This window comes from Cupressus sempervirens, chromosome 7 (genome assembly GCF_028749045.1).
Source record: "Cupressus sempervirens isolate cs-2001-9-10 chromosome 7, ASM2874904v1, whole genome shotgun sequence".
Classification (NCBI taxonomy): Eukaryota; Viridiplantae; Streptophyta; class Pinopsida; order Cupressales; family Cupressaceae; genus Cupressus; species Cupressus sempervirens.
The window spans coordinates 435,180,624-435,252,712 of record NC_143124.1 but is presented as its reverse complement, the minus strand read 5'-3'; positions in this window follow the sequence as shown (position 1 = coordinate 435,252,712).

Genomic DNA, 72,089 nt, shown 5'->3' with positions numbered 1-72,089 from the left:
ACTTTAATACTTGTATTGTAGAGAAATAATGCTCACTAGCTTGTATGTGAAAACTAGAAAACTAGGCCTATTTTCACTTTGAGTACCTTGAGATAGTGATCAACTTGGAACAAGGTATTAGGCACAAATTAGATCCCATTGTTCTTGTGGGGGAGTTGAAATTGATACCAGTTTTCCATAAAGTGAATGTGGAAGCGAGGGAGATACATGAAAAAATGAGGGTTTTTAACATGAAAAGGGATACAGAAAACCAATAGGTAAATAGTTAAAGTATATCAAGCAATGAAAGCTAGAGATGAAATTGTAACTGAAATCTAGACTAATATGAGGGACTAAGTCATTCAAGAATGCCTATATAACTAGAAGGTTTAAGGTCATGAGCTTACTCAAATGTTTCCTTGAACATTTTGCCAAAAGTGTTTGGGATTACCTTGATTGGTTTAATCTTGATTTTTATTTTTTCATATGCAAAAGGTGAATTTGTAGATCTCAATCACTTTAGTCTAAATCCAAAATTGTGTCATCATAGCCTATCACTTATACATAAAAAAAGATATATTTTTTGGGTTGAGAGGGGCTTTCCTAGGTCAAAGCCCGATTTTGGAATCAACCATGAAATTTAATTAAAATTGATTTGAAATGAACTTGAATAAAAGGTGTGTTGTAACATAGTACATGTTAAATATGAAATTGAAGTATCTCAGCCTTATACCTTTGATGCAATTCTCTTTGGATGTGATTATAAATGTCAATGCAATAACAACTTGTTCAAATACAAAAGGAAAATAATAATATACATATGATTTCATAAAGCGTTTTGATGTTTAAGTACTTGATTGAGATTAGATACAATTGTAAAAGGGGTTGCAAGACTTATTTTATAGGTTTCCCTTTAAATTAGTTTTATAATTTTGAAGTGGGTTAATATTCAAAAGATTAATCCTACTTATGCAAGCTAGTTGTAAGATGATTTAAATTTGGGCCTCTCTTTTTTTGTGACATTGTGACCTCAAGAAACCCTAATCTAGTTCAAGGTCTCCATATGCAATATTGACCTACTTATTAAATTGGGTTAAGGAATTCATGTGAAAAATGACATGATGATGTCTAACTTTGACCTAGTGTAAGAAAGGTTGAACATGATCAAATATGGGAGGATAGAAAGGTGTGTGTGTGTGTGTGTGTGTGTGTGTGTGTGTGTGTGTGTGAGAGAGAGAGAGAGAGAGAGAGAGAGAGAGAGAGAGAGAGAGAAGATATTAGTATGTTCAAGGGAATTAAGAAAAACTCAAAATAATGACAAAAAAATATAAAAGACAATAGTGCTAAAAAAAAGTGCTTCGCATAGTTGAAGACATCTCAATAATCGTAATGTCTCAACCAAGTTACTATTATTCTCAAAATTTTATTGCAAGAGCACAAGGTCACATGAAGAAAGAGCGCATACATCAAAGATAAGAGACAACTAGGAGGAAAGTCATGTTGACTTCATGAGGAACAACGCAATTAAAGAACCCAGTAAAAATAAAATAAAATTGGTGGAATATCACTCAATATTATACACATATTCCTCAACAACCTACCTTTTTTCAAGTAACTATTAGCTTCATGTCCCTTTATAGGTAGTAAGAATGGCTTGTTGCCTCTATTTGTTATACCCTAGAAAAAATAAGGCTATCACGAGATGATCTATAGATTAAACTATATTTATAGATGAATAATCAACAATTTGATTCTTTAGGCGGAGGCATTCTAGACATTTTCATCTACAACATTTTATATCAATGCCTAATCAAGATGAAAATTCTTTGATGCTTTTGAGAAGACCCACAAAACATAACAAGTTGACAACAAACTCAACCTCTTTGTTGGGAGTAGAAAACTCAAATATGAGGATAAATCTCTCTATTTTTCTATGTAATAATATTTATGAATGTGTCTACATCAACTTGTGTTAATCATGGTCAAGAGAATCAATGTATCTTGCAGATGTCATTGAGCTATGTTAGCCATATTCAAGAAAAGTTGTTTAGTTTTCAACTCAAAATACGTGTGAATATTGATAAGTTAAGAGCTCATCCTCTATTAGTGACAAATCCATAGTAAAGGGAAATGGTATTATAGAACCCTAGTATCGATAGCTAAGGAATTATGGAAAATCAAGGAGAACAAATAGTTTTCAATAGAAACAAATTAGTTTATGCGACTTTAAGAAAGATTGATGTTGATTACTTTAGCCTCAAATGGAAATAGTAATGCCAATAACAGAATTGCATAAAAATATTTCTATGAAAATGCAACATTTAATGTCTTCTACTTGATCGTTAAGTAAGAATTTGTTAGATGTATTGCAATGCGTTCTGGACATATTTCCCCGTGCTTCATCAAAGTGAGCAATATTTTCACTGAAATCATCCGTTAAAATTTCATGTAGATATGTTGCATATGACTTTATTTTAGTCTCATACTTTGGATGCCCCTTTATTTTTCATAATGGATTATAGAACATTTCTTGGCGTCCTTCTGAGATTTGATCATTATTGAAAGGACTTGCAAGCTTTCTAGAATTATAACCGAGTGTCTCATCCTCTTGAAATTAATTTCCTGCTTCACCAAGTATCTCTTGAGTATGCACTATTTCATTAATGTCCTTATTCCAATCAATTGTGATCATTTTTTTGAGTATACCTCTGATATTCTTTGTCTAATAAATCAGAAATTTCATCCACACCAAGAAATTTTTTGGCTAAATCTTCCCTGTTGTAGGGGGTTGGTCACGGGTTCTAGTCTCCCCCGTCCTTGTGGTACCGGTGGGCGTGTCACGCCAATGCTACCGGTCACGTTAAAAAGTCTACCAAGTGCATTGCAGTTTATAGGGGGGCCGTGTTGCACCGATTCCTGCAGTCTAAAAAAAAGAAAAAAAGAAAAAGAAAAAGAAAATCTTCTTCTTCATTTTCACATTCTGTGTAGTCAATTTCTAAATTGACTCTATCATGAAGACATTCTTTCTCGATTTGTTCTAAATCTTCTTCTTCAAGAGTGTCATCAGGGTTTTGTGTTTCTTCCATAACATTCTCCTCACATTGATTATCTTCTTCTATGACTGGATTTAATAAATATTCAACAAGAGTCATTAAACCAAGATCACTTAGAATTTTAAATTCATGAATCTTATCCATGAGTTATTTGCATGAAGGTTTCATATCTAAGGGAATTTCATGGTAGACATTTATCATCCTAATGAACAAGTGAGCTACAGATTCTATGCGTAAATGACAACCAAGTTTTTTGGCTTTGCTAACACGGCTCCTTGTATATACAATAACATTAAATTCCCTTATAATTTTTCTATAGATAGTTTTGTCTATACTTGATTGATTGACCCTACAACATTTACAAGGTAAATTCATATTACTGATATATATATTTTAGATTACTTCAATGACATGTATGCTTCTACAAAACTCATCAACTTGGTTGCATTATCTTGCTATTTATTTATTATAAGTCTTATTGTGGTATACTTGACCATGGAAAAACATTAGCCAATAATTATTTGTAAATTCAACTTGACAAAGATTGTTGACATTACATGAAGGAATGACTCAAGAGAATGGACATACAATGTTGGGATATAAACTATACTAAAATCAGTTGCTATCTTTCATAATTACATCAATACATTTTGATATTGCTATCATGATTCAATTGTGTAACTTTTGAGTCAAATTTATTGACCCATGTTTCATGAGTAGTGATTCACTAAAAGAGGAGTAAAATTTTTATTGAATACCAAAGAGAATAGAACAACAGAGGAAACAAAGAGCACTAAAGAGCTTTATCCGAGTCAACAAGTTGAGCCAGCTTATGAGATAAATCATCTCTTATGACAATAAATGGAATACTTAGCACTCATTGGATCTAGGTGATGCTCAAACTTCCCATGAGATGTTCATCAATTCAATATTACCCATTAACTTTGCACAATCAAAAAGAAATTCTCAAATTATGATCAACATATTCTTTGATTAAAATTTTGTGATAAGCTTCAAATTATCATGTATCCCTGATCCATACGTAGTTGTCATTTATTTGTTTAAACACGTAATATTGGTAATGATAATTAATTTGCACACTAAGCCGTTAAATGTTGAGTGAAATCAGTTATTATCAAATTGATGCTGGCAACAGTTGCAATTTGATATTCGTAAGATAAGATCATGTTTTGAGTGGAGTTTGAATTCTAAAAATAGTTTGTTGTGTATATTATCTTTTCCAGCCTATTTGTGGGAACAAATTGAAGAGTGCCCTCTCGCATTTTGCATCTCTCGTACTTTTAGAGACTAACTAACATCAAAGAATTCCAAAGGAGAGATAATTTTAGGGCATGTGCTTTTGGCCTGACATTCTAGTAACAATATCAATTGGCTAAAAGACTTTTATAGACAATGGCTGAAATCATTCTTATACATTCTAATTGATACTAGAAACTTCATAATATTAGTGAAAAACAAAGTGGGGAATAAAAAAAAGTAAACCAATCAACTATTTGGAAAATCAAATAATTAAAAAACATTAAATTCACTTAATTAAATGTCTAAATGAATATTTGTGACAGGGTGAGTTGAAGATTAAAATTATCCTTCTGCGGAATAGGTCAGTTTATGAATGGCGGCACATTTGTTTGATGGGGGAAGGATATGCATGTAGGTGGACTTCCTTGTTGATAGTAGGAGGACGATATTGATTCATCATTTTTCTCATTGATGAATTGTGTGTTCTATTACTATTTTTAGTTTGGTTTTCTTTTGTCTTTCTAAAAGATATATCTATTTTGAAGAAACCATTATCTTTAAAATTATAGTTTTATTTTGCTGAAGTGTTTAAGGCAATGGTTAAAGTCCATATTTAATCTTTCTTTAATGAAAATGAGAAAACATAGCACATGATCTTTCTAATATTTTAAATCTAATTGTTTTGGAATTAAGATTATCTTATATATTTAGCAAGTGTTAACTCATTGGTAGGAATTGCTTTTCTAATATTTTAATAACAGTATTGTTAGTATCAATAAGTTATCATACAATAGTTATAGTAGTTAAAAGGTAAGAGCAGATAAATTTTTTTTTTTTTGATGAATAGTCCTTTTCTATTAATAAAAATATACTAAGAATACATTTCACAAAAAAAGGGCTGGGGGATACAAGATCACCTCGCGAAAGAGTTCACACGGTCGAAGTCGGACTTAAAAACATGGCCTCAGCCGAAAACAACAACTATTCATTAAAAAAATATATAATAAGCATCCTCAGGCTACCAAAGCAGTGCCAGCTGAGGGAGGAGGATCATCTTTGTTAGGAAAAACCCACGCATCAGTGGGATTGTGGGGTGGGCTGGGAACAGACTAGTTGTCATCAGTAGCAGCATGATCAGTGGCAGTCTCTACATCTTTAACCTTGGGCCGCAAAGGAGAAATTGCCAAGGCCAGGCGAGGATACTTTCTAGAATGCGCCCATTGAGGACCAGGAGGAGGAGCCGAGGACTAGCCAGAACCCCCATGAGGTGGGGAAGCAGAGTGGCGCCTCCATCCGCCATCACCACCATTAGGAGAGCGGTGGCAAGAAGCCTAGGAGCACAACCTGTGTGAGTGGCGGCCTGAGGACTGGCATTGAGAACGATGGCCACGAGGCATCGAGACATCAACTAAAGCATTATGAGGCACTCTAGCAATAGTGCAGGGAGCATTGCCTCAATGATTTAACAACTCCTGTAGGTGAGCAACTTCTAGGGAAACCTTGTTAGCTTGCACCTAGATCTACATAATAATATTGTTACAAATCCATGCCTTAGTGTACATAGCAATGTTAACATCCAAAAAACTATGAGTGAACAGAACAACATTCCTATCTTTCCACAGAGAAAACAAAATTTCCATCCTGAAGGTATGCCAAATCTGGGTGAACTTTCGAGGGATTCTGGGGGAATCACCCAGTAGGATCATGTGCCATGAAAATGGTTCGGGCCTAAAAGGCTTGGAAAAATCATGAATCCAGTGCCGATAATTTTGAGCATGCTTACAAAACTAGAATATATGCAAAAAGGACTTTGGTTGACCACAGAAAAGGCATTTGGAATTAGGAACCCCAATGTGCTTGAGCCGAGGCCCTAGGGGAAGACCTTGGAAGGCAAGGCACCAAGCAAAGTGGGCAATCTTAGGTGTTGTAATAGCACTCCAAATGGTGTCAAAATATTTTCTCCATTGTGAAAGCAAAGATTGCAAATGCCAGTTTTGGGTAAGCATGTCCACCATCATAAGATGGGGCAAAAGCCATCTGTACCCCATATTGGGCTTGCAATTGGAAAATGGAGTGGCAAGATACCACTTCCAATCATGCCACCAAGGATGAACAGTCTGAATCCCCACTTTATGAACTAAGTGCACAAGGATGGAAGATAGGAGGAGGTCAAAAGTTGACCGATATGTACGGACGAGGCGATATTGGACTTGCAAATCTTCCCATGACTTGAAACTCATGGTGACTCTTGAGAAGAGATCCTTAGGAGTTCAGATGCCACATTTGAAAAAACATAGAGCATTGGCACCTTGAGTCTTGGCGAGAGGAGTACCCCGAATGGAAAATAGGGGAGACTGCCAAATGTTATGTTGATTCAAGGAAAGCCCATGGTGAAACTCATCTCTAGCCCAACGAAGCCAAGGCTTAATAGCTTCCCAAGCTTTCCAAATTCTCTTAATAACAAATGAGCCCTGTATGACCACGGGTTCATGCATGATGAGAAGGGTTTGAAATCCCCTTCCACGCAAGCCTGTTAACAGGGAAGCCAGAAGAAATGCAGTGTTGAACTAGAATCTTCCAGGCTTCATCTCCAGAGATAGCTCAGATAATCCATTTAGCACAGAGAGAAAGGCCCTATTTTTGAGTGGAGAGCAGACCAAGACCATCAGACTCTCTTGGGAGACAACAAAAATCTCAAGAAACTCTATGAAAACCATGATGATCAGAACCAAAAGCCCAAAGAAAGTCTCAGAGCAAACATTCCAACTTAAGATAGGAATCTTTGGAGGGAGCCCAATAGGAAGAATAGTACACATGAGTGGCTACCAGAATCTTCAAACAAATCTAAAATTTACCAACAAGAGAAAGTGGCTTGGTGATCCAATATTCGAGCTTTTTGCTAATCTTGGCAAGCACAGCATTCCAAAGCTCCACAGGAGAAGCCTGGAAGGCAAAGGGAATGCCAAGAAAGTGGAAGATTTTCTCATGAGAAACCCATTTCCATTGAAATTGGTTGAGCCAAGGCAAAGCTAGCAAGAATGATTGTCAGTAGCAAAGCATCTTATGCAATTGAATGGTAGAGCCAGAGGCTTGACAAAAGGTGTCTAGACAATTTAAAGCATTTTGGATGTTTTCTTCATCCTCAAGAAGAGTAAGAAAGGAATCATCAGCAAAATAACCATTGACTAACTGGGAGGAAGATCCAAGCAAGGAGATGCCATGAACCATCCCTAAAGACACAGAATTAGCTAGCAAATAGCCAAAACCTTTAGCAACAAGGACATAAAGTGCTGGAGCTAAAGGGAAACCTTGCTTGATTGAACAAAAAAGTCCAAAAGCCTTAGATTGTGAATTATTGATGGTAATGCAAGCATTAGCATCACCAAAGAGCATCTCCACTGACTGAAGGAACTTGGGACCAAAACCCAGAGCCTAAAGCATAGCCAAGATAAAGGGCCATTCACTACAATCACAGGCTTTAGCAAAATCTATCTTTAAAAAGACAGCCTAGTGCTTGGACTTGCGAGCCCATTCCATACCTTCCCAGATAGCAATGATGTTGTCAAGAATATATCTAGACTTGATGAAGCCAGTTTTTTTAGGCCGCACAATTAAAGGCAACATGTGCTTGACTTTGAGAGAGAGCGCCTTCATAGTGATATTATAAGACACATTCAGAAGGGAAATGGGCCTGAGCCAATTGCATATGTCCTCACGATCACCAACTTTAGGTATGAATTTGATATTCCCTTTATTTATAATTTCTTCTAAGCTTTTAGAATGATATGCTTCAAGATAAACTTTTTGCAAATTAGGACCTATTTGCTCCCAGAGGTGTTTGTAAGATTCACAAGGAAATCCATCACACCTAGGGGATTTGTCATCCACCATGGAGTAAACTACCTCTTTAAGGTCGCTGAGGGAAAGAAGTTGCTCATAGAAAGCACGTTACTCAACTACTAGGCAGTTTGGAGTAACAGAGATACACATTTTTGAGAGCTTCCTCTTGAGCAACTGAAGTTCCCTGCAAAGCAAAGACATTCTCATAGTGATGAACGAATGCTTGAAGGATGTCGAGGAGATTAGATAGAATAGCCGCTCCCTGTTTCATCTTTTTAATCCCAACATTGGTATGACAGGCTCAGAGAGCCTGAAAGAACTCTGAGGCCTTATCACCAACCTCCAACTAGTGGAGACGGGCCTTGATTTGGGCTCCTCAGGCAACATAGTTGTCAACAATTTGCTTGTCATGACGAAGCTTGGCAAGTTGAATTTGTAGATCCACATCAAAGGGGGTTAAAGGTGAGAGCCTCAGAGGCTTTTTTTCAGGGCAAGGGTGTTGGCCTCATAAGAATGTTTTCTAAATATAGCCAGCTGACACCCATAGATGTGTAGGAACCGAGTAGTTCTGATAATGGCATCATTCCACCATTGAATCCATCCCCTTGGGGAATGCGGACGTGGCTCCGAATTCCATACACGTTGGATGTGTGAGAGGGTGGAAGCATGTAATGGAACAAACGTGTTGAGGAAGAACTAAGAGTGGGCTACCTTGGGGACAACAGTTTTCCAAGAAATGACAAACAATATGGGGGAGTGGTCAAATAACGTCACATTTGGCAGGGGAATGACAGGCAAATTTTGATCCTTAGAAAAATGGAAAAAATTTTATGCAGTGATCATAGCACGATCAAGATGTTTTAATATGCGGTCAGAGCCAACTCAAAAGTTGGACCAAGTGTGCCAAACCCCACTATCCTGGTGGCAACTGGTATTGGGATAAAAAAGGCCCAATTTTTTTCGCATTTAATACCACGCTTGCCTTTCCCCAGCTGTCTAGCTAAAGGGTAGAATGCCATCTTTGTCAGAGGCCACTTCAACCATATTAAAGTCCCCACACATAACCCAAGTAGCTGGAGGCAAATTGTCAGCCAACTAGGCCCACAACTGGGATCTTTTCACAGCATCATTGGAAGCATAAACATTAATGACTCCAAAAGAATGATTGTTAATTGAAAGAAAAAGCCAAATAATTCTATGTGTGGGGTCAAACCGTGAGAAATAATAGTAGAATGAAGGTGAGGTGATAGGAGAGTAACTACATCACCTCGGTTAGCTTCGTGCTGGGAAGAAAACATCACACCATCCTACCAAATTACATGGCATGCCAAAGCAAGCATGAAACCAAAAAAATTAGCTTCTTACCAACAAAGAAAATCTAAATTACCAAGTCTATGACAAACATCCCGAACATAGTACTTTTTGTGGAGGTCTGTGAGACCTTGAGTATTCCATGAAAGGAAGTTCATAAGAACTCTTCCATATCATCTTCATCCTCAAGAGAGGAGTAGCTATTCTGCAAGAAGGTAGAATCATGGTTGAAGTCAGATAGAAAACCCTCTGGACTTAGAGCCTGATGCTTCACCTTTGGTATCTCTGCACGTCTAGGAGGATTACAAGAACGTCATGCCATTGATGGTGCTATGGAAGAGGCAGCAAGAGGAGTATGCACCCCAGCCAAGGAAGAAACCCTAGCAACTACCTTAATCCCCTACAAGCCAACAGGGTTTGAAACTTGCAAAATTTTAGGCATCGTTCCCTTGTCTGCCGCTTGCGCTCCTATGCCGGCTGGAATTGATACTCTTGTAGGGAAAGGAGGGATTGTGGCAATCCCAGCATAGGACTGCTTGGGGGCCAAGGGATTTGAGGGAGCCTTTCCCTTACGCCCAACAGTAATCCATTCTTCCTTTTTCCTGTCAGCCTATTTGACAAGTGCCTCATTAGGCATGGGCTTGACCCTAGGCATAGCCAGAGGGTAGTCCTCAATCTTGTGTTCCACAGACGGGCACCTATAACAGGTGTTGGGGAGGTTCAAGTGAAGAACTTTCTACAAGAAGGTTGTAGTCCCAATCTAAATTTTCATAGAATCCTTAAGATCCTTGGAAAGATCCACCTCTATGCAAATGCGTCGTTGCATACGGGCATTGAAAAATTTCTCAGGCTCCTTGGTGACAACTTTTCCAAGGGCTTTGGTAATGGACTCAATGAAAGGCCAACAAGGCAGGGGTAAACCTGGGAACTCGACCCAAAAAGGAACCCTAAGCTTTTTGTCATATGAGACTGTGAAGTCTCATGACCATTTTTTAAAAACAAGCAAGGAAGAATGCACAGACCATGGTCTATTGTTAAAGACTGCGTCTGCCTATGAGGGATTAGCAAAGCAAAATAAAAAAAACCTTTGGTAAGGTTTTGCACAGTGTCAAGGTGAACTCCATGATGAGTCCAACTCTTGTTAACCCATTCTCGGGGCATAGCTTCAGGGGGAGTCCTACCCACAAAATAACCTATCAAGGTGTGTTGTTCTAACCAATCACATACAGCATCAAATTCTTGCAAAGGAAGGATAATGTCAGGATTACCTCGTGAAAAACCTTCGGGACAAACTTGCACAAACATTTTTTCGAAGGAGGCGCCATGGCAGTCCGAAGTAATAGCATGAACACCAAAAAAAACTGGTTCACCACTGACCATAGCCATTATAACCTAACCTAAAAAACTCCCGCAATAAATGTGGTGTGACAAGTGGAGCTAACAGAGGGAAAGTTCAGACGAAAATTCATACACAATAAACTGAAAGATCGCATGAAGCAAGAAACCCTAGCAGAGCGAAAAATCTCACCGCAGATAATTATTTTAAAAAAATAAATTATTAAATATTTTGAATTTTTTATTAAAATATCTTAAATTGTATATTCATTTTAAATTTCAAAGGTTTAAATTTAATTGAAATCTTTTTAAAACTATGTCATAATATTCCAATAATAATTTGATTTGATTAGCCTATTTTTTAGTTTTATATTTTAAAGATTTTTGAGAAGTTATTAGGTTTCATTAGCCTATTTTTGAGAAGTAGTTGTAGAAATTAAAATTAATCTTCAAATAATATATACTTGTAAGTTATAGTTTGTTAGCATAGACTTAGTGTAGTAGAGTGCAGTAGTTTGTAGATAACTTCTATTGTGTTCATTATCCACATGCTTTCTTCGTGATTAGTGAATTCATCTCTCATGCATAAGTCTCACTAATAAGCTCTCAAGATTGCATTGATTTGTGCCTCTTCTTCCATTGTAACTCTTCTTCAACGGTAATTTATGTGTGGAATCGGAAGGTAGTTTCTTCTCATGCAAATTGTTGTCTATTCACCTTTATTCATTGCATGCATTGTTTAATGAAGTAGCTTTTCGTTTATGTGTGGAGGGTCATTTCTTCTTATGCAAATTGTTGTCCATTCACCTTTATTCATTGCACACATTGTTTAATGAAGTAACTTTTCATTGTATAAATTATGCATTGATATTCTAAGTGTAATAATCAATGAATAATAGAAATTCATTAGCTTTACTAAATCTCTATTTATTATTCATTAGTTTTTCTAAATCTCTATTTTTGCTCTATCTTTATTTTGCAACATTTTCTTCTCTGGCAACAAAGATCTTCAATATATTTCACAATATCTATGAAATTCTACACAATTATTTTTTTCACCAATATTTAGTTGTCATGATTGAAAGTACAATCTAATGATATCAAAACATCTATTGTCAAATTTGTTGTTTAACTCACTCTTGTTGCTCACCTTCTCACCAGGTCTGTTCAGCTTGTTATTTAGAGGATATTTCCTCATAATCTTCCTGTTATGTTCCTCTGTTTATAATTTGCTAAAATAAATTGTGATAACCGATAAGATTAGAAATTTAGCATAATTTTTTTGGCCCACTGTAGATTTAAAACTCCACATTTTCATTTTCGAACACTATGTAAGTAAATTGTAAAGTAAAGGATGAGTGAAGATTATATACTTATGTTGATAATTTTGAAAATGCAATCTGCACATCTATATGAATGCCCATCAATCAATTATTTTTAATTCATATTTCACTTTAGAATTGGTAGTGGATAGTAGTGGTTTTGTATTAAAAATATTATTTTGTATGGAGGGATTTGAACTGGGAATATATAAAGCAATGCATGACAATTGTTAGAGAAAAAGGTTAATTTAATTTCATTAATTAAATTACCTTTTCTCCCTTCTTAAGATTTCCCTTTATGCACCTTTTGCATTCTTATTTAATAATTAATTAGTAATTAGTAAATATCATTTACCTTTTAGGTTACCCTTTTACCTTTTAAGTTACCCTTTTCACGTTTCAATCTCCTACTATAAGGATAGATCATTTGTAATTATCTTACATCCTTTTCAATTCTGAGAATATAACTTGCATATTTTCAGAGCAAAACCCTTGCCTCCTCTTGTCTTTTACTTCTATTACAAATTTTTACATGCCGGTATTCTTTGAGCTTTGTGGATTTATATTGATCAAATCCTTCATGGTATCAAAGCCACATCTATTATAGCTTGTTTGATATTTGGAGAAAAAGGAGAACAAGGGTTTGACATAATAGATCTAGAGTTTTTTGGGTATCTTCTTGTGAAAATAGAGGGTCTCTGATTTTTGGAGCACTTTGATTTCAAAAAAGACCTCACGGTTGGATTCAGAAGGTGTTAAAACCCCCATTTTCATATAAAGTTTGCCCATTTTGGACAACATTGATCTAGAAGGCAAAAACAATTTACACAATGTAGTCATATGGCCTCTGCATGCAAATTGAGACACTTTTTTTCAAAAAAAATTTAAAAAAATACAAAACTATGTATTAAAAAATGTGGCGGTTAATAAAACAAACCACAACAGTTTATTCAAACTATGCTACAACCTCGCGGCAGTTTGTAGACCGGCAGTTTCAAAAAACTATCACCAATTTTCAGCACCAGTGTCGGCCTCCTCCCTACGACAATGGCTCTATTGCTACTCCATCTGAGCATGGCCTTCCCTCCACTCAACTGACTTTCACCACCATGGCTTGTCGCCCTCTGCTAGCTTGGCCACCACCGTCGCTCCACTAGTGGTGGCATAATTATTATTATTATTATTATTAAAATATTCTTTTTGATGCTCAATTAGGGGCCCTTTTTTTTTGTGATAAATTGAGCATACGGGGGTATTTTTTTCATTCTAAAAGAAGCATTGGAAATCTGGTTCCAAGACAGAGATGATGGATAAGGTATTTTTGGGATTTTTTTCCAGTTTGGTACCTATTTTTGTGCTTGAAGTCTGATGATGATTTTTATCTTCTGGAGGGCATAACTTCTTCATTATAGCTTTGTTTTTCAATCCAAAAAAGTGTTGCAAAGCTCTTCTCGAGCACTTTTCAGATTCTCTATCATTTCACTAATATTTGACATACCAAATATTTTTCATTCATTTTTGAAACTTTTTCCTCTTCTCTCATTTGTGCATCCCTTCTAGCAGTTGGGGTTTAGTTTTTTGCATTGTGAGGGGTGTTTTTATATTACTTTATGGTATTATATCAACATATTAGAGAACTTCAAAAACCCCTTATAAAACAATGGCCAAGACCTCTTCTTGTCTAGAACTTTTGAACCCTCATAATTATCACACATGGAAGACCTTGATGACATGGCTTCTTTGGTCAAAAGGGTTGTGGCCTTGTTTAGATGTAGTGCAACTAGTTTTACAAAGGCCTTTTGAGGTCATGAAGCACATTAAAAAAATGGATGTGGCAATAGGATTGATTGCTTTATAGGTCTCCGATAGTCTATAGTTTCATCTTAATGGGTGCAATAACCCTCTAGCTATGTGGACCAAGCTTGAAGGCTTGTTTGGTATAGTGAATGAGTTCAAGGAACTTCAGATTGAGGCAAAGCTTACCTCACTTATACTAGATTCTTTTCCCTCAATTTAAGACTTCTTGATGAAATTCAAATAACTAAGATCTTTATTGCAGGGTTGTGGGAAAAAAAAGATTGATATTGAGTGTATCTACATGATTCTTTCTAAGCTTCATGGAAACTTTTAGATTTTCTCTTCTACCTTCTATTCCACCAAAGATGCTTTGGGTAAGAGATTTACCATGCCATCCTTTGAGGTCTTTTGTGATTGGTTGACTCAAGAGAAAGCTAAGCTCGCTCAGTTGGATTCTCTCATAGACTCACAAAGTCATGCATTGGTAGCTCAAACATCTTCAAGGATGAAGGAAAAGACTCATAAATCTCATTCTATAGAGTTTCAGATTGATTCCTGCACTCATAGTTCATCAGGGCCACCTCCTCCTTAAGGGGGTAAATCTAAGCCAAAAAGACCGAAATGTGCTTATTGTAATAAGCCTAATCATGATGAGTCACATTTCTATGAGAAGAAGTTAGATGGCTATGCCAAACACGTTTCAGATTTGACAGCTCTTGTTCAGAAGAGCAACATTGATATTCCTTCTACTTCTCACAGACCTTATTCATCATCATTTTAGTCAAATGGTAAGGATATAGGAAAGGGTGATACACTATGTGCAAGTACTATTCCTCATTCTTCTAGATGGTTACTAGATTTAGGTGCTTCACACCATATGGCATCTTCTCAAGATTTATTCTCTTCTTTTGAGACTTCTCCTACTCCACACATTTTAATGGGAAATAACATTGTTATGACTATATACAGGAAAGTTTCTATTGACATTGATGATGGTACATTTCATGATGTACTTTGCATTCCATCTTTGTCCTCTAACCTTCTCTCTATATATGAGATTACACACAATGGGACAGGGAAGATAGTTGAGTTTTCATAGGATTTAGTGCACATCAAAGATGGTGAGACAAGAAATATTATTGCTATAGGGACTACCTACCTATATCCCTTCTCACATTCTAGTCCATTATCTCCATTATCAGAGACTCGCTCTTTTTTGTCACGAGAGTCTACTGAGGTGAAGTCAGGTCACTTGAACTTATGTGTTATTCCTGAGACCAGTGTTGTGACTTCTACACCTCTACCTCCTATTCAGATTCCATCTCTTGCATAGGATTTATCTTCAACATTGCCTCCTATTGTAGCTCGAGTCATTAAGCAACATATTGTATTTGTTGAGGATATATCAGAGAACACACATCTCCTCTCAGATGATAGATTCAACATACCTATTATTCCACGTTCGTTGGAGATTCTATTTCCAGGATTCTTGTGCTTTCTCCTTTGAGCATCAACTAGGACTATCAACTGCACCTTACATACATGGGTTTTATCATCCTTGTCCACTGCATTTTTTCCCTTTAGATTGGAACCACATTGTATCCTCATCGACACAATAGTTCTGCCATTTTGGGGGCAAGGGGTTTATGGAGTCTCGAGCTTTATCATGGAAGCTTTCATTGTACTTATGGTCTTGAGAGATTCTCTCGAGATGTTTCATTTGTATATTCTTTTCTATCTCTTTTTGGAGTAGAGTTTTTCTCACTTGATTTTATCTATTTCTCCATTTCATGGAGATTTGATTATGATTGGGTACCTCATCGGGCCTTGTTTTCGAGACCCAAGTTTGCTTTTTTGCATTGCATTGTAGTTTCCTTGCTCTTTCTGTATTATTTTTAGTTGCATTATTGCTCATCTTAAGGTGGGGTGTTAGAGAAAAACAATAGTTTAATTTCATTAATTAAATTACCTTTTCTCCCTTCTTAAGATTTTCCTTTATGTGCCTTTTTCATTCTTATTTAATAATTAATTAGTAATTATTAAATAGCATTTACCTTTTAGGTTACCCTTTTCAGGTTTCAATATCTTACTATAAGGATAGATCATTTGTAATTATCTACATCTTTTTCATTTCTGAGAATACAATTTGTATATTTTCATAACAAAACCCTTGCCTCCTCTTGTCTTTTTCTTCTATGAAAGGTTTTTACATGCAAGTATTCTTCGGGCTTTGTGGATTTGTATTGATCAAATCCTTCAATTATGTTACAAATATTTTACTAATCTAGAAAATTTGCTCCCAAGTAGGTTCCTAATTTGTGAGATAATGTTGTTGTGAAGCAGTTATACAGGATAATCTTGCTAACAATAGGCCAAAGGTTGATGGCTTTGTGTTCTATTTGAACAAAACCTAGTACTGCACTTATGTGATTCTTAGAAACATATCTTTTTCATAGTCAAATTTGTGTTATCTTTTGTTACCAATTCTTCCTATGCAATAATTTTCACAAGTTTTCTTTCATGCAAACCATCTATAACTTTTTTATAGCTGGCATTACAAGGTGAGATTTATGGTTTATACAAACTAATGATCTTCCATTGAGCAACATATTGTAGTTGTTGAGGATATATCAGAGAACACACATCTCCTCTCAGATGATAGATTCAACACACCTATTATTCCACATTCATTGGAGATTCTATTTTAGGATTCTCATGCTTTCTCCTTTGAGCATCAACTAGGACTTCCAGCTATACCTTACATACATGGGTTTTATCATCCTTTTCCACTACATTTTTTTCGTTTAGATTGGAACCACATTGTATGCTCATTGACACAATAGTTCTGCCATTTTGGGGGGAGGGGGTTTATGGAGTCTCAAACTTTATCATGGAAGCTTTCATTGTACTTATGGTCTTGAGAGATTCTCTTGAGATGTTTCATTTGTATATTCTTTTCTATCTCTTTTTGGAGTAGAGTTTTTTTTACTGGATTTTATGTATTTCTCCATTTCATGGAGATTTGATTATGATTGGGTATCTCATCGGGCCTTGTTATCGAGACCCAAGTTTTCTTTTTCATTGCATTGTAGTTTCCTTGCTCTTTCTGTATTGTTTGTAGTTGCATTATTGCTCATCTTAAGGGGGGGTGTTAGAGAAAAAAATTAGTTTAATTTCATTAATTAAATTACCTTTTCTCCCTTCTTAAGGTTTCCCTTTATGCGCCTTTTGCATTCTTATATAATAATTAATTAGTAATTACTAAATAGCATTTACCTTTTAGGTTACCCTTTTCAGGTTTCAATCTTCTACTATAAAGATAGATCATTTGTAATTATCTACATCTTTTTCATTTCTGAGAATACAATTTGTATATTTTCATAACAAAACCCTTGCCTCCTCTCATCTTTTTCTTCTATGAAAGGTTTTTACATGCAAGTATTCTTCGAGCTTTGTGGATTTGTATTGATCAAATCCTTCAATTATGTTACAAATATTTTACTAATCTAGAAAATTTTCTCCCAAGTAGGTTCTTAATTTGTGAGATAATCTTGTTGTGAAGCAGTTATACAGGATAAGCTTGTTGACAACGGGCCAAAGGTTGATGGCTTTGTGTTCTATTTGAACAAAACTTAGTACTGCACTTATGTGACTCTTAGAAACATATCTTTTTCATAGTCAAATTTGTGTTATCTTCTATTACCAATTCTTCCTATGCAATAATTTTCACAAATTTTCTTTCATGTAAACCATCTATAACTTTTTTATAGGTGGCATTACAAGATGGGATTTATGGTTTATACAAACTAATGATCTTCCATTTAGCTAATATCTACGCACCCAACAACCATGCTTCATGAGATCAAACACCCAACTCACAAGTGCAGAGCGATTTCCAATGGTGAATGTAATTTGCCTGACACGACTTCAAATACAACAGATTTTAGGTCCTAAAATACACTTGTTTAGATGGAGAATGGAGTATGATATGGTAAAAATAATAATGGCTAGCATGTTTATAGAACATCGTCATGGTGGTCATAGTAACCCCGAGTTATTTGGTGAAGCGACAATCTTCCATGGTGGGAGAGCAAAGCACCTATGTGCCAACAGGCCTAGTGAAGCATTTGGCTATACATTTATACCTAGTTTCCCCCCTTTCAACCAAGTCTATAATGTGGTGCATGTTTCCAACACTTTCAAAAATATTCACACAATGCCTTACTCACCTTACTGTCCTCTAAAATATCTCCACTTTCTCAAAACTTAAATGTTATGTTAGATATCTTAAATTATTTGTTCATTGGTTCAATTGATAAAATAATACAAGCATCATATGGGTCATCACCAAGATCAAGATCAATGCCATCATTGACATTAGAGGATGTAGGCAGATTAGTGAAACCACGTGCAACTCCAGTATCACTTGTGCATCTAGAAGCACGTTGGCTATTTGAATCCACATGAGGTAAATATTATGTGGCAACTAAAAAATCCAAATTAGTTTTCTCTAGATCTACATCCCACAACTTTGTGCTTTGTAAGCCAAGAAAAAGGAACAAAAGCTCTAACATATGCCCACATACAATTCAACACACCAAATAGCCCAAAAGGTGAGACAACTATATTTCATCTTAAAATGGCAATGAAGTTATTCATGTATGACTCCTTTCTTTAACGATAATTTGGATTTTTTATTGGTTGTAAATATGTTCCTACATTACCCTTTCAATCGCTTCTGTCTAGTTGTTGCAGTTACCAACCAAGATGCATTGGAAAAAGCAATATACTCATGACTATTTGACTAGTATGATGTACCACTTGTGAGTATTGTGTTACTTATGGAAAGATCTCAAAGAAGAATATATTTGGAGAGTGGAGCATATTTCTTAGTTTTTTTGTATATTTTTCTTTGTGCTCTTCTTAAGACAATGGGATAGGGTCAATTTATTGGCCTCGAATTTGAGTTTTACTCATCATATTTGCATTTGATCTTTCTCAAATTGCATAATATTATGAAGTCGCACCCTTCTCTCATAAATATTCTAACTTTGTTTTTTTTAACTCTAATCATTGTATATCATTGACTGGCATCACAACCAATGTCTCACTTCCTCCATTGGAGTTTGCATCTTATGTTAGATAGGTACCCATATACACAAGATGTCAATAATATAAGCTATACTATGAAGACAATCTCGATATGATTGGAATGTTGATTCGAGTATGTAGGTGTCAACCAATGTTTTATTTGGGTCTTGAAATTTTTTATTTGGTGAAAACTTCCTGCTCACTTCATTAATGCTTTATGGGGAAAGCATTTTTTTTTGTTTTGTTTTTAACTAAGGTTTCTATGTTTAGAGTATACTTATTTTAGAAGAATTTAAAATAGTATTGTAATGAAATTGTCACAAATCTCCTTTCTCTTGACAATTCTTGGATATTGTTTGAGGTCAACATCATCGTCCAGAATGGGGATAGGTTTATGTGTTCACATTATCCTATATGATTATGTACCTTCTTGCCCAATCTTCCTAATGGTGAAATTTAGGGTATCTACAATGTAGATATTCCCTTTCTCATTGACTCTGAATCCTTTTAATTGATTGAAGCAAGCATGTTTAGGTCCATCCACATGGCACTTGAAAATTTATTGAGCATATAAATTGCTTGTGTTTGTTTTTTCACATCAAATATTCTTTCATCGAGTCTTGTGGCCATAGGCTACTTCTCTGGGGATCCTTCATTAGGAAGTGTCGTGTTCAGCCTAAGAAATGGTTCACCTTGTGATTTAGATCCATAGAGGCTTGACAAGAAACTTCTTGGAATGCCTTCTGACAACTCTTCCAACCATAGCAAATGCACAAGCCACTAAGCTATTTTAGTTTTTACTATTGTCAAGATACTAATAAGGCTTTTGCTATTGTGAATCCATGTGACATATCCTGCTTAAAATTTAGTTAAATAGGTACCCAAGCACAAATTACTCATGGTTCTCTCAAGAGTAGATTAAAAAAGAGAAATATGGCCTTGAAGACCATAGATCTCTCCAACCTCAACCTCACCAAGTCCACATCTTTGTTAAGATAGATGTTTTATTGTTCATAGATTCACTTATCCATTTCATACTATTCCATAAATTGATATACTTGATGTTGTTGCAAGCTTGCTTAGACACCAAGTTTTTCTATTTGATGAATCATGGTGTTTTCCAAGAGCCTTTTAATGACCTATCACATCAGTCCCACAAATTTTTTGAGCTTCCATTGGAAGAAAAGATGAAAGTATTGAGGGACCAAAATTTTAGAGGGTACACATTATTGGAGGGTGAGAAGCTTGACCCTTCCAAATAGAAAAAAGGTTTGTTGGTTGTCTAGCTTTCTATAAGGTACCAAATTGAGGCATTGATTGAGAGATTTAAGGCAATAATTGTGTAGGTAACGATCCAATCAAATAAAGATTGGCTATTGAAGCTTGAACTTTTTAATTTAGGTAGGTCTCAGTCATTTCCAAAAACATTGGAAGCTTTCTTGGAAATTGCTCACTTTCTTCTTTTATGAGTACATTGCATCTAACGACATTTTTATTTTTGCAAACAAAGTTTTTAGGAACTTAGATTTTATAGTGCATCCTAATTCAAAATATTATTCTTAACATTGCCTACAAATGCATAGAGGCAAGATATATATGGATTCTCTATTTGGAAAACACAATAGACACATAGGGGCATTGAGACCATGTATGAGGGTACTACCAAAAGAAATTTTTAAGTGAAACTCAATTCTTGTTGTAGATTGCATGCCTATAGAAAGATTTGAAAAGAAAGGCAAGATCCCTTACTTGGAATTCTTTGAGTTCAACAACATGGAGTCCAAGGTGATAGGGGGTACTCCAAATAGAAGATAGTTGTGATTTCTTCACCGAGATTATAGACATGAGCAGTAGCAATTCCATTGCTTCAAAATATATATTTTAAGATTTCCATACAATACTACAAAAAATTGAAGAGGTGTTTTGAAGAATTCCTTTAAAATTAACTCCTAGCAAATAATTTCTCAAGAGCTTCTAAATCTATTTTGGGTTTTGCAGAAACTATAGGGGCTTGAAAATGGGCATGGAACAAAACAACAAGAAGCTTCGGCCAACTTCACTACCCGAGAAACCTCTGGAGGAGGAAAAGTTTTGTGTACTCTATATTAATGCTACTCTAAAATAATGTTCACAGGAATAAGAATAGAGATAGGAGGCAAGGGCTTGCAGAAATGTATAAAAATTAAATAAGGCACTGGGCTAGATAGAGAGGAAGAAACTCTAGAAAGAAACTCATAAAACACTAAAAAGCACAATCCACACATTGTGTAGTCATAAACTCATTTTATCTTACAAAGGATGAAGAGTTATGAGGACCCTAATACATTATGTAATGTCCTCTTTTATAATGGAGTGTAATAATAAATAACAATGATGAATTAAATATAGTATAATTAAAATTTTATTAATTCTAATGAATGGTCAAAAGATTGGGACACCCTCAAACATGAGATATAAAAGGGAGATGATTTCATTTGTTGAGGACATTCGTGGATCATCATCACTGAATCAATCAACAATTGGAAATGAAAGAAATAATTGATTCAAAAATAAATTATTATTCTCAAAGGCAACTATGAAGGGTGGTGATTCCCTCAAGAAATAGATATAATGAACAAATCATTTCATTGAAAGAATTATGGAATAAATCATCAATTCAAAAAGGAAACAATAATTCAATCAATCAATCAGATATAGAACATTATGCGACTTTGCAAGTAAAAAAAATGTTTTCAAGAATAGTAATGGTGTGAGCAAGGGTGTGACTCTTCCATAAAGAATGTGTGACAGTGTGTACGAAGATCATTCAAAGAAAACATCAATATATCATCATCAAGAAATCACACAATCTATCAATCAACAAAGATAAACACAATCAAATTATCATCAATGATCAATTCATCTTGAACTCAACAAATCAATTTGAGCATAAATCACCCTAGAAATTGTAGTCATCACATAAACCTTATACATGGGGATCTTTAGGGGCACATATAAATGAAGCAACTAGAAGGATTCATCTATAATTCTTCATTGGTTTAAGCAATGATTGGAATGGATTGATTCCATGTGATTAATTATTGAACTCAAACAATCATGATCAAGTCAAATAGATTTGAATAGAAAAATTGATATAGACATATGAATAGTTGCAATATAAAGCTACAAAGAAATAGAGTTGGAAAAGCATATTGGCCTTATACATGTGTGCCTATGTTTCTTAGATTCTTATGTGGATGTAGCACATCTGCAAAAAGTACATGCCTCCAAATTTGGAATGTGAAAATGAAAAAATTGTGTTTTAGTCGCTTATGACTATAAAACTTCCTTACAGGTCCCAAAAAGATCTATTGCTTATTAGTGTCAAGGAGTAGTTTGGAAGGGGAAGAGGAAATCCCAATTGTCTATTGTAGCTTTATTCTCCATATGTTGTATCCGTTGGTGTAAATATGTATTTACTATTTACACTTACTTAAGTTTACTTAGGTTAATGCATTATTTTTATATTTATTTATTAGTCACCTAGGAGTATGTGCACTCTTCTGAGCTGTCATGTTGACAACACAAGAGTTCAAACCTCTTTTATGCACATGGTGTCTACAACACATGAGTTAGCACACTAATTAAGCACATGGTATCTACAACATCTCCACTTGAGATACACCTCATCATTCTTATCCTATAATCTAGAATGATGGATAAGACGTGTGCTTAGTTGTCATGCTTATCTTATCTCTTGGTTCTTTCTAGAGACATTCTAGGTGCTTCATGAGAGGTCTTTATATACATGCACTCCTAGTGTGTTTATACATACAATACAGAGCAATGTATGAGGATATACTCTGATATATTGATCATACTCTTTTTTGGTCTACAATTGTGCTTTTTTTCAAGTTCTATGATCTTAGGTGAATCTTTCTCTAAGGAAAATTCTTATATGGTATCAGAGCTATACCAAATTCTTACATGGTATCAGAGCTCTTGGAGAATTTCTCTTCACATAGCTATTTGAGACCATCTTCTTGCTTCAACACCTTGACCCAGATCTAGAGTATCGCAGTCATTGGGAGTGTCTGGAGCCAAAGTAGACCTCACCATTGCATCTAGTGTGTTGACTCGGTGAAATTTGACTATACTTTCGCCTACCCTAGGCATAGTCAAAATTGAGGCAATTTTTTTTGCAAATCGACACTCGAAGGACCAATTTGCAGAATTGGTATGATCATTTCAAATCTGTACATTTAATTTTTAGATCTACATTTTTTTTCATCTGCATCTCTACAATTTTTTTGGATCTGCATTATTTTTCAAATTTTTTTTGGCCATCAGGCCATAGGAGAGATTTTTTGAAGGTGAAGATTGGTGCTTGCTGGTGCAAATCAAATATTTGCATCACATTCATAAGGTCAAAAAACCCCCAAATCAGATTTTGTTTCATCCAAATTGAACATCTAAGGCAAAATTTAGAGCCATTTGATTTTTGGAGGCATGACAACGGCGATTCAGAAAAAATAATAGCAGTAGCGATTTTCAAACAACGATATCTCCCTCATACAGACTCCTTTTTGCAAGCAATTTTTTTTGTTTTGGGGTAGAATTTCATGATCTATACATTGATGCAGGTGGTTTGAGATTTATGTTCCTAAATTTTTCTACAACTCAAAAATCCTAATTTTTTCCAATTAAAATGCTTAGTATGGCCTCATTTGGACTCCAAATCAGGTTCCATTTTTTTTGAAAGTGCATTTTTTTTTTCTATTTTCCAGATCTATAATCATATTATAGGTTATGTGGATAGAAATATTGCTTTCAAAAATTGGCCCTAAATTGGCAAGTGGCTACCAAGTGCCTAAATCATACATTAGGGAGGGTTCTTTGATTTCTTTTACATTTTGGGAGGTTCATTGATTGATCTCATGGAGTCTTGTTAGATATGTCAGTCTGCTTTTAGACCATAGTTGACAACAAGGAACTATCAGAAATGGAGTGCTTTGATACTTGATCATCTAAGAGACCATCAAGAATTGCTTCCTTATCTCTATTCATTGCCACCACATTTTAATTGGACACAACTTGTGCAACCTCATCATTTTCTATATAACAGTATGAGTAAGGAATCTTTTGCTTCTCTTAGAATGGCAAGTTTTTCTTATGATATTTGGATGTCTGTTTGGAAAGCATATGGAGATCCATGTGTTCCTCCATCTCCAGAGGACATTCTACATCCAGTCACTCTAGTTATGGTTTCTTCAACTCCAAATAAGATCACACCTCTAGATGCTCCTATTGCTCCTACTGATCTTGTTCCAACCACAGATGCTTCAGATTTAGTGCAGTAGGACACTTCATGTCTTCCTACTTTACCTTCATGCAAAGACTTCCTTCCAACCATTGCAGGCCTATTCATGGAGTCTCACATTGAAGATGTGGGAGACATCCTTGATGATATTTGTCTTCTTTTTCAGGTGAATTCTTCATCTATTGCCACACTGACAGATTCATGTACTTCATTACAGCAGGGTACACTTTATCTTCCAGTTCTCGCATCAGTGGATGACTTCTTGGTAGACATTTCAAGTTTGTTTGTGGAATCACACATAGTAGATTTGGGAGACTTCTTTGATGATCTACAGCTTCTCTTTGCTGAGGATGATCCTTCTATAGTTGTTGTGAGGGCTCACTCTGACCCTCATGTGCATTCTCTACATGATCAGTCTTTACAGGCTGAAGTGATTGTGGATCCTTATGTATAGCAGGTGTAGGAGGTCCCTCTATCATTTGAGAAAACTGTTGGTTTCTTGAAACAATTTCTACATCACTCCTTGCTTGATCTGCACTACTTCTCAGCAATTTTGGAAGGAGCCATCATCAGTATCGACACAGGGACAGTTGAGAAGGTTTCAAAGACATTATTCATCATAGAGATTCTTTCTCCATATAGGGGATGCATCTCCTTTGTACCCTTGCATTTGATTCTTCCAAAGGGGAGGAACATCATTCAATGGTCATGGATCAGCTTCTACATTAGAGCATTTCTCACTGGTTGGTACACTACTTTTAGGTGGGTGGGGGGGACTACCTTGTCTCCTTCTTCTTCTCTTTCATGGGGGGATCTTTTTCCTCTTAGGAGGTTTTTTCCTTCTCCCATTTCTCTATTGTATATACTTGATGTATGTCATACCCATCCATCCATGCATCCTATTTTTATCTCTCTTTTTGGGGGAGGGTTTTTCCCATGAGGTTTTTCCTCTTTCTCTTCTTTATGAGAGATTGCATTTTCATTATGTACATGGATACCTAACATGGCCTAGTAGCCAGGACCCATTTTGCATTTTATCCTAGTTTTTGTGAGCTTAAGTGCATTCCCCTAAGTTGCATTTAAGGGGGGGTGTTGGTGTAAATACATATTTACTATTTACACTTACTTAAATTTACTTAGGTTAATGCATTATTTTTATATTTATTTATTAGTCACCTAGGAGTATGTGCACTCTTATGAGTTGTCATGTTGACAACATAGGAGTTCACACCTCTTTTATGCACATGGTGTCTACAACACAGGAGTTAGCATACTAATTAAGCACATGGTGTCTACAACATCTCCACTAGAGATACACCTCATCATTCTTATCGTATCATCTAGAATGATGGATAAGACTTGTGCTTAGTTATCATGCTTATCTTATCTCATGTTCTTTCTAGAGACATTATAGGTGCCTCCTGAGAGACCTTTATATATAGGCACTCCTAGTGTGTTTATACATACAATACAGAGCAATGTATGAGGACATACTCAGATATATTGATCACACTCTTTTTTGGTCTACGATTGTGCTTGTGTTTGAATTCTATGATCTTGGGTGAATCTTACCCTAAGGAAAATTCTTACATGGTATCAAAGCTATACCAAATTCTTACAGTATAAATCTTTCTAGATTGTTTGAAGAGAGAACAATTGTGTTGCATCATCAATTTTATGAGTAAAACATTTTGTAAGTCATTTATATGAAGAGGGAATGTTGATGAAATAACATTAGTTAGATTATATCTTATTGACATAATTATACATACACAACTACACATATACATACATACATACATGTGTGCGGGTGTGCACACACACACACACACACAACCTATTTAGTCCTGCAAATTGTTCACCCTAGTATTTGCATTTGCAGAGGCTTGCCACGGAGCTACTTAGACTGTCTTCTGAAAATTGGTTCACCCTGGGATTTAGATCGATAGAGACTCGACATGAATCTTGTTGAGACAGAGCTACTTGGACTATCTTTCAACCAGTTCTTCCAATGACTGCATAGGCATGAGCCACTAGGTTGTTTATCTTTTTATTGTTGTCATAATGGTAATAGAGTTTGTATTGTATCCAACCATATGACATATGTTGATTCCACCAAGGTGGAATGGGTAATGTAGCTTCCATGATGAGGCGCTATAAATGTATTTTCTAGAGCCATGGAGGTGATATCAAATACACTATAAGACTAATTTGAGTAGGTTTGTGGAGGCTCTAATTTCATACTGGTTGATAGTTTGTTTTGTATGGATTTGTGCTTGTGTGCATCTTTCTAATGTGAACTATTCTGTTATAGGAATCATAAAGATTTAGAAGTTTAGAATAGTTCACAACACATCAATTTTATCTTGCACCCATTCAACATGTTAGTAAGTTTTTCTTCTTTGCTCGTGGTTCTTTGCTAGTGTTGTTATGTGTCTTTGATTGTGTTTAGTTCTTTTCATTGTTTTGTATGTGTATGAAGTCTATAAGGGCATATTCTGGGTGTTTAAAATGTTAATAATTTTAGGCCCATAAAAAAATATATTCATCTTCCACAACTACATATGAGTCCAAATTTTTGGAATATTATTATTTTGTTTGGGTGTTTCTTGTGTGAAATCCTTTAAAATGTCAAACGATGATCTAAAATGAAATTGTGTACCAAATCCTAGTACAAATTTATTTTCCCACAAATCTATTGTATCAATTCAATATTGTCTCATTCAAATCATTAGCATACTTTTTGACGTTGACTATTTTGGCTATTGTCAATTGTTTAGTGCTACACAAATCTAAGAATTTTTCTACAACTAAGCTTTGAGCTTAACATGGGTCTTGATAAGTGAACAATAGAGTTAAAACCCTTTGACTCACCACCTTAAAATCATTTTGAATAACTATACTTAGTGTATGTTGTAATGTCTAATACTGATTAGATTGGACAATCTAAATAATTTAATAAGTTTTTTTTGTTTGAGATTACAAACAATTCAAAGAAAAGAAGTCATAATTCATATTCTCTAGTGTAGGGGTTGATTTTTTTAACTCTTTCATCTTTTTGTGGTCTCTTAGGGCACACCCATGTGAGCATAGATCATATTCCTCCCCCAGTTTGTAGAACGTTCTCCAATTTAGCAATTTAAATAGTAATTTCTGTTTGAAAAGTGTTGATTGGGATTGTATAATAAACTCATTGACATCAGTGAAATTTTTTCAAGTCATATTTTAATTGGTGAATATCATGTGAACTGCTATCATGTCCTATGTTGCATGGGTACTCATATTCATAGCCCTGGGATGCATAGCGGAGGACTTAAGATTTCTTATTTTCATTTGAGTTTCTTGTTTCATATCAGTTTGTTGTTTATCAAGCTTAACTCAATATATAATCTATTTGAAGCTTTGATACAATATTGATTAACATAAAACTTTATCATTGTTTCAGTCAAGTTTATCATTTGTAATATGTCACTGTTATATAATTTATGATCTTGTTCATGTTTAAAGTTTGCCTTTTATGTTATCCATCTAAACATTTAACATTCCTCTAATTCTTTGATCTACAATTATATTTTTGCAATCAATTGATGCTGATCATTAGCTTGTTTAAATGAGGAAATCCAAATATAGATATGGGAAAGGTTCCACTATATAGTGGCATGAATGATGAGGATTCTCTTCTTACATTTTGTGCTTCAATAGGATAGGTTGTCTTTATATTAAGCTTGTATAATGACTATTCATTTATGCTCCCATGTCTGCTAATCATGTCCTTTTGTATTTGGCATGACATTATTTTAATGATAAGTATATAAAATTATTGAACAGGTCCCATAGGGAAACCTTAGTAGGCCCTCTTCCACCAAATTGTTGCCTAACAATCAGCATCGATCCTCTCATATTGAAATTCTCCAGTGTGTCACAATAATTTGTTCATTTCATAATTAAAACATCTGTAGTAGCATATTGTCCCACACACCTTGAACCTAGAATAAACTAAACCTATGAACAATAAATGAATAAATATAACACAGACAAACTCTTATAATTTTCCTAGGAGGTAGTAGCATGATTTTTTATTGAATCCATATCCAAAATATTTTCACTTGTGGTAAATATGAATTGCAAATAAAAACACCTTTTCTCCTCAATACTTGCCTTGAGGGTTATTTCGAATTTCTATGAGGTTCTATAATTGAATCACCCATAAAGTTGTCATAAAAATTTTACACCCCAAACTCATAAAAAAGGCAAAAGAGTTAAACTTTACCATATTGAAAGACCTTATAAAAATAGAGAAATGAAACAAAAAATTATTTGTGGAGTGAGTGAATGACAACTGTTGTGGAATAAACAACAACTGTTGTTTAAACACAATTACAACCTATGGTAACAAAACTGAATTTTTCATTAAATATAAAGGACCCAATTTATTGTTTGTTGAATCAGTCAAAGAAACAATTACAATAACATAAAAAATAGCGAAACCTTTAGTTCCATAAAAAATAGACATCATTATGTGCCATAAAGAAAAATAATCTTATTCTTTCAAGGAAACTGTCTTTCTAATTTTTTGAGGTAAAATTAATAGACAATCTTTGTGTGATATTAGATACAAAAAAAATATATTAATTTTTTCTCTTATTTGGCGGATATTCATTTTGTTACTTTTTTGCAAACTATGTATGATGTAGAGTCTTGCAGCAACCACTTGCTTATAGCCTTCCAAAGGCTTGGACAATCCAACTTTGGATTCTAGGACCTATCTCAAGTCCTTTTACCCACACTGAGTATGCTCAACCGATGAGCCCAAAGAAGCAACCTCCTTCCTCACTTCACCCACTGACTCAACCTATGGAGACAATCTATAGACACCCCAACCAGCCACAATACACAACTTTCTTGGATTGAGCAATTCCACAACACCAAATTCCACTTTGAGGCCTACAATTCTTGTAGCCTTTTCAAATCTTCTTTTGCACCTCTCTCCAAAATTTCCTTAACACCTTAGGGCTTCTCTACCTATTCAAAATGCTTTTGGACTCTTCAATGGATCCAAGAAGTCTCCTAGAAGATCTTGCTCCAACACCCTCCAAACCTTGATTTGGTACCTAGACCTAGTTGATTAGGTTGGACTAGGGCTTCAAAGAACAATGGAAAGGATGGGTTCCCAAGATCCCCAACACATATGGCAATCTGCAGACACTCAACACATTCACCATAAACACTACATCAAACTAGAAGTGCCCTCCTTCTCGACTGTCTCCAACTTGGCTTTCAAACCTCGTCAAGCACATGGTCTTGCTTGACCTAGAGTTAGCTTGAAACAATGCTTACCCTACTCATCACACCTCCAACCCCTGGAATCATGTTAGAAGTCTCCCTAACTTGCATATTCCATAGTTTCAGTAGGTTCCACTTGAGAATATGTAAGTTAGGGCACCATTTGCAGAAGAGCCCTAAAATTAGGTTAAACAAGATTTTTGATACAACCCGCAGATATCACCTAAGATATGACTCCAATAGTTTCAAACCAAAATAGATGACTACTGCCTACACGCCTTTAGTAAATTTGATCACAGATCAATCAAAAAAAGGATCGCACAATCCACTGCAACATAGAATTCACCAAAAAGTTAAAGGGATTTTCATTTAGCTTTCTTCCACCTCTATTACATCACCTACTTCTACTCATACTCGATAGGTTTATAACCTATTGTAACCGTTGGAACAACCAAATGGCCGTTCCCAACCAAATAACAACTTTTTAAGCAACTCAAGCAGCTTTCAAAAGTTTGCAACAACTTTTAAAACTTTTTCAAATGAACCTAAAGAGTTCTAAATGACTCGAAACTTCTTTCCTAAGCCAAAACTAACCCAACTCAATCTTAGAAAAATCTATCTCTGACTCCTTGATCTCATTAAGCCATTTGGTTTATAACATGACCACATTGCTAATGGACCTTACAATGAGTCTTTTATTACGATGTATGGACCAAACCTCTGCGCTACCATTCCTAACAACTCGAATCCTACCTTGGAGTGGTTGGGTACCCTGCACCATACTCCCCAGGCCAATTAAACTCAAGCCTCTTGATATGGTAGGTTGGATGCCTCATATCCCAATCTCTTAATGGTTGTTTCAGTGAGCCAACTTGCATCTTCTATAGGTTTGTCTCTCCACTTGATGAGATAGTCCATGTGTATCTTCCTCCGGGTCCTTTTGTCTTCTCTCTTATCCAAGATGCATTCAATCTTAGGTGCCACTGCCTTAGGAAAAGACTTGATGGTTTCGTCATCCTCCTTGAGTATTTTATTGCCAATACCATCTTTCTCAAGTCCCTTGTATGCATATAAGTTAGAAATGTTAAACATATTAGAAAGCCCAATGTTTGGAGGCAACTCTACCTTATAGGCATTTTGACCACACTTCTGGAAGATCTTAAAAGGATCTATCTTCCTCATCATTAGTTTTTTGAACTTGCCTTTAGCAATCTCTCATTCTTCAGATGCGCCATAACCAAGTCCCCTACTGCAAATTAAAGGTCTCTTCTTTTGGTGGCTACGTCTTCCTTGTATTTCCTCGTGATCTTCTCTAATTTTTCCTTAACTTCTTGATGGATTTCTTTCATTACCTCTACAAAATTAGTAGCTTGTGCACTGCTCCTTTCCATGGACTTGACTTCTCTCAACTCCATCACCCCTCTAGGATGAGTGTCGTAAACCATTTGAAATGGGCTCAATCCAGTGGTCCTGTTTACTGAGTCATTATAAGAAAATTTTGCTTGTGCAATGACTGAGTCCCATGATGAACCATGTTCTTTGGTAAGGCATCTCAATAGGTTTCCTAATGACCTATTGACCACCTTGTTTTGACCATCTAATTGTGGATGGTATGTTGATGAAAATGCCACATTTGTCCCAAGCTTCTTCCACAAGGTCCTCCAAAAATGACCAAGGAACTTGGGATCCCTATCCAAAACTATGGATAATGGCAATCCATGTAGTCTAATGATCTCCTTAAAGAAGATACTTGCAATGTGAGAAGCATCATGACTAGTTTTACATGGCAAGAAGTGTGCCATCTTAGAAAACCTATCCACCACTACACAAACACTATCATATCCCTGTCTTGTCTTTGGCAATCCAAGCACAAAGTCAAAACTCACTTCATCCCAAGGCTTATCGAGTATTTGTAATGGAGTATACAGTCTTGCATTAGAAGTTCTTCCTTTTGCTTTTTGGCACACCATACAAGTTTCTACAAATCTTCTCACATCTGTTAGCATTCTTGGCCAACAGTAGAATCTTCTAACTAGTTCAAGGGTCTTGTCCAACCCAAAATGACCTACTAGGCCCCCACAATGTTTCTCTTTTATGATATTCTCCCTTAGTGATCCCCTAGGGATACACAACTAACTCCCCTTAAAAAGTAGTCCTTCTTGTAGTATGAAATTTGCATATGTACTATGATACTGTCCAGACATATCCTTGAGAACTTGATAGACCTCCTTGAAGTCTTCATCTTGAACATACATGTCTTTGATGGAGTGAAACCCCACATTCTCCAACCTCACCTCCCGAATGGTTAGATTTATTCTACTGAGGGCATCAACAACCTTATTTTCCACCCCTTTCTTATGCTTGATGGTGAAGGTATAGGACTGGAGATACTCTATCCACTTCACATGCCTATGGTTCAACTTTTCTTGCTTGTTTAAGAAACTCAAAGCATGGTTATCAGTGTAAACAAAAAACTCCTTGGGCAATAAATAATGTCTCCACTTCCTTAAGGACTGAACTAAGGCATACATCTCTATATCATAGGTTGAATACCTTTTCTTGGCCTCATTCAACTTTTCACTGAAGAAGGCAACTGGCCTGCCCTCTTGACTTAGGACTCCTCCTCCTATAGCCCTGTTACTTGCATCACACTCAGTTGTGAAGACCTTATTAAAATTTGGCAACACTAAGACTAGTTGGTCTACAACCTTATTCTTCAAGGCTTCTTAAGCTTGGTCAGCCTCTTAGGTCCACTTAAACTGACATTTTTTTCCACCCTTAATGGTGTCTATCATGGGAGTGCTCACATTACTAAAGCCTCTAATAAAATTCCTATAGAAGCTTGGTAGGCCATGACAACCCTTAACCTCACTTGTTGTTCTTGGAGTGGGCCAACTTAATATGGCCTCCACCTTACTAGGATCCATCTTAAGGTTCCCCTTAGAGATAACAAATCCCAAGAAAACCAACTCTTCTTGCAAAAAGACACACTTCTCTAGATTGATCCTTAACTTTTTCTCTAATAATCTTTTCAACACTTTCTTAATATGATCTAAGTGCTCTCTTTTACTCTTTTTGTAGATGAGAATATCATCTAAATATACTACAACAAAGTGATTAATAAAGGGCTTGAGTACCTCATTCATGAGTCTCATAAAGGTGCTTGGTGCATTTGAGAGACCGAAGGTCATTACCATCCGTTCAAAGAGCCCCTCATTGGTCTTGAATGTTGTCTTCCATTCATCTCCCTCTCTCACCCTGATTTGGTGACAACCACTTTTCAAATCCATCTTGGTGTAGTATCTAGCCCCTCGTAGGCAATCCATCAAATCTTCCATCCTTGGCATCGGGAACCAATATCTAATGGTAATCTTGTTAATAGCCCTAGAGTTCGTACATAATCTCCATGTACCATCTTTCTTTGGAGCTAATAGGGATTAATAAACCATGTGGCTTAATGAGACCAAGGAGCCAATTCTTCATTTTGGCTGGGTGTGAGTTTGTAAGCAGCCTTGTTTGGGAGTCTAGAGCCTGGTATGAAATCAATACAATGAATCACTTCTCTAATAGGTGGAAGATTCTATGTCTTCCCATCAGAAATCACTTCTCTATACTGGCTCAAAAAATCTCAAACCTCCATAGGCCCCACTATCCTCCAAGGTTCCTTTCTATCCTCTTTGTACACCTTCTTCTCTACTTGTGGCTTGACCACAATGGCATAACATGTAGTGTCCTTCCCTTTAATGGTCTTCAAAAACTCCTTTTCTCTAATCACTAGCATGCTGCTAGCTTGAGGAGTCTCCTTTCCTTCCTCTGGTAGAGGTATCATGATATAAGTCCTTCCATCTTTGGTGATCTTATACACATTAGTTTTTCCTTAATGGCATGATTCCACATCATATTGCCAGGGCCTACCCAACAATAAGTGGAAAGCATCCATATCAGTCACATCACACAAGATTTTGTCATGGTAGTCCCCAATCCTAAACTCCACATATACCTACTCATTCACCCAAGCTTGTTGTTCTTTGTTTAGCCATGACACTTTATAAGGGTTAGGATGAGGTATTTTTTTCAATCCAAGTTTCTCTACCATGGAAATGGAAGCTAAGTTATCAGTAGAACCAGAATCCACTATAACCTTACACACTTTACCTTTTATCTTGCAAGTAGTTTTGAACAAGGTCTTCCTTTGTGTCGGTTCTTTGGTTGGAGGGTTCTTCAATAGTATCCAATTAAACATTAGGGACTCTCCATGCTCTAGATCTACAACACCCTTACCTTCATCGTTACTTTGAGTATCATCTTCATGTGTTAGATGGACTCTCTAGTCCCCTCCTTGCTGATTGTTCCCCTTTTCAAGACATCTAGAGGCTTGGTGTCCCACCTGGTTGCTACTGAAACATCTACCAGTGAACACTCCTAGAGTTCCCCACAATCTGCCTCTTCCATTGCCTCTTCTTCCCCTAAAACCTCCTGTTGAACTTGTCTCACCTTCCTAATTTTCTTTATTACTTGACTCCTCTTGGGTTTGTAGAATGAACCTCTCCTGTTGAACCTTCCTCTGCCTCTATTATTATTATTGGCCCCCCTTGACTTGTTTTGAGAGTCACCTTTCCTTCTCTATTTTTCCTCAATCTTCAATGCCCTCTAAAAACATGAATGCACTGACTTTAGGTTAAAAAAAGTGAGTTCATCTTGGATAGAGTACTTGAGGCCATTCAAGTACTTTGCCAACTTCTGCTTCTCTGTCTCGATCACTTTTGCCCTCAAAGTGAGTTTATGAAACTCTTCAGTGTAGGTACCCACATCCATGTCCTTTTGTTTTAGGCCTTGTATTTTTTGGTGCACTAGGACTTCATAGTCCTCAGGGATGAATTGTCTCTTCACCTCCAACTTCATCCTTTTCCATGTTGTGATGGCATCTTTACCCTCATCAAGCTTCTTTGTTTGAAGAAAGTTCCACCAACTCAAAGTAGATCCTTTCATCTTGGCCTTTTCAATCTTCAACCTTTGTGATTTAGGGACATTATCACATTCAAAGTGATTGTCCAATGTTTCAATCCAATCCATCCATTCCTCAAGATTAATCTGTCCACAAAACATAGGGATCTATGTCTTGATGTCCCTTCTTCCTACCCTTTCAAGGGCTTCCAACATAACCCTTTGATCCTCTGATAGGGCTTGTCTAGATCTATCAGGTTCTGGTCAATTTCCTTCTTCTTCTACTTTAGAGTCTTCTTGTGACCCCTTGTTCACCTTTCCTCTCAGCTTCTCTATTTACCTCTTAATCATCCTATTCTCCTCCCTTACAGCCCTACTCTCTGCCATCTATTCTTTGACCAATTTGGCCAACTCAACATTAGTTACCCTTAGAGGGATCTTCCTCTCTTCCTTATTTTTTGACATCCTATCTTCTTCTTGACTTCCCAATCAAGACCTTGGTGGCTCTGATACCACCTAATGTAGAGTCTTGTAGCAACCACCTACTTACAGCCTTCCAAAGGCTTAGACAATCCAACTTTGGATTCTAGGACCTATCTCAAGTCCTTTTACCCACATCGCGTATGCTCAACCAATGAGCCCAAAGAAGTAACCTCCTTCCTCACTTCACCCACTAACTCAACCTATGAAGACAATCTATGGACACCCCAACCAGCCACAATCCACAATTTTCTTGGATCGAGCAATTCCACAACACCAAATTCCACTTTGAGGCCTACACTGCTTGTAGCCTTTTCAAATCTTGTTTTGCACCTCTCTCCAAAATTTCCTTAACACCTTAGGGCTTCTCTGCTTGTTCAAAACACTTTTGGAATCTTCAATGGATCCCAAAAGTCTCCTAAAAGATCTTACTCCAACACCCTCCAAACCTCAGTTTGGTACCTAGAGCTAGCTGATTAGGTTGGACTAGGGCTTCAAAGAAGAATGGAAAGGATGGGTTCCCAAGATCCCCAAAACTTATGGCAATCCACAGACACTCAACACATTCACCATCGACACTACATCAAACTAGAAGCACCCTCCTTCTTGACTATCTCCAACTTGGCTTTCAAACTTTGTCAAGCACATGGTCTTGCTTGACCTAGAGTTAGCTTGAAACACTGCTTACCCTACTCACTACACCTCCAACCCCTAGAATCATGTTAGAAGTCTCCCTAACTTGCATATTCTATAGTTTCAGCGGGTTCCACTTGAGAATATGCAAGTTAGGGCACCATTTGCTAAAGAGCCCTAAAATTAGGTTACATGAGATTTCTGATACAACCCACAGATATCACCTAAGCTATGACTCCAACAGTTTTAGACCAAAATAGATGACTATTTCCTACACGCCTTCAGTAAATTCGATCACAAATCAATAAAAAAAAAGACCACACAATCCACTGCAACACATAATTCACCAAAAAGTTAAAGGGATTTTCATTTAGCTTTCTTCCACCTCTATTACATTGCCTACTTTTGCTCATACTCGATAGGTTTATAACCTATTGTAATTGTTGGAACAACCAAATGGTCATTCCCAACCAAATAATAGCTTTTTAGGCAACCCGAGAAGCTTTCAAAAGTTTGCAACAACTTTTAAAACTTTTTTCAAATGAACCTAAAGAGTTCTAAATGACTCAAAACTTCTTGCCTAAGCCAAAACTAACCTAACTCGCCCTTAGAACAATCTATTTCTGACTCCTTGGTCTCATTAAGCCACATGGTTTATAACATGACCATAGTGTTAATGGACCTTACAATGAGTCTTTTATTACAATGTATGGACCAAACCTCTGCACTACCATTCCTAACAACTCGAATCCTACCTTGGAGTGGCTAGGTGCCCTGCACCAATGTTGACTACCTATAGACCTCACTACAATTGTAGAATTCTTATCAGAAAAAAAAATCTTCATTTAATTAGCAAATATTCAGTACTTGGAGTTGTAGATGAGGAATCCACTGTAGTGGTCAAGTCACAACACTATTGTGGTAGCCACCAAGATAGGTTAAGTTATTTATTGTATAGATTTTTCGTATTTTTTTCTAGTCACACCACTATTGTGGTAGTCACCACGATAGGTTAAGTTATTTATTGCATATTTTTTTTGCATTTGTTTCTACGCTTTACAAAGAGTATGGCTTAGTCTAATTTCTCTGATACTATGTAGCCGCACATAATAGAGTTCAAACATAATGAAACAAAAATTGTATTCACATATCTACTTTATATGTTATGTTTAATGAAGTTTACAGTGAAAATAGAAGTGTCAATGAGACTCTATTTTCTTGTATATTTATAGATTGCCAATGTACAATGATGGATATAAAGGATGAAATGATTGCTGCTTGGTTACTATACAATTGTCAAAATGGAAGATTGAATAGTTTATGTACAATCATTGTACATTTATGGATATGAAGGTGACATGCAGCACAGAATAACTCATCCTTGGATATGGTTATTAGCACTCATGTTTTTGATATATTTCAAAAGGTTGTCACTCTCAACCACAAAATCTACAAGTTCAATCTTCTCAACAGTTGCCTTAAGTCAATTTGTCTTGTTGTATGTCTCTTTATGACAAATTAGGCTAAACAAATAATCTTTGTTTAGAGAATCTCTTATAACTCAACATGCATAATTTTCATCTTCTCCTAAAGAATCAATGTAATATAGTTCTTTAGCAATAACATCAAGCAGTTGAGTAGCAACCTCATCGAATGCAATGACCCACATTGTATCTATGTGATCTTCGGTCTTCATTTGCAGTAGATACCTATAATCATACTCATAAAGACTTATGTTACACTTTTTACACATACACTTCCCATCTATTTACTTAGTGAGTTTTTTATTACATTGACTTTCTCCAAGTTTGCAAGGGCAAGTTGGATAGCAAAGTTCATCTTCCTTGATAGTTGTGAGAGTGGTCTTCACTATGCAGTGAGGGGAGCTCCTTAAGAGAAATACATGGATTTATTTGTGGACCTCTTTAAAGTGGTGTCACCTTAGCAAAGAAAATCATTTAGGTAGGGTGTTACTGGATCATGGTGCTTACAATTTTGTAAAGAAATGTCATGAATGCCAAGTTCGTGATAATTTCATACATGCATCTACCCTAGCACTTCATCCACTTACAAAACCATGGCCTTTTTATTGGTGGAGACTTGATCTAGTTGGTTTCCTCTTCAAATAGGCATAAGCTCATCATCACTACCATTGGATATTTAACCAAGTCAGTTGAGTCCATACCCTTTGTCATTGTCACATGTAAATAAGTTTCCCTATTTATTTTGAACTACATAATTTATAGATATGGAATTCCTTTATCTGTTATGGTGAATATTGAAAAATAGTTTGAGAACATGGATATAGATGCATTACAAAATCATGGTGCGAGCCATTTAAATCTTCAACTATGATGGGGACTGAGCAAGAACAATATTAAATCAAGGAGACTGGCCATTCAAATCTCCCATGTGTATTTCCCTCTAGTTTTTCATCGTGCAATCTAGAAGTAATCTTCAAAGATAAATCAATTCTAAAAATATATTCATGATTTCAGTACATTAGCTCATTGGAACAATTAAAGAAAGAACAACCTAATTTCATACACATATGAAAGACAAAAAACAACAAAGCACAATCAAAGGCACATAACAACATAATCGAAGAATCTAGGAGAAATATTAGATAACAAGGAAAACCTGCTACTGTGTTAAATGGGTGCATGGCAAGATTGATGTCTTGCAAAATACTATAAACTTCTAAATTGTTGTAATTCCTGGAAACAAACACTCCACATTAGGATGATGTAGACAAGCATAAATCCACACAAAATAAATTATCAAACACTACAACCACTAAAAACTAGGGATCCAAAAACCTATTCTGATGGGTCTCATAATGTGTTTGATTTTACTACAACCGCTCTAGGAAACTAATTTATGGTGTCATAACAAAAATGACTAAAAAATTGGTCACCAAAGCTACATTACTCTTGCTTCCTCAGTGGCAGCAGCATGTGTCTCATGGCTAGACATGGTAAAAACCCTATCACCATTGCGATAACAGTAAGAATCAAAACAACTCAGTGGCTTGTGGTGGCTAGAAGAACTGGCAAGAAGTCAATCTAGGTAGCTATGTTCCAAACAACTTCATGTTGAACCCCTGCCATTCTAAATCCTAGGGTGACCTGTTTGTCAAGTTGAACAAGACACTTCTTGGCAAATGGTCCTTAGAGAAGTAGCTTGAACATGATTGGTTGAATTGATTTTGTGTTATAAGAACCCTTTTTTGGAGTCTCCTCCACATTGCATTTTTTGTAGCAAAATTTTGGATAACCATTTGTATGAGTAGTTCATAAAGAAATATAATTCTATTTACAAAACTATACAAGCATATAAATAAATCTATTAACAATGAGTATTATCATATGCATACATAGATTTAATTATTTATCATGTTATATTTTGAACAACAAATTATAATATATACATGTTACAAATAAGTATTACAATTTAAAATATACGTTATCTTATTATATAATCTCTTCTATATCATATATGCAATATAATTTAATATCCAAATATTCAATTAAATTATCATCAACAAGTTTTTTTAACAATATAATTTAAAACTAATCTAATAAAATTATACTATATACATATTATAAGAAAGAATTACAATTTGAAATATATTGTTATATAATCTTTATAATATAATAGTATTGTTTTATATGTAAAATATAATTTAATATTTTAGATTAAATTAAATATATGTTAAAATATATCTTATATTTTTAAAATTTAAATTTATTTTTACAGTATAATATAAAATTACAATGGCAAGTACAAGCCATTATATGGCACTTGTTTAGTATATAAGATTTTTCCTATGTCTATTTAATAATCTTGAAGTCTTGCATCTATCCTTTCTTAAAAAGAAAATCATTTTGAAATGGTTAATGTAAATATCAATTAAATCATTAGTCCCTGCCTTATAGATAAGGTAGGGAACAAATGTTCCTAGTGGTGGCACTCAATTAGTTTTTATAACCAAAATCAATTTATTGTTAAAGTTCAAAATTTGATTTATTTTTAAATTAATTTTTATTCATTAATTCTTTTCTCTGATTGGTTGATCTGAATTTTCTTAGAGGTAAAATTGAATTATTGATAGCGAAAATTATAGAAAATTATTAATCTAAATTTTCCTAGGGCTGAGATGCATTCATCTACAAGCAAGCGATGCATTCATCTTGTTTTTTGTGTTTGGGGCTAAATTTCATGGCTAGCTATGTTGAGCTCTTTGAAACTACTCCTCTGAAAGCTCTGAAATATCATGAATGAGCATTGAAATGGGAGTAGAGGGTTATGAAAATGGAAGAATGTTGAAGCTTCCTTAAATTTATTAAAACATATTTTAAATGGTAGATGTTTATTAATAAAGTTTATCTATTTAAAATATCTATCTTTTACATTTAATTTCATATTTTTTATTGCTTGTTCTATATTTATTATACATTACATTTATTAAATAAAAAATAATATTATTAATTTTAATAATTTATTTTATATATGATAAAAGTTTATATTATGAAATAGATTTTTATTAATTTAATTGTATCAAGAAAAAATATAATACAAATAAATTATATTTAAATATCCATAAAAAAAAGTGCAGTGCAATAATATATATTAGATATTTACATAAGATTATCTAGCACATTACAAAATATAATTGTCAATAAAAAAAAATAGATTTTATAATTTTTTAATATAATTTTGACTTCACTTGCTAAAAATTGAATATAAAAAAATACAACAAAACTATATATATATATATATCAAAACTCCTAAAACAAAAATATCAAATACAATCTACTTAAATTAAGGAGATTTTGAAATAAAAGTAATAACGTAAATATACTCCAAAACTTGAAAAATACATTTTGGAAACTCCTTAACTTTACATTTCTAAGTTGATACCTCTTTCCATTCCTAATAAAATATCAATGTCAATAATCTAATTTTTTGTAGTATTGTTTTCATTAAGTGAAAACAAGTTTTGAAAGGACCTGAAAACTTTTACAAAGTACAAGAAAGATATAACAACGAGGATCTTAAAACATTTGTGGAAAACCACCAGTCAAACTAGAGGGACACACTAGAGTTCCCATCAAGAGGGCAAATAGCCCAAGAAGCCACTAACCATGAAGATTTACATTTTGGTCCTATCTTTTGTGAATGTAAAGACATATCGAACGAAGGTTTGGAAGATTTTTTTTTTCCTTTAACTGATGTCCAACCATTCTCCACCTTCCCAGGAACCTTCTGCCAATCCCCACTAACCCCAAAAACCACTATGGCAGGAGAAGCCCCAACAACAATTTTTTAGATAGAGTTAGCAATAGAAAAAGGGATAGCATCAACATTCTAACTCAAAGCTACCAAAGGGGTAGCAATTAAATCAACAAAAACAACAAGCAATGGGTTAGAAACAACATTATGATTCAAATCCATAGTAGGGACAATAATTGAACCATCAGAAATAGCAACAAAATCCTCATTCACAGTGTTAGTATGAGAAGAGGAATCTGACCCATCCACATACATGGATACTTTCTAAACTATAGGTAGTGCTTGCCCCTGGTTCGCATTTTGTTATCATTGCTGAACTCTTTTAGAGCTAGTTTCATGTTGATGGTTAGTAACATTATTATGAGATTATCAGATATTGTGCTATGGATTCAGTTGATATGTGATGAGATTACTTAGACTCTACATTTCATGTATGTATGATGATTATTTTCAGTGTTTGCAGTTATTAATGATGATTAGTAAGATGATTTATTATCATATGTGTTTTCTGATGGATACTTACCCCACACTTGCATGTGTATGGTGTGCGTGTTTGCTTTGTGTGTTTGCTTTTGTATAGTGTGTCTGATGTGGTTAAGGAAGGGAGTGGTAGTCACCTGCTAGTCGGGATCTACACAATGCACCACATCCTGCCATTGTTTGTTTAGTTTAGTATATATTGTCCTTGTACATGCATGGTTTTTCTGAAGGTTGCAGATACCAGGTATCGACTTCCCTGAATTGTCAGGATGAGCGTATCCTATTATACTATCTCAATGATAAGAGAAGGGAGATAAATTCTCAAGTCCAAATCTCAAACCTAAAAACCAAGAGGGAGATACTGTCCTAGTGAGTTAGGACAAGTATCAAAGTTGAATACCCACCGAATGTGTCGGATGACATATTTCGTGATTTTTAACCCTTTAGATTTATTTTGTATGATTTGTTCTATGATGGGTTTTCATATTTTATCTTGGAGGTCTATGGTGAATTTTTCATTAATTAAGTCTTAATAAATAGATTTAATTAATAAATTATTTATTTGAGAAACTTAATAAAATATCATGATCTTTGATATTTTGATTGTAATTAATTAAATGTTAATTATTGGGAAAAAGAAATTAAATTAAAAAAAACTAGAAATTAAAATTAATAATAATTATAAAATAAAATAATAATAAAGTAATAAATAAAATAATAATAATAAAAGTTATAAAAATTAAAATAAAAGTTATAAAATTTAAATAGAAATTATTTTAAAAGTAAATTGGAGTTATAAGCTTGCATGGGAATTAACATGTGTCAACAACACAGGGGTTAGTGCATCAATTAAGCACAAGGTGTCTACAACTCTATGACTCATCAAAAAGGTTAGAAAAGACCCATGCTTAGTTGGTGACACCTTCCGCCTGTTTCAAGAAGCATTCCAAAGGTTTCTTGAGAGCTCTTTATATTCAGGCATTCATAGAAGCTTAGATATAGCGTGGAGAGCAATTGGGGAATGAAAAGCTACAAGCTTAAAATGGAAGCTTCAAAGCTTACATGCATTGGAGTTCATATGCTCATATATTTTCTACATGCTTCTATGCTTCTTCTAGCACTTCTATTCATTTGGAAGTTTTCGGTTGTCTTGGATCTTGGAGGAATTGCAAATGGTGGAGAAGGAAGGGATTTTCTATAGACTTCTAAGGCATGACGGATTAGCATCAGTGTCCAAGTGCACTCGTAATATTCACATATTCTCTTTGCACTATTTCTCTTCCTGTCTTCATCATGTTTGTTATATGTGTCTGAATACTCTTTGTGATTGAATCTACAATTAAATTGGAATCTAGATATGTATGGTTGCAAAGAAAACAATAGAAAAATCTTAAATCCAATTAAGGAAAAAATTAGATCTAAACGGGTTTGGGTTCGATTTAGAACTCAAATTGAAATAGATTTGAAAATGGATTCAAGATTTATGGCCAAATCCATTAGTGAAATTATTGGATAAATTTAGAGAACAATTACATTTTAAGAGGAAATTCTTAATTTATCACAAATTGTCTTGTCGCTACACCTTGGATAGACCCGAACTCAGTCATTCATAACTTTTTATTGTGAACGAATTTATTCGATCGCTTCGTTAAGAATCGGTGCAACTTGGCCCTCTCCAACATATTTAAATTTCAGCCCGATCCAACGGTTCATTACGGAGATATGACCGTCATACTAGGACTGTTTTATTCAAGAACAGATATTTCTCCATTTCTCATAACTAAGAGTTCTTTATGCTTAAACTTCACAAAAATAATATATATCAAAGCATGAAATGAATTAAAGATATTATGGTAATCTTTCCTTGTATGCATTAGTTTTATATGGTTTATTATCTAATCTAATTAAATCAAATTTAATTAAGATTAGTTAATAGTAGAAGAAGTGTAATTAATTATTAGTCAATCTAAGTAAATGGATTTTTAAATGAGAGAAATTTTTTTTAAAAAAGATTCTAATATAGTTTATATAGTGGACTTTTTATAATGTATATTGAATACTATTTAATATATATTAACAATTTTAGAGTTGTTTAATGAAGATGATAATGTTAAGAATTTGGAGATTATTTATGTTAAAATCTACAATGAGTCTTATTGGTTTGTGATAGGGATCTTTATATAGACAAAATATTATTAGAACAATTAGAATATGGAGTCTAATGGTTGATTTTAATATTGATTTTATTTAATGTATATTAAATACTATTTAATATATATTAAATAATTGTGAGATGATAATTTATATTGGATTAAGATTGAATCATTATGTTATTGGTTAAAAACGTCTATTGATATACCTTAATGATGTCAAGGGTTAGTTAAATATTAACTAATGAAGTCATGTAAAGATTCTCTAGATTGAATAATAACAGTTTTGATCAGTTTATTATTTATTAATGTTTGTTGGGTCTAACAAACTATTAATAAATAATGGTGTAAATAGTTCGATTAGATTTAATCTAGTGGAGATTATCTAATGATTAAAGTTTTGTAAAAGATATTAGTTTTTGGTTTGAAGTATGATTGATTAATATTCATTGAGTTGTCAATATAATTATATTATGCGATTGAGATTTATCCTGAAATGACTATCATTAATACGAATTAATTAAGGAAACATTAGTATTCATAAAAAATGTGAATGTGATCTATTAATAAGATTCCCAATATAGTTTGTCATTAAATATTAGGAAGTTATTATTATTGAACTATGAACATGAATATTTGTGTATGGCCGACTTTTAGTTATTAGTCAACTAATATTCATTGGGTTGATGGTTTGGTTGTGAAATTATTAATTAAATCAATTAACTAGAGTTAATTAGATTTAGTTAATAATTAAGTTATGTAATAGAGATTTAATTGATATAATTCTTTTAACAAGATTGTAAAAAAATATTGATATCAAAGTTGATAAGTCTTATTCTAATAACTTGAATAATGACTTAGATATTTTAACGGTTATTAGTGACAATTTAATAATGATTATAATTAAGAGGCTTAAGTGTTAGAGATACTTAATTGAGTTTTAACCATTAAAATGTTAATGGATCATGGAATTGTGCACCTAAGTTAATTAGTGGATTAGATTGATCATTTTAATTAAGTTATAATCTTCTTATTCGAAGATTGATAATTGGTTCTTTTATGAACGAATAATGATCTTTGATTATCTGGAAAAGTTGAAGTAACCTTAAAGAAGAGTTAATCAATTAGAATATAGATCATAGTTAAATCAAGAGAACAATTAAAGTTCAATGATAATCAGTTTAGTGAATATTTATCTTTAAGTTATTCTTAAAGTATTATTTTTAATTAATAGAAGAATAATGCTATCGGGGAACAAATGGGTTGACTTGTAGGTCAAATGATGAAACTTAGACACTTGAAAGTATACTTGCAAACAGAAAATAGGAAACCCCTACACATTATTCAACTATGTGAATTTAGTAAACCAAAACATGTGTTTGCATCGTGTATTCTCTATGCTTCTTGTTTTGAGTTTTGGGTTGACTAGTGTTGACCAGTCCTAGGTTGTTACTAGAGGCTCGGGGGTTATGAGATATGATGGCATGTTGATCTTACTTGGTCTCGATTTTTATAAGCTCAAGAATGGTAATGTGATCGTATGTTCTATGAAATGTTTGTATTTACTGATTGTTATTGTTCATCAGTGAAGCTGAGATGTATGCGTATGAGACACTTGAGCTAATCATTTTTGAGTCATCGATCAGTTATCCTTGGATTATTTTCTAGTCGTCATGATGGGACTGAAATGTGAATTTATTTCTTGATGATGTCATGTTGTGACATGTTTGACTCAACCATTTGGGACTCTTCGATCAGTATGATTTTGAGATATTCTTGGTTGCTTATTGAGAACCAATGGATATTGTGATTTATTTTGAGATATATTTTGATTATTGAGAACCAATAGATACTTATGATTATCAATGATGCCTTCAGTTGCCAATAGAAAACTATTGTGGTCATGATTTTCTATGGATGTTTTTCAGATGCTCATAGAGATTTGATGATTCTTATCTTAGAAATTTGATGATTCTTAATATGGATATTTGATGCTTTTATTGTGGATATTTGATGATTCTTTTTATGGATTATCTTTTGGATTTTCTTTACAGTCGCTTGTACAGGACTATGGTGATTTTATGATTCTATTAGCTTAGGGTAGGTAATCTACTTGTAGTGTCGGGAAGTGGTTTGCAATGGGGGTCAGGGCCCTAAGTGGCTGCCAGGGTAACTCATTGTAAGTTTGGTTAATAAGTGATAACATTTATCCACTAAATGGGGATTAAATGAACCTAAAAAGATAATTTTGTTGGTTCTCACCCATGCCTTGAGTGCTTGTATAGGCTAAGATGGGAGTAGTGAGAACGCATGGTTGCGACCTTGCATTCCGTAGTATGCCTTGTCAGTATGAGAAGATACTAGTGGCCGCATGAGATCAATATGAACCCGTGGAGTTTAGCTAACTACCAGGGTAACTTGTACGTGATAATTGTGATGACACTTTCCCACTTGCATAGTAGGTTTCCTACATGTCATTGTGTGCCTCTTGGAATTAGATGTCGATTTTGTGTGTGATGGAAACCTTTGAGTAAGTATACTTTTAGGATTCCTGGACTTATAGAGATTTATGCTTTGTGGATTGATAGCCTATTTGGGACTTGAGATTATTTCCTCAGCACGGTGGGAGTGGACCACTTAAGTTCCACGCGGTCGAGTGGTAGTGTATTTTCCACTCTTATCATTTGAGATCCGTCGGAGACACCGTGGCTGGAGCATTCTTGGTTGGTATTTATCTTCATTATGTTCTTGGAGCATTATGATAGATGATATACCTTATGATGGATGTATTTGCTGGTATGTTTCCTATATTGATGATTTGCATATGTTAGATGATGGTATCCTATGCTTTACTTTGCATGTTAGTAGGATGTTTTAGGAGTGGCATTCCTATTATGTTAATACCGATGATCTCTTCGGTGCTTTGGAATGTTACGCACAGAGGAATGGCTAGGATCCACGATGGTCTAATGATGCTATTTACGGTTGGGAGGAAATGTGCACTTAGTTTATTTTGTTGATGGATGTATATGTCTTCTATGATGATGTATCATGTGATTATCTCTACTTTGATGTATCATGGATTGGAATAGGATGATGTACCTTATTTCACATATGAATATTCTTTTAAGCCTTCATACCCTGTGACATGTATAGTGGATAATTGAGCATTTGGAAATTTAATGTATAAACATTGGACTTATCATTATTATTCATGTGGACGTTGTACTAGATGGATTCATGTATGTTAGTTAGTTTAGATGTAACTCAACGTTAAGGGATTCTTAAAGAATGAAATCGGTTATGTATGTTATGTTTACTTTTAGATGGACATTGCTATTGCTTCCATTATTATGTACAAGTTATATGTGGTATTTACTTTCATGTTATAAAAATAAATAAATAAATGTTACCAAACTTAGTGAAATTCTAGGTTAATTCTTTGGATCCCTTGGCGGGGCATTACACTATATAGTGATCATTCGAAACCTCCAACCACTAAGAAGGTGATTACTTCAATCTAACCTTTTCAGAGGAGCATCGTGCAACAAGATGGTTGGTCTTATGGCATTTCCTACATCTAAAAGGAATACCCAAATAATCAAGAAGTTGAATCCAAAACCCATTTGGAGAAGCTAATTTCAACAATGTTGGGAGCCCCTTGGAGACAATTTTTTGTAATATTGTTGATTTCATTAAAAAAAAGTATATGAATTTAAATCTTTCTAATTCTCCAATATAAATATAATTTTATTTTTGTTGCATTTAATTTTGATTTAAGCTTAAATCTTTTTAATTATGATTGAACTATTGCACAAATTTATGTTTCATTTTTGACATAAGGCAGGAACTCGAGCTTCATTAGAACTCTTGTTTTTTTAGGTTACAAAATGAAAATAAAATTCTTTTTTGGTCTTTGGCTTATATAATGATTATATAGGATCATTTAATCTTACGAGGATACATTTTTAAAAAAAATTGTTCAATTTTAATACATGGACAATCATTTCTCCTAAAAGTGATAGAATCGTGTTGGTGATTGATAAAGGTTCTTTCGAACACGTTGTCAATCCCATAGACAATATCAATTATTGAGGATTTAGTCTAGCTAATAATGCTACTACAACTTTTTAATATATATTTTTCTTATTTCAACAACAAGAATTGATTTTCAATGTACTTTTTTAAGTTCAAGGCTTTGTAATCATAACTACATTTTTCAATTTATATTTTTTCCTCAAATTTGAATACTAATTGCATTTCACAAATAGATGAAAAATAACCTCAATTACAACTTACTAAATTATTTCTTCAATTTAAAACTAGAAAATCATAATTTCCTACCATTTGAAAAAAAATTCCATCTACTAACTCATTTCATGAATAGATAAGAAAGAACTCTAATAAAAACTTTACTAAAGTATTTTTTAAATGCAAATCTTAATAATCGTAACTTCTTGTTCTTTTTAAATTTTTACATCAATTTTAAAATATTAATAACTTTTCATATATATTCTACTACAATTTTTTTTTTAAACATAAAATGAGATCTAACACCAATATTAGAAGTATGTAGGAAGCATTGAGTTCACCAAAATGTACTATAGATAAATCACCTCTCATTTGCACAATGCACATTCAAAAGGAAGATGCCCTCAATAGACTCAAAAGATGACTCAAGCACTAAATAGGGATAGTAATCCTTTACTAAAATTATAATTGATGAAAGTGGGAAAGTGGAAATTATAAGAGGATGTAATATGAATGATGAAATAGATAGGTTACTAAAAAACTATAATTAATACACTAATGTAGATAGACAAGGAGCTAAAATATGTAAAAAACAAAAACTAGAAAGAAAATATAGGCCATGGCCAAAATCTTAGATTATAATGCAATGGACATGACAAGAATGTTGACATGTACTGGGATGTGACGACAATGGTGACTTGTTGCTAGTGATTTCAAAGGAAATTTTCAAAGATTGTTTGACAACTCATGATTCACCTATAAAATTTTTAACAAATATGTAACTAGTTCTTGCACATGCAAAAAGGGGGAAATTATTGAATAAATGGGTGTGCCTTCTTCAAACTCCTATTTTTGAATCAACCTTGAAATCACATAAAATAAAGAAAATTGTGTTGATACGTAACAAAAAATAGATCTAGAAGCATATCATACCTTGGTGATAAAAAATAATAATTAAATAGATGTGCTCAAATATGTTGATGCAATAACTTTGACTAAATACAAAATCCTAAGAGGAAATTATGAAAGGCAAAAACTTATAGAATTGATGGTGTAATTTACTGTAAGGAAACTTGCAAGAAATAATATGATCGTTTCCACATAACCCATAATAGATCTAAAATAAATATGCAATTGAAATTCGCATGCAAAAAAAATAGACAACATACCCTCAAAAATTGTGATACGAGATATACCCTGAGAAATCCTCATTGAGGGAAAAAACCCAGCCTCCAAAAGTATCCATCACCATGTATTATTCAGCAAAAACACCATTGCAATACAACTATGAAAGCCTTCAAAGTCATAGCCACAACCAATCAAACTATGTGAACAAGCATGAATCCACACATCCCATGCTATGCTTCCAACCTTCACTAATGTTCTATTGGCCAACTTGTCAAGCCTTGTCTCGCTCGACCCTTTCCTTTTTCCCTTCTTCTTCTCTCACCAACAACTACCCTTGTGGTTGCTTAGATAGTAGCAAGTCCCACAAAACCACCAAGTGGTATTACATAAACCATGTGCTACCTAACCCATTGACTCCACATTTAATATTGAAATTTTAATTCTTTTCCCCAATATTAAATAATTACATCAAATATTACCACAATGTTACAATACAACTCATCAAATATATCTTATGGGAATCTTTACATGTTGTCGTCCATCTAGTTGCTTCTAGATACAACATTACATTATAAAATAAATAATACAATATAACAATATTATGCAATATGTGCAACACCCATTATCTCAACAATCTCCCACTTTTATACATTACATAGGGTAAATTTGTAGCCACATAAATGAACAAGGAAAATCTCCCTCCTAGCACATCTACCTCATGGATCAAAGCACACCATGTGCTCCATCCTGGTACCTGCAACAAAATCAAAGTATCCAACATCTCAAACATGAATGATCTCACCTCCCATTATGCCACTGCCACCAAACATACATAGAAGTAATCCAAAGAGAAAGCCACCCAACCTGTCGCATTAGATCATAAAATCATGTACTAACTAAAATGCCAAGCACAAAAACCTGATCCAAAGGTAATCACATGTATCTGTAGTTGTCAAAATAACCATAGTTGAAATAGCACCCACAACAAGTGTCAAACCCATCCAACTATCCATACCTCCAAAGTTATACCAAGTGAATCTCACATCATCAACATATCCAATATGTAACCTACAATCACAAGCCTCAAGAACAATACCTACCACATATATACCAAGAAGCTCCCATTACAAAAGATAATGTCAAATCTATAACCAATCCACTCACAGCATCTCAAAGAAGTGAATCCACGTTCACAATACATAAACCAATAATAACCTATAACAAAAACTCTCATAAAAAATCTCCAACAGTCTCCCAAGTTCTCCACAACCAATAGAGGAAAGAGATAAAGGAATAATCATGTCATCTCTCACATGACATACATGAGCACAAACCAGTGATCACAATCTCTAATCAATCGCAAATCCAATGTAAGTAAAACCAAACATCCAGGAAGGTAACCAAGACCAGAGATAAACCATGCAAATCATAACTTGTATCATGTCCTTCTACACACACCTCCAGATGTAAAATGCATAAGTAAGATCTCCTCCATAAAACCTCAACCAAAAAGCCTCAACAACACCCAAACCATACCATATAACTAATCATGGATATAAGCCTCTCACAAGAAGATCAAACTCATAAACCATTCATAATACAAGGAATATACCCAATATAAAACCATCTCCCAAACTTAACCAGCATAACAACATATGCAAATAGAGATAACCAATGTTAAACCATCTCTCAAATGAACCCTCTAGAACTAACTCATGTACCGTAGCTCAAGATCCATATCCATGAAAGATAAGCATAAACATAATGCAACTGAGAGAAATAAATGGGCTATACCTCTCAAGTAGACCAAGTGTGGAGAATGAGAATGTTCATCAAGATATCCAAGTCTCCAACCAAGACTCATCCAAGAACAATCTCCTCTCAAGTCCATTTTAGGTGAATGGCCCTTGGACTTCTTGCTGAAACCATCAATTGTCCTAACAAACACTTCTCTAATCTAAGAGAAAACAACATCACCACTGTCTCTAAGTATCCATGAGCACCTGTAACCAATCAATCCATGCCAACTCCAAATGCAACATAGAAATATCATGAAGTATCCAACTTATGATCAATGTACTCAATACCAAGAAACTAAACCAAGATTAATGTCAAAGTTCCAACCATGGCCTCAAAAACATAAATATAACAACACGATCTTACCATCTCAACCAAAAAGATAACATGCTCCATATGAACATACTATAACATGTCAAAACTCTAAACGTGTATTAAGAGTATACCATGACATAATAATGAAACCATCCTCACACCAAGGATAGCATGTCAAATGAAAGCATAAATCACACCTTTACCAAGAACCTTGTAAGTCCTCAAGATGCAACCATCTCCACACACCATGAAGAAAACCATCTCCACATACCATGAAGAACCATCTCCACACACCATGAAGATAACCAAGAACCCCATGAGTCCTCAAGATCTAACCATCTTCACACACCATGAAGATAACAAGTGCACTATGAAAATTTCAAAGATGCTTCTATAGCAACAACATCTAAGATAAACCTCCAACATCTGAAAACACTTAATAAGTATCAATGCCAATAACTCTCACTCAACCATAGTAATGGGTCACCCATGACATCATAAAATTCATCTCATATATGAAGATCCTCCAGGTCTATACACATAACCAAAGTGTCAATGCCAAGTGAAACCAAGATCTCCAAACCCAGGAACATACAAATCTAACCACGAACTAATCTTGCACTGTCACCTCATCGCTGTCACAAGCTCCCACTAAACTATGTATCCAAGATATCCATGACATTGTGATGAAAAATCATTCTCTAACCATGAGAATCAACCAAGGAATCATACCATCAAATAACTCAAAGTGCACGTCATGAGTTCCTCAAAAGAAACCAAATAACTATGATCCTCGACCAAGAAGATATACCACCATAACCAAATCAAGAATCCAAACAAATGACCATCAAGGATGTACTTGTTTATCCAATCATGTCATGCCAAAATCCATGGTACCATGATCACATTCACGAATCGAGCATCTGGCTCTCAATATGTCCAATCTATGGGCATAAAATAGTCAACCACAATTCTCCACCATGATTGTACCTGGTAACATCTCGTCCCTTTTGCATGAAGAAAAATTAGTAAATCATGTGACTTAGGGCATAGACAACCCATATCCATGCCACCAATCTCAATATGCATCAATAATAAAAGATCAATGGGCAAAGACAACCCATAACCAAATCATAAATGCAACTTGTAAGTATAGACCGCTTACAACACTGCACAACTTATAGATCCAACAAGTCATCTTACATATTCAAACCAAACATTAATAATCATATCATTATGAGACTAATCTGAAATATGAACTAAGTATACAATGATATCAAATCTTAAATCTCCTAATATATAATGTCATAAACTCACAATGTTACCATAGTCAATATATATCATAAATTGTTCAGATTAATATATCACCAAAATAAACCATGCCAAACTTGCACCAAATCTGAACCAATGTGTAGATCTCTCCAAGAGCTTTCTGTTGACTACTCGAAATCCAAAATTTGACTCTGTATGCCCAAGTTATGCCCTAATCTGTGCTCAAAATAAACAAGATATGATATTTTGGGTTCTTAAAACCTTAAAAAAGTCAAAATCATAGAACCAAACCTACACCAAGTTGTAGGGCTCTGAACTATCTTTCCAACGCCTATAAGAAGTCTGAAATCTGATAGCCTGAGAGAAAGTTATGGTCGTTTTACTAAGACAGTCTTTTTACTATTTTCACTACAATTTTTTTTTTTGTGACAAAAATTCTAACAGAATTAAATTTGACAGCCATCAAGGGTTGAAAACAAATTTTTTTTTTATTTCCTTTGAACATGGCCAAACTAGGGCATATTATATATCAAAATTTATGGAAACATCAACCTAGATCCAATGGTGAGGTTTGTTTTTTCCCAGGAGGTCATTTCTACAAGCTCCCCCTAAAACCTTCAATTGAATGAAACATCTGAAAAAATCATTTTGTCCAACAATTTCACATGCCCAAAATCTACCAACATCTCATCATAACAGCAAACTCAAAAACCCTCAGATATGCAATTAACAACTCATATATCTTGACCTTTATTTTATCCTCTCATGCATTCCCATGGATTCAATCTAGGGTTACCAACAATAAAACCATAGCTCAGATACCACTTGTAAGGAAACTTGCAAGAAATAATATAACCATTTCCACATAACCCATAATAGATCTGAAATAAATAAGTAATTAAAATCCACATGCAAGAGAATAGACAACATACCCACAAAAATTGTGACACAAGATATACCCTAGAAAATCCTAATTGAGGGAAAAAAAAACCCAGCTTCCAAAAAAATCCATCACCATGTATTATTCAGCAAAAACACCATTGCAATACAACCATGGAAGCCTTCGAAGCCATAGCCACAACCGAGAAAACTATGTGAACAAGCATGAATCCACACATCTCATGACATCTTTTCAACATTCACAAATGCTCCCTTGGCTAACCTGTCAAGCCTTGTCTTGCTTGACTATTTCCTTTTTCCCTTCTTCTTCTCTCACCAACAACTACCCTTGTGGCTGCTTATATAGTAGCAAGTCTCACAAAACCACCAAGTGGTATTACATAAGCCATGTGCTACCTAACTCATTGACCTCACATTTAATATTAAAATTTTAATTTTTTCCCCAATATTAACTAATTACATCAAATATTATCACAATGTTACAATACAACTCATCAAGTATATCCCATGGGAATCTTTACATGTTGCACTTCCATCTAGGTGTTGTTGGATACAACATTACATAATAAAATAAAATAATACAATATAACAATATTATGCAATGTGTGCAACACCCATTATCTCAATATTTACCACAATATTTGATTGAGGAGAAGAGTCAAGGGACTTAAATGAAAGCAAGTAGATGTGGTTCTCCTTCCTTGATAGAGAAATCCTTTTCTTGACCTCCAATGGGGGAGAGAAGTTAGATGTATGGAAGAAGATGGAGTGAATTCTTGAGAAGAATGCTAGAAGTTGATGACTCTTGATTGCTTTATTCTCATCCTTGCACTTGATAACTCGATCACGATAATATGCCAAAATGAGGATATATGAGGTTTTATATATATATATATATATATATATATATATATATATATATATATATTAGTGGTTAAAGATCAAGCAGGTTGACCACGAGATTTGTTTACCACAAAAACCTTGGCAAATATCTCTATGCCAAATTTGGGCCCCATTCCTTGGGGACAAGTTACCAGTGGTGACATGTACCCTAAAGAATGAAGCCAAATTTCATGTAGGTGTCATGAATATAGGGTATGTGTAGGATTATCAAGTGCAACTCATTCTAATGTCAAAGCATCTCACGAAGGCCAAAAAAAATGATATAGGATCTGATTGAGGAAATAAATTAGAAGATTAGTGGAAAAAGATAGCACACCTACAAATTAAAGCCAATCTTGCTTTTAAACAAGATTGAGAAAATTAAGGGCCCACATTTAAATTTAGGTATCCTTAAAGTGCCATATGAGACCCTTCTATAAGATAAGATAAGATAATGTTAATGTCCAACAAGAGACCAAAACATGGGTCTCTAGGACTGGGAGCTTACAACCAAGAATCATCTTTGAATTGTGCACAAATTAGGTACTATATTTCAAGAAAATGCTTAGTCAACAAAAATAATTAGAAGAATGTCACATTCATTCACTTAAAAAAAGTCAAGAATTCCATACAAAATCATACCTTAAACTATGTAGAAAGCTAGAAATATCAACATAAGAAGGTGACTCCATTAAAATATTGCTAGTTTGATTTTCAAGATTCATAGTAGAAGGTGTGACTAACAAAATAATTTTAAGTCAACTTAAGACTATGATCTTGCAAAATGGTTATGCAACAACAAAATTGCATCATTTGTATGCAACACAATATGTATGTCCCCAGGGGCCTTAGGACCCCTAGGAACATAACTTCTTGTGTATTTGATTGAAATAGGTCATAGGTTATCCTATGACATTTTAACACAACATGTATGTGCCTAGGGGTCCTAAGAACCCTATAAACAAATTTTGTCATGTAATGGGTTGAAATGTATCATGGCATTGCCCTATGACCCCTTTCTACCAATTCGAACACAACTTGCATGTCTGTAGGGGTCTTAAGACCCTTAGGAACATATGTTGTCATGTAATGGGTATTACAACACATTGTGTATGTCCCTGGGGGTCAAAATGGGTCAAAAGGGATTATAGGGCAACCTATGACCCCTTTTGACCCATTAAATGATAGCATATGTTCTTAAGGGTCCTAGGACTCCTAAGAACATATAAAAGGGGGCATAGAGTACTCTATGACCCCTTTCAACCCATTACATGAGAATATGTATTCCTATGGGTCCTAGGACCCTTATCATCATGTGTTGTGTTACAATTGGTCGAAATCCTATGACCCCTTTCGACCCATTACATGATAACATATGTTCCTAGGGATCTTAGGACCCCTAAGGCCATACATGTTGTGTTTCAAAGGGTCAAAAGGGTTCATTAGATACCCTGTGTGTGTGTGTGTGTGTGTGCACGTACGTGTGTCAGAGAGAGAGAGAGAGAGAGAGAGAGATGATAGAAAGTGTGTGTGTGTGTGTGTGTGTGTGTGTGTGTGTGTGTGTGAGAGAGAGAGAGAGAGAGAGAGAGAGATTAGGTGATATGATAGAAAGAGTGAGAGAGAGAAGGGGATAGGAGAAAGAGAGGGGGATAGAAGACACGCACACACACACACACACACACACACACACACACACACACACACACACATAATAACAAAGAGCTTGCAATGCTTTAATAGAACCTCACAAAGCACTTCAAAAAAAAGCAATAACCTGACCAAAAAGTCATTTTTTTGTAAAAGGATATATTCAGCAACAAGAATAGAAAGAAGTTCTCCAAGGTAAGAGATTACTACAATTGTTACGGGTTCTCCCATGGAATGTCATACGTTTCATGCCAATCAACTATGTTTGTATTCATATATTCTATGACAAATGGATATAGGTTACATGCCTTCTTCATTAGTCAACCATGTTGTGATTTTAGCAAAAGCCTATGATTGTTAATATTTTGAATATTCAGGGAGAGTGATAATTCCATAGCTATGGAGAGATTGTGTATAACAAAGTTTAAATCCTTAATTTCAAACAACAAATGTTCAAGGCTATAAACAACACCAATAAAAATTAAATAGAGGAGTTCAAATAGAGAGACAATGAGTTTTATAAGATTTTTCAATGTAATAAGAATGTATAGAACAAAAATAGACACAACAACATGTATTCATTAGCAAACACACTAAAAATAAAGACAAAGAAAACTAGCATATAAAATATCAAATCCCAGTGCGATGCCAACAATAGAGCTATAGTTTAAGGAAATGAAAAAGAAATAGGTCATTATAAAAGCCCTATAAATGTAGCAAGATCATGAGTCTAATCTTGTCATCGAACAAGGAAATATTAGAAGACCCTCCATATGTTGAGACATAGCAGAGAAGAGTGCAATGTTATTATTTTTATAAAGATTACCTTGAAGATAAATATTTTACAAACCCTTGCACCAACAAAGGGAAAGCAATGACTTTATTTGAAAATAGAGAAGCCGTATTGAAGTTTTAGATCAAATGGCACCCATATCAGGTTACAATGAACTTTATAATAAAGGCAAGAGGGAAAGCAATGACTATTTTTCACAATAAAGAAGTTGTGTTGAAGTTTCAGATCAAATGACACCCATATCAGGTTAAAATGAACTTTATAATAAAGGCAAGTAAGTAAATTTTGGTAAATAGAGACGATTTGGAAATTTAAGAAAAACCCTCATTACAAATCTCTTTATAGTTAGTGGTAGAAAGAACAATACATGAACTCCAAATTCATAGAGTCGCACTACCATAAGGAACAGTAAGCAAAAATATTTTATTTGTTGTTGGATATATGTATATATATCTTCAGCTCCTTACCACAAAATCAGAACAGAGATATGGTAAAGAGTTGAAGATATATATACATATATATCCAACAACAAATAAAGTCTTCAATAGAAAAAAATTCACATATTTTATAGCAGATCAAACAAACCACATGATATACCTTATTTTGGCATAAATCTATATATCTTTCTGTCAAGTCTCACTGGCGAAGCTTTCAAATTGATCAAGTCATATAGTGGTTGTCATGCAAGGTAAGAAGTTGTCAAATTACTGTAAAAATTTGCATGGTCCTTCGTGAGGGACAAGTAAACTAAATCAATTTGAAACCCCCACGAGAATATGGAGCATTCATGTGGAGGCTCCCACATTGCAATAGAGAACGTGCTAAATAGAATTCAGGCAGAATCTATTTGAGGGTATATGATTTGTGGCAATATAAAACCCGTGGGGAGAATTTTTTGTGATAGAAATCGTGGCTTCAGCTTCATATACCAGCAATTAATGATGACTTCCTCAACGAACAATTTTGGGGATCGAATTAGTATTTCCAAGTTAGTAACTCTGACTCGACCATTTTCAACATTGAGAACGTTTGATCCTTTTCTTCTCCTTATTCTGTGACCATCTTGTTCCATCAGTTTGTGTATTGGTGTAGGTCGCAAAAGCCTCGGGCTTATCATCAAAGTAGTACTCTAAATCTCTGATGAGGATTTCTTGTAATGACTGTTATTAGCTTCTTTCCAATAAAGTACTTTTAATTATAGAAAAAGTTTGTGCCTCTTCAAGCTTGTGTTATTGACTCTGTATTCAAATAATAGGGCATGTTCTCACAACAATCTTCAATGTCAATGTTGTAATGTCCCCAAATTTGGAACCTAATTGACAAGCAATTTGATAAATTGTAATTGAAGATTGAAACTTATCAAGCTCCATGTACAATTACAACTGGTTCAATCAAAGAAATCTAATTTGACGAATCAGCAAAGTAAGGAGCTATCAAATATATTCTTGAACACATCACCAAGGAAAGATTAATCGTCACAGAGTCATGTTTAACTAGTATAAGTATGAACATCCATTCAAAAAGCATCAACTGAATATAAATGTCAAGCGACTATATGTTACTGAGTAATATTAAGTCTTCCGCAACAATAGTTCATATTTAGGGAGAAGTTAATGGTAATCGAGGCAAAGAACTAATATCTACTGGGTACCAATGTATATTGCCATGTTAGAAATAGTGACACATGTCACATGGTCAGACAGCCACTCTAGAACCTTCCATGGCAACAACTAAGTCATTAAATATATTAATTAAGAGTTGCATGAACAATAAAGAACATGAGATGAAAAGAACCATTTTAGAGTACTCCAATAGCTCTGAGAATTACGAGGAAGGTTTGATGTAATCCATAATTGTAATAATAATTATACACTGTACTGCTAGGTATAATAGAGATGGAGGTGCCCTAGCTTGGTTGTAGGTTTGCATGCCGAGGTTTTGTGGAAGTGTTTTAGTAGCAGATTAGTTTTTTGTTTATTGCAGTGGGTTTTGTTTTTGTTTGGTGTTTGCAAGGACTTTTCCAATTTATTGGTAGTTGTTTTGGTTTTTGTTTGTTTTTCTTGGCTTCCATCTTTGCATGGCAGAGATTTCTATGGCATCAGTTGTGGATCCTCCTCAGATGGACAAGGCTCATAATGGGTCCTCTTCAAGCATGCATGCACAACACGTAGATACATTTTATATAAGTGTTGGCCCTAATATGAAGAAGGTTAATGGGTGTCTTCCTAGAACCCAAGATCCCCTAGTTTTGGTCATTTCTCCTAATTCAATGGAAAAAGATGTCTCATATTGGAGTAGACATGCTCTAAACTGTAAGTTTCTTAGTATTCACATTCCTTTGTCCACTCTCGAGGCTTGGATTTGGTGTTCTTGGTAGATTGAAGGAGATATGGACATTATGCTTACAACAAATAGCTATTTTATGGTTATTTTCTCAAATATGGCAGATTGCAATAGAGTTTTTGAAGTTGGCCCATATTTTTATAACCAAGTTGGATTATTTATTAAACCATGGCATGTAGGTTTTAACTCAGCTGAAGAGATGCCTTCTCGAGTTCCTGTTTGGGTTCATCTACCTCGCCTACCCCTAGAGTTTTCGTGAGAAGACATTTTACATAAAATTGCTAGTCTCTTGGGAAAGCCTACGACAGTTGCTGCACAAACCCTTGATAAAAAGGTGATTTCTTTTGCCCGAATTTGTATTGAGATAGATCTAAATAGTCTCCTATCGGATTCAATGGAAATTTGTTTGGGATCTTCATCATGGATTCAGCAGTTAGATTATGAATCTCTACCTTTTCGATGTCGGTTTTGTCATGAGTATGGACATCTCCTATGACATTGCCCTAAAGTTCATAAGGAGGCTCATTCTCCCTCGTTGGCACCTCCTCCTCTGGGTAAAGAGGACAAAGGGAAAGCTCCCATGATGGCTACATCTTAGGGAAAGCATAAGGAAGGATTTGTACCTATTAAAACTAAGGCCAAAGGACGAGGTTAGAAGAGGCCATTTAAGGATAGACAAATAGATGGAGGCTTTAACAAGTTTGAGGTGCTGGAGAATTTAGCTTTGGAAGAAGGGGTCCTACATGGGGTCACTTCTAATAGTGTTGGGGTCAATATGGAAATTGTACCAGCTCTTGAACTAGAACCAATTCAAGCTATTTAGGGACAACAAGTGGCTCGGGTTACTTTAAATAATTACATAGAGGATGACATTGTTTTGGCAAATTTAGCTAGAGAAATTTTAGTTTCATCTCAAAATAAGGATCCTATTGATAGCTCCTCAAAAGGCTGGAAGACAAACCTTGAAAAGATAAAAATGACTGGAGATTTGTTGATGTGGGTTTGTTAAACCTATTGATGCTCACTTTTCTCACACCCCTCAATGATCATTCTCTCTTAGAATGTGAGGAATTTGAATAGCACCTATTTTCAAAATGCTATTCATGATTTGATTGCAATTCATTCTCCGGTGTCTTTTGTGTTCAAGAGACTAAGGTTTTTGTTGAGGTTATGCATCAGCATGCTCCACACATTTGGTATTCTGGTCACTGTCAAGTCTTGGTTCACAAGGGAATTTGGAGGTTTGGCCCTGGTTTGGGACCCTTGAAAGATTTCTTCCCTTTGGTGGATTTCTAGTCATTACTTAATCTCTATGGTGGCTACTGCATTGGACTCTGGTGAGACTATTCTTGTGACAAATATTTATGCCCCTATTGACATTTGTGGGAAGATTCATCTTTGGGATCACATTAGGTATGTGTGTTCTTGTGCTCCTTTTTTTCCTTGGATTTAGGAGGTGATTTTAATTCTATTTTAAGTCTTGAGGAGAAACGAGGAGGTTGGCCTCAGCTTGGCCCTAGTTCTGATCTTTTTCAAGCCCAGGTGGATGTTCTTTCTGTTATTGATGTTAAGCCTTCAAATGGGGTTTTCACTTGGAACAATAGACGGAGTGGTCAAGAAGCTATCTCAAAACATTTGGATAGGTATCTTGTTTCATGTTATTGGGTTGGCAGTGGCCTAATTATGAGTTTTGAAATTCTTGATTGGAGAGGTTCTGATCATTGGTCGATTAAGTTCTCTTCTTCTCCTGTTGCACTCTTGAAGAACCCTTCTTTTAGATTCCAACTTATGTGGCTCCAAGACTCACCCCTTTATGATTTGGTGGCTAAGTGGTGGAGAGAGGGTGGCCCAACTTATGGCACGGCTATGTTCGTCTTTGAGAAGAAAATTAAATATGTCAAATATCATCTTAAGAGATGGAATACTTCTTGCTTTGGGAACTTTCAATCTAGAAAGAGGAATTCTCTAGATCATCTTGCTGTGATTACTTGCCAAATCAGGGACTCTGGGCTTACAGAGGCTCTTGGTAGGGTAGAATCCCAGGCTGTGCCAGATGTGGAAGAATGGAAGCTTCGGGAAGAGATTTACTGTAAACAAAAGGCTTACATTGATTAGCTACAGGCAAGGGATAGAAATACTAGTTTTTTTCATCATTTTGTTTAGGCTCATCATAATAAAGGGTATATTTCTTCCCTTGTTACTATTGAAGGACTTTAGTTTCTTCTTAGTATGCTATGACCAAGGAAGCCCTTCATTTTTATTCGAACCTGTTTACTAAACATTCTCAACTTGTAGCTGAGGAGAACTTAATTCTTTCATGCATTCCTTCTCTTATCACCAATGCTATGAATGATTCTCTTCTTCATCCAATTTTGATATCTAAACTTGAAGAGGTTGTGTTTGGGATGAATAAAGGTAAAGCTCCAGGCCCATATGGCTTCCTTGTGGAATTCTTTTAGGAATTTTGGGAAATTATTAATATGGATCTCGTGGATGTGTTTAAGGAAACCCTTTAGAATAAGCAAATGCTTCGTGAATTGAATTGTACTTTACTAACTCTTATCCCTAAGAAAGAAGGTTCTGACAATCTTAGCTCCTTTTGTCCCATTGCTCTTTGTAATGTTGTGTACAAAATTATCACCAAATTGATTGCTGATAGACTCAAGATATGCCTTCTAGTTGTGTTTTCAGAGGAACAAGGCAGTTTTGTGGCTGGTAAGCAAATTCTTGATGGAATTGTTATTACTTCTAAAGTTATTCATTCTATGCACACGTCAAAAGAGTGAGCAATGTTCATTAAGTTGCATATGGCCAAGGCTTATGATAGAGTCAAATGGAGTTTTCTCCAAAAGATCCTCTTGGCCTTTGGTTTCTGCCAATAGTGGGTGAACTGGATTATGAGTTGTCTTACTTCAACTTATTTTTCTATTCTGGTGAATGGTGTTCCTTCAGAGCCCTTTGGTGCCTTTAGAGGACTTCGCCAAGGGGATCCTATTTCATCTTATCTCTTTATCATTCTAGTTGAGGGTTTGGGAAGCTTTCTTAAGCTTCGTGTTCACCAAGGTTTGATTCATGGGTGGAAATGAGGTGTTGGCTTGCCTCTTAGTTCGCATCTTCAGTTTATGGATGATACTTCATTTATGGGACATGCCTATCTTTAGGAAGCTACTTCTTTTAGGTATGCTTTGGATGTGTATCTTGCAGCTTCGAGACAGAAAGTTAATGAGAACAAATCCTCCATTTTTTTCTTCAATGCTCCCCAAGCTATTCACAGGCATATTGCTACTATTTTGAGGTTTCGGATTGGGTCTCTTCCCTTTATTTATTTGAGTATTCCTCTTACTGTTGGTAGACATCCTAGATCTTCCTGGCAAGTTTTGCTTGATAAACTATGACAGAAGGTTAATCATTGGACTCATTGATGGCTATCAATTGTTGCTCACCTGACTCTATTAAAATTGGTCATTCAAGCCCTTCCTATTTACAGGTGTTTTGTTTAGGGTGCTCCTATGTATTTTCTTTAAGAATTTGATGCTTTGTCCCATCAATTCCTTTGGAGTGGGAACCTTTCAACTTCTAAATGGATTCTGGTTAAATTGGAAACAGTGTGTTGACCTCAAAAGGAGGGTGGCCTTGGCTTATGATCAGCTATTTTAAATGGACAAGTTCTCACTACAAAACTTTATTGGTGTTGGTGTACTAACCAAAATCATCTTTGGGCTTGTATTCTCAATCATAAGAATTTTCCAGATATTGTTGTGGTTGAAGTTCACCACTTTCCTCTAGAAGGGAGAGGATCCATGATTTGGAATATGCTAAAGTTTAGAGCTTAGTTGGTTAAAGATGGTCTCTTATTTGGATTTGACATTTGGGATCACAAGCCTTATTTTGGCCTGACTCTTGGGATGGGCACCCTCCTATTCTTACCACTCATCCTTAGTTGCATGCCCTCTATCAAACTTTTAGTGCTACTAGTTGGGACACGGTTGATTTTTATAAGATAAGGTGTGTTAGAGGTTTGGCTTCTTCCTTTCATTGGAAACACCCCTCTAAATGGCCTCCAAGAGGATCTGAGGAGGATAGGAAGGAGTTGTTTTAGATTTTGCGGTCTTGTGAGTGTACTATTTTGGTTAGTAATGATGTTCTTGCTTGGGATAGTGAAGATTTGTCTGGAAAATTTTTAGTGTCTGCAGGATATGTTGAGCTTCTTCAACAATCGCTGGGGAACATTTAGATACCTTGGTGGAAGCAAGTTTGGTACAAGTTTTCTTGGCCCAAATGTAATTTTTTTATGTGGTTGGTGGTCCATAGCCGATGTTTTACATGGGATAATTTATGTGTGTGGCTTCCAAGGACCCTCAATGTGTGTTCTATTCCGGACTAGTGAAGAAAATATCTCTCATCTCTTTTTTCAATGCTCTTTCATTAGACATATTTCACACTCTTGGTGGAATGTGTGGAGCCAATCCTGTTGGCATGTTTCCTCACTAGCATAATTCTTTGATCGCTAGGGTAAGGCTCCTATCAAGACTTCATTTTTTCATGTTGCATGGACTCTTGGATCCTCCTTTATTATTTGGCATATCTGGTTGGAAAGGAACCATCGTATCTTTAATGATGAGTTTTCAGAGGTTCCTCACTTATGGTGGAAAATTCTCCATTCTTTGGGGGAAACCCATTTTGCAAAATGTGACACTTTTGAGGCTATGGAACCAGCGGAGGATATTTTCAATAATCATCTAAATAATCCCCCCTCACATGGAAAACTACTAATAAAGATGTGTAGACATCCCTTGCGAAAGATAACTAGGGTGGGGAAGTGGAGTGCCCCTCCGCAGGGTATTCTTCAAATCAACACGGATGGGTCTTCCAAGGAAAATCTAGGCCCTGCTAGCATTGGTGGTGTTGGTAGAGATAGTAAGGGGGATGTCCAGTTTGTGTTTTCTATTTATAAAGGTCATCACACTAACAACCTAATGGAGGCCATAGCTATTTTATATGTTGTGAAGAATGCTTGTGACCTTGGTTGGAGAAGGCTTATCTATGAATTTGACTCACAAGTGGTGATACGTCTATTGAATCAACAACATTCTAAAGTTTTTACTTGGAGGGTAGCTTTGATTGTAGACCAGATTCATAATTTGTGGACTTATTTGGAGTTTGTTACTTTCACTCATATTCCCAGGGAATGGAATAGTGTTGCTGGATGTTTGGCGAAGTGGGCTTCTGACCGTATGTGTAATTGGAACATTGTTGATAAGACTCAACTTCTAATGGGCTTGTCCCATCAACTTGATCACTTGATTGACCTTGATGGGGTTGTCTGATGCCCTTTCTCTATTTTTTCTTGTTTCTCTTTCAGCTTGAATAAATTTTCACCCCTCCTTTATTTCAATAAAGAACATGAAATAAAGAGAGAAATAGAGAGAGTCGACTAAATGATTATGAGAACTACCATTGTTAATGAAAACTAATGATAATAAAGTGTTGAAAGGATGTGATCAGAAGTCTAAGTATAAAGAGATGCAGTTAGGATAGGTAACTAATTGATTAACTTATGGAAGAAGTGTTATGGTTAATTGTGAAGGAGGTGTGTCTCCTTCAATGTGTCCTATCATCTTTAGCATAAGATATAGGATGTCAATCTCATCCATCATAATCAAAATACATATTACTTCTTTTTTCTTATCCTCTTGGATATGCTCTGCTTAGAGCCAACAACCTTATCAGCTTATTGGTGCAATTGCAAATAGCATATATTAGAGATGGCATCTAGGGGATGACACAGTTCAGATTGTATACCAGAGAAAGCATCTGTTGAAGTGCAAACATTCATTGATAACCAGACACAACACTAATTGCTTCTAATCGATTACTTTGCACTACCTAATTATAGATATGTCAGATATCATAAAGTTGTTAGAAGCAATAAATATCGATTGTGTATTTCCATCATAAATTAGAGATGGTGAAATGCATGTCAATGATATATTAGACATCACTTGGACTTGAAAAGGGAATATGAAAATCATACAAACTTAAAGGAACAAGATATGAATGACTGCCATGAAAATTTCATCAAGTCTCTCACGTCCTTTTATCATTAGAAGAATTGGAAGTGATTACACCAAAAGAAGAAAGTGCAATTTGCAAAACTTGAATAATGTAGGAGCATCTTGGGTTCACTTGCAATCCTGCATGTTTGAGAGGAATTTTGGTTAATGGTTATGGAGCTTGGTGAATACTGATGCTCGGAATACTCTGGGAGCTCGGCATACACTGAGAGCTCGGCATGGTCTTGGTTGCTCGGCATGGTCTTGGTTACTCAGCATGGTCTTTTTCTGCTCGGCATGGTCTGGAAATTTGGTGCCTGTTGAAAGTCATGTAACTAATTTTCTATAATGAGTTAGAAGATGAAAATTTCAAGAATTAAAGAGAGCCTAGATTTATATCTACAATTCAAAGAACGAGTTCTAATTCATTCGGATCTAGGAGATATCGCAATTTTACTAAGACATCGATTTTGGAAATTTAATGATTGTAGGAGGCCGACTTTGGCGTTTAATTTATGTATTTATATTTAATTTGTGTTCTGGGCCGACCTGTGGCTTAGATTGGTATAAGTAGGGGTTGTGGGGAAGTCTTTAGGCATGATCATTCAGCAAGGAGAAGTAGAGGAGCTTGCAAGAGCAAATTTTGAGAAGGGCTAGTAGCTAGGATTTGGGATTGGATCTTGAGGGATCTTGCAGAACTATTACTTGCTTTGTATTTGGCCATAATAGGGAAGGCCTTATAGCCTGACACATTGCATGTAATCAATTATATTTTATGAATATATTATTATGATTTGGTATCAGATCTTGCATTATTGTTCCTTGTCCTTGCATTGTTGCTTCTTGTTATTATCTTTCTGCTTCATGGTTGTATAGCTGGGGGCTAGGACATCTCCTTTGGGATTCTCCTACCTTGCACTGTGTCAAGTGGTATCAGAGAAAAGGTTGCTCCTGAGTGTGTGGACAGATCATCGAAGTTGAGGCAGTTTTCACCAGGACTTGGGTTGAAGAGGTAGATTTTGGTCGTGGATTTGTTGCTTAGGGTTTTTTAATAATTTGGAAGATGCCTCCAAAAAAATCATACCCTAAGGAGATTGATGATGTTGTGGAAGAAAGGCTCTTAGAGAAGATTAAAGAAGATTTCGAATTTGAAATAGAGGAGGTTAGGGCAGAGTTTAGATCTTAGATAGCATTGATGAAGAGTGACATGATTGCTGAAATTGTGAGTACTTTAGGTGGTGTACCTAGACATGTGGGTACTGAAGGCAATTATGAGGAAGTTGCAAAGGACTTTGAAGTTGCTAGATCTAGTGGTGAGGATAGAACTGATCATGTGGAGAGACCTATTGGAACTAGGGTTGGTCAGTTTGCTAGACCTGGATCTCAGTTGAAGCTGAAGCATAAGATGGAAGTTTCTAATTTCTCAGGTACTTTGAATCCTGAAGACTTGATTGATTGGATTGGTGAATTGGAAGACTACTTTGAGCTTGAGGATATTAAGGATCCACTCAGAGTGAGGTTGGCACAAACAAAGTTGAAGGGACATGCTGCTCTTTGGTGGAAGGAACTACAAAGAGACAGAGAAGAGGAAGGTGAAATGAAGATCACTAGATGGAGGTTAATGGTGACTAAGTTGAAGGCTAAGTTCATTCCTATTGATTATAAACTTGAGTTGTTTAAAAGATTGCAGAATCTGAAGCAGAAAGATATGTTTGTGAAGGATTATACAGAGGAGTTCTACAAGTTGACTGTTTGGTCTAGTCATAGAGAATTGTCAAAAGAGAACTTAGCTCGATACATTAATGGTTTGAGATTCAATATTCAAGATGAGGTTGGTATGCTAAATATTTCTTCAGTTGAGGATGCTTATCAGTATGCTTTGAGAGCAGAGGAGAAGCTAAAGAAGAAGAATAAAGGTGGTTTCTGAGGGAAGGAGAAGCAGGATAGTTCAGCACAAGCTAAACCAAAAGTAGAAGGTGAATCAAAACCTGTTGAACAGAAAAGAAGGGCAGGTGGAGGTGGATTCAGAGGTAATTGTTTCAAGTGTGGTCAAGAAGGGCATAGATCTTTTGAATGTCTAATTGGTAGGACAACTGCTGTTGTGAATGAGGTTGAAGTCCAAGAGAGTCAGCCTGAGCAAGGAGAGAGTTTGTTGGCTCGATGAGTATTGGTTGGTGAGAGGACATTGGATTCTTGTCAGAGCACTACTTTGTTCAAAACTCATTGTAAGTCTGGTGGTAAAGTCTGCAAAGTGATTGTGGATGGTGGTAGTACTGATAACCTTGTTGCTAAAGACATGGTTCAAAAACTTGGTTTGAAGAGAATGAGGCATCCTTATCCTTATAGGATTGGCTAGTTGCAGGGTGAGCATGCTTTGGAAGTGAGGGAGCAATGCCTTGTTGATTTCCAGATTGGGCAGTATAAGGATCAAGTGTTGTGTGATATTGTGGATATGAACAATTGTCATGTGTTGCTTGGTAGACCTTGGCAATATGATTGTAGGGCTATGCATGTTTGTGTCAAGAATGTGTTTACAATTAAAAAAGGTGGTAGGAAGTTTTCCATGATTCCTTTGCAGAATGAAGACCTTAGTAGGAGGAACCTGAGTATTGGCAATCGAGTTGAATTGGCAAATTCTGAGAAAGTCAAGGATCAGCATGGAAATTAGACCTGTGGAACACCTATGGTGGATGTGCAGAAGAAAAACAAGGGAAAGAGTGTACAAATTAAAGACTCGGAGGATATGTATGTGAAGAACTAGTTTGGGATTTATGTATTGAATCCCAGAAGATGTTCTTCCAGTTACTAGAACATCTTTTCAAACCTGGGGTGTCTGATGCAGGAGCATCTTGGGTTCGCTTGCAATCCTACATGTTTGAGAAGGATTTTGGTTAATGGTTATGGAGCTTGGTGAATACTAATGTTCGACATGCTCTGGGAGCTCGACATACACTAGGAGCTCGGCATGGTCTTGGTTGCTCGGCATGGTCTTTTGCTACTCGGCATGGTCTGAAAATTTGGTACCTGTTGCAAGTCGTGTAAATAATTTTCTATAATGAGTTAGAGGATGAAAATTTCAAAAATTGAAGAGAACCTAGATTTCTATCTACGGTTCGAAGCACGAGTTCTAATTCATCTAGAGCTAGGAGATATCGCAATTTTACTAAGACATTGATTTTGAGAATTTAATTATTGTAGGAGGCCGACTTTGGCATTTAATTTATATATTTGTATTTAATTTGTGTTCTAGGCCAACCTATGGCTTAGATTGGTATAAGTAGGGGTTGTGGGGAAGTCTTTAGGCATGATCATTCAACAAGGATAAGTAGAGGAGCTTGGAAGAGCGAATTTTGAGAAGGGCTAGTAGCCAGGATTGGGGATTGGATCTTGAGGGATCTTGCAGAACTATTACTTGCTTTGTATTTGGCCATAACCAGGAAGGCCTTATAGCCTGACACATTGCATGTAATCAGTTATATTTTATGAATATATTATTATGATTTGGTATCAGATCTTGCATTATTGCTCCTTGTCCTTGCATTGTTGCTTCTTGTTATTATCTTTCTGCTGCATGGTTGTATAGCTGGGGGCTAGGACATCTCCTTTGGGGATTCTCCTACCTTGCACTGCGTCATTGAAACCCTAAGAAAGGACAATGCAAGGGATGATCATCATGCACCAGAGGAAACTTTGAAAGTAGTCACCAAATGTGTTAAGTAGCCACAAATGCAAGTTAAGGAACAAGAGGCTATTGACTCATGTTTAACAAATGAGACTAATACATGGTTCCATAAGGATGATGAGGGCGACTGTGCATCATGGCAAGGATCACACACAGGGAATGACAACATAGAGATTAAATGTTGGAGCCATAATTCAAGTTTTGCCGAATTGATCATTAAACAAAGTTTTCTTTCACGTTCTAAAGAAGACTTTATCATCCCTAGTTGTAGATGAGGGGAGTAATGCTTCTAGTGATGGAGAATCCAAAGTCACTAATTGTATTTATAATCATCTTGAGATAGGTGAACAAGAAATTATAACATCAAAGGTATGGGAAGAGAAGACATAGAAGCTAGTGAACAGGGATGATCATACAAAGAAAATAGATGATCTAATAAAAAAATTGCAAGATGAGGCAAAAAAAATATTGGAAGAACTAGATGAGGAAGCAAACAATAAAGCTTGGATTTAGACAAGCTTGATTATGGAAATGAGGGCACCTTGTTGTGTGTTGCAATAGTATGATAATAACATTTCAAAAAAAAAAAAAAGAGATCCTAAAGCAGTGTAACCCGGGTGCACACACCTAGGTCAAAAACCCGAAGCACCTAGTGCAGGTGCATCGCACACTCGAGTACCCCCACTGGCCAAAAAAGTGTCACCGCATTGGTCGAGCACTTGGGTGGGACATGAGACTCGAGTGCATTGCAGGTGCTCAAGTGTGGTGGTGTGACCATGGGTGCGCATGGGGTGCGGCCGACTAATTGGCCAAAAAGTTATAAAAAAATACTTTTTGCATTTGTTTTTTAAGCAAGCTAACCCTTGGGGTGATTAGGACTTTGGTATAGGGGATGATTAGAGAGCACTTGGGATGATTCCATTCTCATTATTGGCATTTTGTCATTTTGTTGATTGTACTTACTTTGATATTGCTATGATGCATTATTTCATTTCATTGTTTCATGCTACTCGGCTCATTGTCATCATGAGCATCTTTATATTATATGATATTCATGTTTAAATAATGAATTTTGAATCTTGCATCTTGAACTAAGTTAATTTGTTAAATGGTCATTGGTAATGGTTATGAAGTTTCAAGTTTCAAGTTTGAATTTATGGTTTGTGAATCACATTTCAATTTTCTCTATTCAACTATATTTGGTATGTTATATAATATATTGAAGTATCATTTCATTATTAGCATTTTCAATCATATATATATACCATGCAACCCCCTCCCCCCTCTGTACCCCGCCACCACACCCCATCGTCCTCAAATTGAGGCCCTTTTTTCTCGCACTCGAAACTCATCCCGACGTCCTGCCACACCCCTACGCTAGTGTAACACTATCCTAAAGTGAATGGATTCTTGTTCAACCCATTCGTGTTGAATGGATTATTAAAATCGATGGTGAATGAATTATTAAAAGTGGGTAGCAAACATACATGAGGTAATGCCATGAAATCCATTAGTCTTAAGGCCCGAATTGGATTCTATCCTATTGGATTCAATCATTCTACATTCTATACTAAGATGGAAATTATAATGAAATGAGTTGGTCCTAGAATGCAATGGTATTAGTATGATGTTTTGATGGTTTGCTCAATTGTATGGAGAAATATGCGGCCAAATATAAATAAGTCTACAAATAATCCGTCCCAGTTACAAAAATAATATTATAAATATAAGTCTCGTGTATCTATGAATTCTATAATTTAGACTGCAAAATTGACTCCAACCTCAAAAATTGAACAATCTTGGCTAACTAGCAAAAAACTGCTTTGATTGGCATGTTGTCCCAAAAATTATCATCTGAGGGAAGCATTCTCGAACATTCCAGGCATTTATTAATATCGTGACAAATATCATGAAAGCAGATTAGAAAATTCAAATGAGTAAGATTTAACTTCATAGTCTGCAAGAAACTCAGACCATTGTAATAGAACAAAATGTGAAAGAAATCACTTTACATAGTAACACAAAAACATTTGGATTACAAATTTCACAACAATGAACATTTATGTGGCAATATAGACACCTCAGTTTCAAAGGAATCCATATGCTTTTCAGAACATTCATAAAGTAATACAGACACCTCAGGTTGTAGGCATCTGAAAGGAATTTCATGGCTTGGAGAGATACAACAAACTTAAGATCCACCAGTTTTTCCCCATTGGAAATCTTTATGTGGCAATACAGACACCTCACACCTCAGTTTCAGAGGAATCCATATGCTTTTAAGAACATTCATATAGTAATATAGACACCTCAGGTTGTAGGCATTTGAAAGGAATTTCATGGCTTGGAGAGATACAACAAACTTAAGATCCACTGGTTTTTCTCCATTGGAAATCATAATAGCAGTAACTTAGACCATTGTAGTAGAACAACACAAGGAAGAATACACTTCGCATTTTAACACGGACACTAAAGCACCATCACTATAAAATTTAAACACTACTCTTTCCCTGCTTTGTGTTGGAATTTAGCAATGCCAATGATGAGGAAATTTCTATTGTGTATCAAATATGTAATGCGGAGCATTTAGTTCCAAACGACCACATTCAATGTGTATCAAATATGTCATGCAGAGCATTTAGTTCCAGACGACCACATTCAATTTTAGGAATCTGATTGCTAACTGCCAGTTCAACCAGAATATTTGATTGTATTGCTATGATTTAATTGTGTAGTTTTTTAAGTCAAACTCATTGACCCCATGTTTCGTGAGTGGTGGTTCACAGAACCCATCTCTCATGATAATGAACAGAACACTAAACATGCATTGGATCTAGGTGATGCTCACAGAGGTGAAGCATCGGGACTTCCTACGAGGTTTCCCATCCTAGTACTACTCTAGCTTGAATGCACTTAACTACAGAGTTCCCTCATAGTATGGTCTTGTTGTATGCTGTCACATTTCCAGTTTAGTGTCCAATTTAGTTGAAGGAATATTACATTGGAGTTAATTTAAGATTTCAGTTCTAGATATTTGGTTGATGTTGTTGTTAGTGTCCATGTAGGAGGGATATTGTCCACGTAGGATGGCTATTAGGAAGTAAATGATCTAGCCATCGGTTGTGATATTTTTCCTGTTGGAGTCTACTTGGGAAGTAGTTTTATGATGAAGTCTACTTGGGGAGTAGTTCCAACTTTATATGGGGGAAATTGAAATAAAAGAAGGGGCTTTTCTGTGGTAATGGTTAGTTCTATTTTGTGGAAAATAATGTACAATCTTTGGTCACATTTATGTTATGGAAAATAATGTACAAACTTTACAAGAGATCAATGAAGAGATCTATTAGTGCTCTTAGAGTATAGCGTTATGCTTTCTTTAATTTTACTGATATTTCCATTTTCGTAGTTTTCATAATTTCTCTATAGTTTCAGATTATGTTGTAAAAGCTTGCTATAGATTATGTTGTAAAAGCT